General features: G+C 41.7%; 1 protein-coding gene across 1 annotated transcript; it reads left to right on the top strand.

The window, feature by feature from the left end:
• The first annotated feature begins 27,405 nt into the window (after positions 1-27,405).
• LOC145135861 (protein CURVATURE THYLAKOID 1A, chloroplastic-like) lies at positions 27,406-29,022 on the top strand. The gene is made up of 5 exons (XM_079070066.1): positions 27,406-27,680; positions 28,108-28,205; positions 28,349-28,456; positions 28,581-28,652; positions 28,735-29,022. Exons 1-5 carry the CDS (start codon positions 27,521-27,523, stop codon positions 28,798-28,800), a joined length of 504 nt encoding a protein of 167 aa, XP_078926192.1. The 5' UTR covers positions 27,406-27,520; the 3' UTR covers positions 28,801-29,022.
• Positions 29,023-72,089: the final 43,067 nt, after the last annotated feature.

Here is a 72,089-nt window from a genome sequence, read left to right as displayed (position 1 = left end):
GAGTCAGGCTGACTCAGTGAGTGGGAACAGGGACCCGATGAGTCAGAGTCGGGCTAGACATAGAAGGACTAGGCGAGTCGCCATATGGACTCGGCGAGTCCAGTCAATCAGAAGGTTGACTTTGACCAAGGAGTTGACTTTGACCAGTCATTTGACCTTAGGGGTATTTATGAGTACCTAATCCATGTTTACGGATTTATAGCCGGAGGGATTACCGGTGCGGCAGCCAGGCGTAGTCTGAGCAAGTTTTTCAGCAGCTACTCTCGAGGTGAGTTTCCTTCCAGTAGGGACGGGTCTAAGGCACCAAGGCCGGCCCGTATAGACGATATGTTAGTATCAGAGTGTGGGCGGAGCCCGTATCTCATAGCCAAGTTTGATTGTGTTATATGCCAGTATGATAGAATTGCTTATACTTGTTGTCTGTGTGATACTTGTATGTTATGGTTTAGTGGCGGAGTGTGGGCGAGGCCCGTACCTCCATGGATAGCAGAGTGTGGGCGAGGCCCGTATCTCTATGGGTGTGGGTGAGGCCCGTATCCCTTAGTTACTCATTATATGATTGCATGGTATGTGGCATTATGGGGGAACTCACTAAGCTTCGTGCTTACGTTTTATAGTTTTGTTTTCAGGTACCTCTTCAGCTAGGGGAAAGGAGCCGGCGCGGTAGCGGCATATCACACACTCTCATGTTTTCCGCACTATGGATTTCCTGGGATGTACTATGAATATTTTACTATGATGTTACCGGTTCTCAGACATAAATTAATATTATGAATGTTTTGTAACGATGTTTTTATGAATTAACCTAATTTAAAAATGAAATTTTTAGCTGGTATTTTTTTGGGATGTTACAAGTTGGTATCAGAGCCCTGGTTTGAGGGATTCGGACACACCTTCGGGGGTGTCTGGACTCAAATCGAGGGAATAAAAGATTTTTATAAAGAAATGATTTTCTAAAGACTAAGTAAAAGGGGTTTCTAAAAAGAAAAAGGTGTGTGATGTGCGCGACCGGCCGAGCTCAAGTAAGTTTTCTCCAAAGTACCCATACAAGTTTACGTTATGATTATCAGTTTCAGTTTCAGTAGAACAGCATGCTAGAATAGGACTAAGGATCTAGGAATGATGCCTTATGTGCCTGCTTTATGTGTTTCGGCTTTTTGAGAATTGCATGCTAGTACAGATCAGTCAGTATGATAGCCAGAGTAGTATATACTTGATTATGTGTACTCAATGCCCGAATGCTGCTTGCTTTGTGCTATTAGGAGTTCCAGTTGTCTTTCACTAACTAGTGAACGAATATGCTAAGTTACATATTGCAAGGATTAAATAATTTCAGAAGGTTGGGTCTAGCCCTATTTTGCAGCTCTTGTTTGAGTCCAACCGTTGTAGGGTAAGACCTCTCATTCGAATAATTATCTAGTCTGAGTAATATGTAATAGTATTCACGAGCTAGTTAGGGAAAGAAAGCCGGGACCTCTTGTGCAGCTGATGGCAGAGAGTGGGATGGCGATTACTTAGGGCGAGAGTAGCATGAGATTTCTCATTATGAGGATAGATTCGCTTGAGTAGTTTACTGTGTCCGAATGCTGCTTGCTTCGTGCTTAGTGGGGCTCGGAGTGATGGGAGTTAGCAAATATGTGAATACGTCACGTCACATGCGATCAGGGTTGAATAATCTAAGAGTGCTGGATTTGGACCTATTGCGCAGCTCTCGTTTGAGTCTAACCGTTATAGGGACGAGTCTCTTACTCGAAGGATTATCTGAGCCTCGTCACATGTGATGGTATTCAGGTGATGGCTAATTGGCATTACAAGGAGGCCTTCAGCAGCTGAGGACTGGTTTGGGTAGAGTCAGAGATTTCCCTAGAGCAAGCCTAGGGCGAGAGTAGCACGAGAACCGTCGTATTAGTAGAAAGGACTTGGTTGAGTTGAGGCAATTCTTGAGGAAAGTACGGATAGACGTGGAAGGTAGTATGGGCCCGTACTACTGAAAGCGGAGGATCCGTACTCGATTCAAAAAGGGCCTAGACGAGACCGGGAACTTGTGATATGAATGTGAGCCTCGTTAGTGGAATATAGTATAATGGTGGTTATGTTATGTTTTGCAGCATGGTGACCACACGACAGGGAGCGGGAGGCTCAGGATCAGGATCGGGTTCGGGTTCAGGGTCCGAACCAGTTGATGAGGGTCTACGCGAGTTCATTGCGTCAGAGATTACCAGGGGCATCCTTGAGTCGACTCCCATCATCTTCGGGTCGATCAAGGAGGGTATTGTAGAGTTGATGGAGGATCGTCTCAGGGCGTTCAGGAGTGATATGGCGACTAGCCAGTCAGGACCACGCACACTGTCCTTTAAGGACTTCAGGGGCAGTGGTGCATCAGATTTCCATGGGGCGAAGGACCCCATTGCTGCCAGACGATGGATTGCAGACCTTAAGTCTGCACAGCTGATCAGCTTCTGCCCCGAGGGGTCGAAGGTACGATTTGCAGCAGGGTGTCTACGTGACAGGGCTAGAGATTGGTGAGAGTCGGTTTGGGACTCTTTGGGAGCCGCGGCCATTGAGGCTATGACATGGCCGGACTTTGTGACACGATTCAGGGCAGAGTTCGTGCCTGCGGTGGAGCTCCAGCAGTTGGCACGGGAGTTCTTGGATATGAGGCAGACGACAGAGACGGTGGCGGAGATCACTGCCAAGTTCCGGGAGAGGGCATTACTGGTGCCCCAGTATGCAGGTGATGAGGATATGAGGAGGACCCGCTACCATGACATGCTGCGAGCCGACATTCGGGAGCATGTCAGTTTTTCAGCTTGCCCTACCCTGGATTCTATGATTGCTAGGGCGAGGGAGAGGGATATAGATCTGGAGCACATTCGGAAGAGGAAGGCAGAGGAGGGACAGACGATAGGGGCTTCGGGAAAGAAGCCCAAGGGATCAGATGGTAGGCCGAAAGGCCATTCAGGACCGGGCCGCTGCAGGAAGTGCGGCAGGTCGCACGAGGGAGCGTGTAGATTAGGATCGACAGGCTGCTACAGGTGCGGCAAGACGGGACACTTCAGCAGGGATTGTACTGCCCCTGCTCCGGTTATTCAGACATCTGAGTTGCTGTGTTTCCACTGCAACCAGAGGGGCCACAAGAGGGCCAACTGCCCCCAGTTGACAGCAGCAGCGTCAGTACAGGCGCCAGCTCCAGCGACCCTGTGGATTACAGATGGCCGGCAGGGCAAGGCAGAGGCTCCGGTGGTGAGGAGCCGGGCATTTCAGCTGACAGCCGAGGAGGCACGCGCTGCACCCGATGTGGTGACGGGTATGATTCTTTCCCTCTGACCTATTTATATGAGATTTACGATATTAACATGTGCTCTGTGTATATACGTTTAGGATCGTTCCATGTGAACGGTATTCCAGTCCAGGTGTTGTTTGATTCGGGGGCTACCCGATCCTTTGTTTCTCTTTCACTTAGCAAGAAGTTTCCTAAGTCCTCGGGCATGTTGGATTGCCCTTTAGAGGTCGAGATTGCGGACGACCGGTCGGTGCGAGCATCAGAGGTCTTCCGAGATTGTGTGTTAAGGTTGTTCGAAGAGCGGTATTTGGTTGACCTAGTTCCCATTCCATTGCAGGGAAACAAGGTCATTATTGGTATGGATTGGCTGAGTCCCAATGGGGCAGTGATAGATTGCGCGCAACAGTTAGTACGAGTCAGATCCCCTAGTGGGGGAGAGTTAGTAATTCAGGGTGAGAGATCACAGCGAGGGCCAGCCTTCTGTTCGGCAGCGAGGGCAAGGCGTTACCTTCAGCAGGGTTGCGCAGGATATGTCGCATATGTCATGGACACCCGGGAGGCGGGTAAGGCGATGATGGGCGATGTGCCCGTAGTACGAGAGTTCGCGGATGTATTCCCCGAGGAGCTGCCTGGGATACCTCCAGAGCGACAGGTGGAGTTCAGGATCGACCTAGTCCCTGGTGCGGCTCCGATAGCCAAGGCACCGTATCGGTTGGCTCCTCCTGAGATGCAGGAGTTGTCTACACAGCTTCAGGAGCTGTTAGACAAGGGTTTCATTAGACCAAGCAGTTCACCATGGGGAGCCCCGATTCTGTTTGTGAAGAAGAAGGACGGGTCGCATCGGATGTGTATCGATTATAGGGAGCTGAATAAGGTAACAGTGAAGAACCGCTACCCACTCCCGAGGATTGACGACCTCTTTGACCAGCTTCAGGGAGCATCTTGGTTCTCCAAGATAGATTTGCGTTCAGGATATCACCATGTGAGGGTCAGAGAGGAGGATGTGCAGAAGACGGCATTTCGGACACGTTATGGCCACTATGAGTTCGTGGTGATGCCTTTCGGGCTCACCAATGCTCCTGCCGCGTTCATGGACCTCATGAACCGCGTGTGTAGACCGATGTTAGACCGGTCGGTGATAGTATTTATAGATGATATCTTGGTTTACTCCAAGACGCGAGAGCAGCATGAGGAGCATTTGCGGGAGGTTTTGGAGACCTTGAGAAGGGAGAACCTGTATGCTAAGTTCTCCAAGTGTGAGTTCTGGTTGCGTGAGGTGCAGTTTCTTGGGCACCTTGTCAACCAGAACGGGATTTCGGTGGATCCGGCCAAGGTGGAGGCCGTGATGAGATGGGAGGTTCCGAAATCTCCATCTGAGATTCGGAGTTTCCTAGGATTAGCTGGCTACTATCGGAGATTCATCCAGGATTTCTCCAAGATAGCATTACCCCTGACCAGGTTAACGAGGAAGGATGTGGTCTTTCGTTGGGGGCCTGAGCAGCAGGCGGCATTCGAGACACTGAGACAGAGTTTGTGCGAGGCGCCAATCTTAGCCTTGCCAGAGGGCATGGAGGATTTTGTTGTATACTGCGATGCGTCCATCTCAGGTTTGGGCGCAGTATTGATGCAGAGAGGGCATGTCATCGCCTACGCGTCGAGGCAGCTGAAGCCTCACGAGGCGAACTACCCGACGCATGATTTGGAGTTGGGGGCTGTTGTGTTCGCCCTCAAGATTTGGCGTCATTACCTCTATGGGGTTCGCTGTACGATTTACACGGACCACAAGAGTTTGAGGTACCTCATGGACCAGCCAAATCTGAATATGAGGCAGCGTCGGTGGCTTGATGTGGTAAAGGATTATGATATTGAAATCCTTTATCACCCGGGGAAGGCCAACGTGGTGGCCGATGCGCTTAGCCGCAAGGCGGCGCCGATCAGGGATATTTGCATGCGGATGACAGTGGTGACTCCGCTTTTGAAGCGGATCCGGGAGACTCAGCAGGAGGCTATAAAGGAGGAACATCGGAAGAGTGAGCGGATTGTGGGACAGGTTTCCTCCTTCGACTATGACAGCAGAGGATTATTGACATTACACCGCAGGGTGTGGGTTCCATACCTCGGAGGCGTGCGCCAGGTTCTGATGGAGGAGGCGCACAAATCCCGATTCTCCATTCATCCAGGGGCAACGAAGATGTATATGGATCTTCGTCTGGACTATTGGTGGCCCTGCATGAAGCGGGATGTAGCATGGTACGTTGAGCGGTGCCTGACCTGCAGGAAGGTCAAGGCCGAACACCAGAGACCGCACGACAAGATGCAGCCGTTGGATATCCCGCTGTGGAAATGGGAAGACATCACGATGGATTTCATCACCAAGCTTCCCAGGACCGCGCGGGGAGTGGATTCGATATGGGTCATCGTCGATCGATTGACCAAGAGCGCCCACTTTATCCCGATTCAGGAGAGCATCTCGGCCGAGAAATTGGCCGATATCTACATCAGAGAGGTGGTGGCACGGCACGGGGTGCCAGTTTCAGTGATTTCGGATAGGGATGTGCGGTTCACTTCCAGGTTCTGGAAGAAGTTTCATGACGATCTGGGTACTCGTCTGCATTTTAGTACAGCCTTTCACCCGCAGACGGATGGCCAGAGCGAGCGGACCATCCAGACTCTGGAGGACATGCTGCGGGCGTGTGTTTTAGACTTCGGTGGTAGCTGGGATACCTATCTTCCTTTAGCCGAATTTTCATATAACAACAGCTATCACGCGAGTCTCCCTTCGAGATGTTGTACGGGAGGAAGTGCAGGACCCCGATATGTTGGGGCGAGGTTGGACAGAGAGTCATGGGGAGCACCGAAGTAGTGCTCAAGACGACAGAGAAGATTCAGCAGGTCCGGAGTAGGCTTCGGACTGCTCAGAGTCGGCAGAAGAGTTATGCCGATAGGCGCCGATCAGACCTGGAGTTCCAGGTCGGGGATATGGTTCTCCTGAAAGTGTCGCCGTGGAAGGGCGTCATCCGATTCAGGAAACGGGGCAAGTTGGGTCCCAGGTATGTTGGACCGTTTAGGGTTGCAGCCCGAGTGGGCAAGGTGGCATATCGGCTGGATCTGCCAGCCGAACTCAGTCAGATCCACGACACTTTCCACGTCTCCCAGCTGCGGAAGTGCCTGGTGGACGATTCAGCAGTGGTACCTTTGGAGGACATCCAGATTGATGATAGCCTGAATTATATCGAGCGGCCTGTGGCTATCCTAGACCGGAAGTCGAAGGAACTGAGGAACAAAAGGGTGGAGCTGGTGAAGGTGCAATGGCAGCATCGGAAGGGCTCGGAATGGACTTGGGAGCCCGCGGATGAGATGATGGAGCATTATCCGGAGCTGTTCCGGAAGGGAGCGACAGACTTCGAGGACGAAGTCTAAAATAAGTGGGGGAGATTTGTAACACCGGGTTCATGGTATGATTTTATTTAAGTTTTATTCTTATTTTTGCCACGAACTCGGCGAGTCTACATCCCGACTCGCCGAGTAGCAGCAGGGTGGACACGGGATTTGAGCGGTGAACTCGGCGAGTCGATGCATGGACTCGGCGAGTCCACCCGTCTGAATGAAACTCTATTTTCAGACATTGCACCCTATTTTACCCATTCTAAAACACCCATTTCGTCCCATTCTCTTCCAGAAGAACTGTAGAGCGAAACCCTAGTCCATTTGGATCCTAGTGAGTGATTTTGGCTTGGTGAAGGAAGTTTGAAGCTTAAGAGAAGAAGGAGGAAGTTGGAGGGTGCAAGGAAGTGTGGTAGATCCGAAATCTACCCTGGGAGATGCTCCTAACCAGGTAAGGAAGCTCCTTCTTGATCTTTAGTATAATAGATTTCCTTTTTGTCCCTTATATGTGGATTGCAAGCCCTTTAAACCTCCCAAACTCCGTGTGTTTATGCCCTAGGAGCTTAGATTTATGGTTTGGAACCATTGCATGTCTCAAATTTGGCCAGAATGTGTGAAGAGTCGAAGGGTACTCGGCGAGTGCCAAAGTGCACTCTGCGAGTTCCATGAAGATGGCCTTAGACTCGGCGAGTCCTATGAAGTTTGTCTAGTACTCGGCGAGTCGTTCCTCAAACTCGGCGTGTCCCTTGAATATAGCCTTGAACTCGACGAGTTGTTCTTCCAACTCGGCGAGTCATATGATCAGTCACTAGGATAAGAAGGGTTTAAGTGTAGGAGGTCCAACCCTCCGTAGTCGCACGTGGAATTAGCAATTTAACGTGTAGCTATAGTCCCAGAATCTCCAAATCTCCAAGGTTGATGTTCTGATGGAAGATTGGAGCGATTTGTGAGATCTGTTCGTCGGACTCGGCGAGTCACCCCCTTGGACTCGGCGAGTCCAGTCGCGAGTTTGTTAGTTGACCCCGTCTAGCGAGTCAGGCTGACTCAGTGAGTGGGAACAGGGACCCGATGAGTCAGAGTCGGGCTAGACATAGAAGGACTCGGCGAGTCGCCATATGGACTCGGCGAGTCCAGTCAATCAGAAGGTTGACTTTGACCAGTCATTTGACCTTAGGGGTATTTATGAGTACCTAATCCATGTTTACGGATTTATAGCCGGAGGGATTACCGGTGCGGCAGCCAGGCGTAGTCTGAGCAAGTTTTTCAGCAGCTACTCTCGAGGTGAGTTTCCTTCCAGTAGGGACGGGTCTAAGGCACCAAGGTCGGCCCGTATAGACGATATGTTAGTATCAGAGTGTGGGCGGAGCCCGTATCTCATAGCCAAGTTTGATTGTGTTATATGCCAGTATGATAGAATTGCTTATACTTGTTGTCTGTGTGATACTTGTATGTTATGGTTTAGTGGCGGAGTGTGGGCGAGGCCCGTACCTCCATGGATAGCAGAGTGTGGGCGAGGCCCGTATCTCTATGGGTGTGGGCGAGGCCCGTATCCCTTAGTTACTCATTATATGATTGCATGGTATGTGGCATTATGGGGGAACTCACTAAGCTTCGTGCTTACGTTTTATAGTTTTGTTTTCAGGTACCTCTTCAGCTAGGGGAAAGGAGCCGGCGCGGTAGCGGCATATCACACACTCTCATGTTTTCCGCACTATGGATTTCCTGGGATGTACTCTGAATATTTTACTATGATGTTACCGGTTCTCAGACATAAATTAATATTATGAATGTTTTGTAACGATGTTTTTATGAATTAACCTAATTTAAAAATGAAATTTTTAGCTGGTATTTTTTTGGGATGTTACAAGTTGGTATCAGAGCCCTGGTTTGAGGGATTCGGACACACCTTCGGGGGTGTCTGGACTCAAATCGAGGGAATAAAAGATTTTTATAAAGAAATGATTTTCTAAAGACTAAGTAAAAGGGGTTTCTAAAAAGAAAAAGGTGTGTGATGTGCGCGACCGGCCGAGCTCAAGTAAGTTTTCTCCAAAGTACCCATACAAGTTTACGTTATGATTATCAGTTTCAGTTTCAGTAGAACAGCATGCTAGAATAGGACTAAGGATCTAGGAATGATGCCTTATGTTCCTGATTTATGTGTTTCGGCTTTTTGAGAATTGCATGCTAGTACAGATCAGTCAGTATGATAGCCAGAGTAGTATATACTTGATTATGTGTACTCAATGCCCGAATGCTGCTTGCTTTGTGCTATTAGGAGTTCCAGTTGTCTTTCACTAACTAGTGAACGAATATGCTAAGTTACATATTGCAAGGATTAAATAATTTCAGAAGGTTGGGTCTAGCCCTATTTCGCAGCTCTTGTTTGAGTCCAACCGTTGTAGGGTAAGACCTCTCATACAATAACTACTCCTGGCCCACAACCATCGGGTTGGAATGCCCACACACCTATACATACAATAACTACTATGGGTCCAATCATCCCTCGGGATGGAATACCCCCAGGCCCTCAACCATCAGGTTGGAATGCCCACCTACTATGAGTCCAATCATCCTACCGGGATGGAATACTCCTGGCCCACAACCATCAGGTTGGAATGCCCACCTACTATGAGTCCAATCATCCTACCGGGATGGAATACTCCTGGACCACAACCATCGGGTTGCAATGCCCACATACTAGCAAACATGTGCACCTATCAAATAATCATATAATAGTCTACAAGACAACATACTAGGGCCCTATCATCCTACCGGGATGGAATACCCTCTACTACTGTTCAACACGTGCACACATAACAGGTAATCTCCTACCAGCATACAGACAGTCAGACCGACTACAGGTCACTAAGCATAGCCACATATAACCATCCTATCTACCAGGATGTTAACTATCATATCACAGCAGCAACTATCTCAAATAACAAATCAAAGGGCCGGCCTTGGTGCCTTAGACCCTTGGGTATAGTGAGGATAACTCACCTTGCAACTGCCGAACCGAAACACGAAAACACTGACCCGAAGAACTGCTCCAAACTTCAACACCTGATGCCATCAATGAATCATGACATAAATATCCAAAATACCATAACACCCCTGAAGGTCAAACATGTCAAAGTCAAAGTCCTGGCCAAAGTCAACCTTCCTGATTGACTCTACTCGCCGAGTCAACCCGTCGACTCGCCGAGTTCCCAACTTCAGAAAACTCTTATATCACAACTCGACTCGCCGAGTCACTCCATGACTCGTCGAGTTTAACGATCTCTGAGTCCTATCATGTCCAACTCACCGAGTCACCACTCAACTCACTGATCTCTGAGTCCTATCATGTCCAACTCATCGAGTTTAACGATCTCTGAGTCCTATCAACAGACTCGCCGAGTCCAAGAACAGACTCGCCGAGTCTCTTCAGTCCTTTATACATCCAGAGGCTTTTCAAGTCTTGCAGGGGCTCCAAACTGTAGATCCACTCTTCTAGGGCATGACTTTCACATAAAGTTGCAAACTTTACGTGGAAACAAGGAGTTATAAGCCCAAATCACTCTAGGGATAAGGTTTAAGACAATGATGCTTCACCAACAAGCCAAGGGCTGATACTTTGTGAGGTTCTTGACCAAGACAAGTCTAGATCTGAAGTAGCAACCTCAGATCTAGACCCCTAACCCGGATTAGATCCTTAACATGCCAAAATGGCCCCAAATATCATTCTTGAATAGATATAAATGCAATAGAGTCAAGGTAACAACTTGTTACCTCTAAAATGTGCCCAAGCTGAAGTAGATTCTGGATCTACACCAATCCCTTGATGCTCTACACTTTGATCTACAAGCCTTCTTTGCTAGAATATCCTTCCAAAGCTTCCAAGTTCACTCCAAAGGCTCACACACGATTCTAGGGTTTTCTGACTCTCAAAGGGGTGACAAAGAGGCTGAGGTGAGGACTTAAGGTCCTTTAAATAGGGTGCAAGCCCTAAGATTAGGGTTTTCTCTTCCCAGCACCAACTCGTCGAGTCCAGCTTCCGACTCGGCGAGTTAATTCGCGACCAAATCCCGCTCCGACTATACTCGTCGAGTAGCTTCCTCAATGCACACTTTAAGCCCTTATATCATATTTCTGAAATTTGGGATGTTACAACTCTCCCCCACTTAAATTAGGCTTCGTCCTCGAAGCCTACTGCAGTATACGCTTCCGAACAACTTACTCGCACTGCAGACTCCGATTTCCCAATTATCTCAGGTCCTTCCAGACCCGACTACTACACCCCCTTTAACATATCTCCTACCCGCGAGGCACCCTTTCCAACACTCCAAGCCGAACATCGGCCTTTTCTTTTTGCGGACAACACATAATAGCCAAGTATCACCCGATGATACTATTCCTTCCTGTCAGGAACACACTTCCGTGACTTGCAACTACTCGGTACCACCATGACTCACTGGGTCCTCCCACAGTGTCAAACTACCCTTCCCTTTCCAAACTAGAGATAGCCCGAGTAACTCGCAATGTTGGGACCCAATCCATCCTCTTCTTGAATCCATTCTCTCTCGTGCTGACAGGATACTGCATCCTTCAGCTTCTAGAAATTCCCATGAATTAACCAACTATATCTCATAACCACTCGCACCTGACCCAATCAGCCTCGGGCTGGAATACCAGGCACACCTATAACGGGTCCAGTCATCCCTAGGATGGTATACCCACGCATTCCCACGCATGTTTGGCCCAATCAACCCTAGGGTTGGAATACCAAACGCACCGAGTCCAATCAATCATAGGGTCCGGTCATCCTTATGATGGAATACCATAGATTGGAATACCACTACTCACATAACTCATGCCTACAACCATACTTGAAGCCCAAGGATCTAACCTTGCAGCTCCCTCTATCTACTCTGACTCGACACAACCGAGTACAACTTACCCAAATCTCAACAATACGCTTACCACAAACCCGCTACAACAGGGAATATAACTATCACGATCTCTATGCCCACGACCTATGACTGGAATACCCTTGCGCGGTTCTCAGCATAAGTCTGGATTGCTTCTGAGCCCACATCATGAGTCTGGTATGCCCTCCCCGGCCCTCAACTCATGACTGGAATGCTCCCGATGACCGATCGACACTACTGTCGTCACTTCCGTTTCCCAACACTTCGACCCTACATATATCCACTTTCCTCCGCCACTCGAAGGGCCTAATCGACGCTCCTCTCATCAACGCACAACATACGATGCGAAAATTACTACTACACACGAATCACAATGGCTCAAATCAACAACAACATACCTACCACTACCGGTCAACCAGCACGACCCTCATACCTAACCCATACCGCTTCCTTCGGGTTAGCATACCAACATGTCTAATCAATCCAACCATCGAGTCAAAAACTCTCAGGGTTTGCTGGCCTACCGCCTCAACCCTACTGCTCCCTTCGAGCCTCCGTGCCTACGACTTACAGTCGGCCGTCGGCCCGCACCGGGTATCTTGGCCTACTGCATAGAGCAGGACCGCCTCAACCCCATTCAAATGCCATAACCGATCAAGAAAAGATATAACCCGGTTCCCAAAACCTGAATGACAGAATATTCTAATCCCAGACCTTCCTAAAACTGACTAATACCCATTCGGATCCACTCTCAGTCCCCAACTGGAGCATTACCCGATCCAAGAAGATGAAACCTCGGAGATACTCCGAACTGATGGGATCGCCAAGATCCTTTGAACTCCGTCCGACCTCTAATAACAATTTCCAATCAGCCAAAATACACCGGAGTCTCCAGTATACCGAACCGCCTCATTGCACCACTTCCCGTAACCGACATCCAAACTGCGTCAGGCGACATCCTTCCAAACCATGCCCCATCCGAGAATTTCCAATTCTCCCCCACTTAGAGCACTAACTACTGTCTACCGGCGGCGAACCTGGTATACGACTCAATCGTTCCAATCCGAGACAACAAACTTCAAGGGATCCGAGTTTCCGCTGGTGATTCCGAATCTCTGAATCATGACCCTCCTCTCTCTTGAATGCGTCACCAGATACTACCCCTCTATAATTTCTCAATAATAACTTCTCACTATCATCTACTATGCTCTAATAACTTATGCAGGAAACAACAACTCATAATAACATGAAAAAGATATAGAAGAAAAGACATACCGGCTGTCATCTCTGGCGCTGTCCCGATCTCCTCGGCCACAAGCTGATAAGCACGCCCTGGAGCCTTCGGAGGCTCTGCTCGACCCTGACCCCCGTCAGTAAGTCTCAAAGTGGCTGGTGCTGGGACCTGCACTGGCCTGGCAGCCAGGAGAGGACACTGGGCCTTCATATGGACCACCTGATCACAATGATAACAAAGTCGGACTCCGGCAGGTGGGGCCTGCAGCCTGCAATCCCTGGCTATGTGGCCCTCCTTGCCACACTTGTGGCACCCAGAAGAGGATCGACAAAATCCATCGTGTACCTTACCGCACTTCCCACAAGTGCGACTCCTCTGACTTCCCTGACGATAATCAGCGGCCCTCATCCGTTTCGGCGCAGGCTGCAACTGCACCGGGGCCTGTCTCTGCTCCCTCAGCTGGAGCTCAATCTCTAACTCGCGCCGCCTGGCGGCCTCCTGCAACTCCAACAAAGTATCACATCTCTGTGTGGACACAAACTGTCTGATGTCCCTCTTGAGCATGCTCAGATACCGGGTCATCTGAGCCTGCTCCAAAGCAAACTCAGGGCAGAACATTGCCCTCTCCGTAAATATCCTGGTGATCTCCGTCACCGACTCTGAATCCTGTCTAAGCTCCAAAAACTCCTGAGTCAATCTCTCCCGCTCAACCCGCGGAACATAACGGGTACTGAACATGTCTCGGAACTGATCCCAAGTAACCGCAGCTCGCTGCGCATCAGAGTATGATCTCCTAGTCAACCTCCACCAATCCTTCACCCCGAGCCTCAAAAGGTTCAGAGCACACCTCACCCTCTGCTCAGCAGGGCACGAACACGTGAAGAAACATCCCTCCACGTCCGACAACCATCTCATCACAACAATCGGATCCTGAACTCCATCGAAGGTAGGGGCTTCGTATTATCGAAGTCTCGATACTGGAAGCCCCGACCGGCTCCTCCCCCTGCCGCGGTTACAGCCGCTGTAGCTGCCGCGACAGCCGTCTCAGTAAGAGCTGCATAACGATCATCGAAGTACTCCCTCATAGCGAACTTAATAGTCCCAAACAACTATGGAATCTGACCCCGGACAATCTCGACCACCTCCTCGCGGATGATCTCCCTGACCCGATCCTCTGTCAACATTGGCCCCTCCTGACCGATAATCTCAGGTGCCACTGGGGCCCCCTGATCACCCTGACCTGATCCCGATCCGGATCCAGTCACAACACGCCTCGTAACCACCATACTTGAAAATAGAAGAGGAAAAAAATATCAGACAATCCGCCTAGATAACCGGGGACCAATTCCCTTCTAAACCCTAGGGGTTGTGACTTCCTTGCTACGCATATGGGTCCTGTGCTTTCAGTAGTACAGGCCCATACTACCTTCCACACCTATCCATATTTATCTCAAGTATAATCACAACGCCATAACAACATACATAAACATAGCGAGCGCTCAATCCTCACTTCTAGAGGAATGCTAAATATCTCATAACCGGCCTCCCGGCTTCACACAACCCACCTATCCATGAAACTTCCACCAACCCCTGCAGCACTAGTGTATGCTAGTCATACATAACGCTAGACCCCATAGACTTTCGAATATCCAATCCTACCCTAAGCTCCCAATCAGACAAGAACAGATCATAAGGCCAAATCAAACATTCTCAGGCTATAAGATCTTAATTATGTATAACCGTGATGCATACATAAGACAACTACAATAATGATGTCAATTTCACATAAAGGAAACCCTAGGCTAGCAGGCATCATGTAATCAGGCAATTCTATCATGCAATTCCTGAAGATCCCTAGCCTAGTACTAGCATGCTGTTCTAACATATCACAATATCAAATAACTGTATGGTATTTTGGGGTCTACTTACTGGCTCTGGCTGATCGTACCCTCTGCATCCTCCTTTACTTATTTTTAAACCATTTGAAAACCATTTGAAAATCTTTCCTTGATTTGAGACTGGATTCACACGAATGTTCCTCCAATTCACTCAAACCAAGGCTCTGATACCAACTTGTAACACCCATAAAATTCAAGCTAATTTAAAACATTTTAACCCATTCAAAACCATTAAGTTATTACAACTTGTTTTCAAAATAGTTTAAACATCAAAGTATCCCCAGAACCAAATCACAAAATCATGAAATATGAGGAGCGGTACGATCACGCCTTTGCCTTGCCACGATCACCTGATGTACCTGAAATAATAAAATGAAAACCGTAAGCTCGAAAGCTAAGTGAGTTCCCCCAAAATACCCGTACACACATAACCATACACATACAACCATGAACAACATATTATGGGTCCAATCAACCATCAGGTTGGAATACCCCAGGCCCTCAACCATCGGGTTGGAATGCCCACCTACTATGAGTCCAATCATCCTACCGAGATGGAATACTCCTGGCCCACAACCATCGGGTTGGAATGCCCACACACCTATACATACAATAACTACTATGGGTCCAATCATCCCTCGGGATGGAATACCCCCATGCCCTCAACCATCAGGTTGGAATGCCCACCTACTATGAGTCCAATCATCCTACCGGGATGGAATACTCCTGGCCCACAACCATCGGGTTGGAATGCCCACCTACTATGAGTCCAATCATCCTACCGGGATGGAATACTCCTGGACCACAACCATCGGGTTGCAATGCCCACATACTAGCAAACATGTGCACCTATCAAATAATCATATAATAGTCTACAAGACAACATACTAGGGCCCTATCATCCTACCGGGATGGAATACCCTCTACTACTGTTCAACACGTGCACACATAACAGGTAATCTCCTACCAGCATACAGACAGTCAGGCCGACTACAGGTCACTAAGCATAGCCACATATAACCATCCTATCTACCAGGATGTTAACTATCATATCACAGCAGCAACTATCTCAAATAACAAATCAAAGGGCCGGCCTTGGTGCCTTAGACCCTTGGGTATAGTGAGGATAACTCACCTTGCAACTGCCGAACCGAAACACGAAAACACTGACCCGAAGAACTGCTCCAAACTTCAACACCTGATGCCATCAATGAATCATGACATTAAATATCCAAAATACCATAACACCCCTGAAGGTCAAACAGGTCAAAGTCAAAGTCCTGGCCAAAGTCAACCTTCCTGATTGACTCTACTCGCCGAGTCAACCCGTCGACTCGCCGAGTTCCCAACTTCAGAAAAATCTTATATCACAACTCGACTCGCCGAGTCACTCCATGACTCGTCGAGTTTAACGATCTCTGAGTCCTATCATGTCCAACTCACAGAGTCACCACTCAACTCACTGATCTCTGAGTCCTATCATGTCCAACTCACCGAGTTTAACGATCTCTGAGTCCTATCAACAGACTCGCCGAGTCCAAGAACAGACTCGCCGAGTCTCTTCAGTCCTTTATACATCCACAGGCTTTTCGAGTCTTGCAGGGGCTCCAAACTGTAGATCCACTCTTCTAGGGCATGACTTTCACATAAAGTTGCAAACTTTACGTGGAAACAAGGAGTTATAAGCCCAAATCACTCTAGGGCTAAGGTTTAAGACAATGATGCTTCACCAACAAGCCAAGGGCTGATACTTTGTGAGGTTCTTGACCAAGACAAGTCTAGATCTGAAGTAGCAACCTCAGATCTAGACCCCTAACCCGAATTAGATCCTTAACATGCCAAAATGGCCCCAAATATCATTCTTGAATAGATATAAATGCAATAGAGTCAAGGTAACAACTTGTTACCTCTAAAATGTGCCCAAGCTGAAGTAGATTCTGGATCTACACCGCTCGCCGGGCCTTCGGCCTAACCGGTCCGCCCTGGGTATGTTGGCCTACAGCACAAAGCAGGACCCGCCTCAACCCAACCCCAGTCCAACAACCATGTGCACATAAACATATAATCATATAACATCTCACAACTAATCAAACCGATCCAGCATATCACATAACATAGCAACATCCTAACCAGGATACCGACCTAACCGGTCACTAGCATATCATCATCCTATATACCAGGATACCGACCTTAACCAGGTCTCTAACGCATACCATCCTAACTACCAGGATGCAAACATAGCAAAGCAATAACATAACAAACAATACCCGGATTTCCATCCGATAAAGGGCCGGTCTTGGTGCCGTAGACCCTGTCAGTATAGTGAGAATAACTCACCTCGCAATTGCCGACTGAAAGGTTAAGATCAGCTGCTCCGATCACCGACACGAACTCCACCACCGAACACTACCAAAGAACCAATTTCATAAATACCAATAATTACCAAAATACCCTTGGAAGTCAAACTGGTCAATCCCTTGGTCCAAGTCAAAGTCCTCAGTCAAAGTCAACCTTCCTGGTTGACCCTACTCGCCAAGTCAACCCGTTGACTCGTCGAGTCCCTATGCTCAGAAACTACAATGCCACGACTCAACTCGCCGAGTCGCCCCAAGACTCGCCGAGTCCAACAAGTTCCGAGTCCCTTCTTGCTCAACTCACCGAGTCATCCCTCGACTCACTGATTCATAGCTCAACCAGAAAAGGTTAGGGTTCCACGACCAGACTCGCCGAGTCCAAGCATAGACTCGCCGAGTCCCAGTCAATCTTCAACAGACTCGCCGAGTTGTTCTTCCAACTCGTCGAGTCCATGCACATATTCATACAACTCGTCGAGTGCACCCATGTGACTCGCCGAGTCCAAACGTGACATCTTCATTCAGACGGTTTCAGGCCATTTCATTGCTTCCAATACATAGATCTGGACTCCTAGGGCCAGATTCACACGTAAAGTTTCTAACTTTACGTGCATGCAAGGCTCAACAAGTTCCAACCAAGCTACAAGAAGGTTTTGGGACAAAGACACTCTCAATCAAGCCCCATGGCCGATGCTTTCTGCCCTCATGGCTCCAATACAACCTAGATCTGAAGTTGCAACTTCAGATCTAACCTCTAAACCCGAAATGGATTCCAAGCAAGCTAAAATTCCCAAAAACAACAACCAGGAATGGATCTAGAAGGAGAAAACTCAAGGTAACAACTTGTTACCTCAGCAATGTGCCCAAGAAGGAGTAGATTCCGGATCTACAATGATCTCCCGATGCTAGCCTCTTGATCTTCTAGCTTTCTCCTCTTAATTTCTTCTTCCAAGCTCAACCTTTAACAATGGAGGCTCACACACACTAATTAGGGTTTCTGGAACTCAAATGGGCAGTAAAGAGGCTGAGGGTGGCTATAATGTGCTTTATATAGGGCACAACTCCCGGAATTAGGGTTTTCTCCCTTCAGTACCAACTCGCCGAGTCCACTTCCGACTCGCCGAGTTGGTCACTTAACACATGACCAGAATCACGACTCGACTCGCCGAGTCTATCCATCGACTCGCCGAGTCGACCTTCCTTATTCACACTAAGAACCCTGAACTTGCACTTCTGAACTCGGGGTGTTCCAATTCTCCCCCACTTAAATTAGGCTTCGTCCTCGAAGCCTGCAGCAACACCCCAGACAATACTCCCACAATACAGCTCCTGGTCTCAACCGACCCAGGTTCCTCCAACACTGCTATCAAACCCTTATAAAGTCCAACTCTTTCTCACAGAGTCACAACAACCGCTTCAAGCCGGCCACCGACTTCTTTCTCTGATAACAACACTTATCAACCAATGATCACCCGATGATGCTTCCATCCTTCCAAATCACATAATCACTTGTCTCTTACAAGCTAGATATCACCCTAAACCACCGGGTCCTGACCCGGTACCAACTGCTATCCTTTTCCTCGCTTGGCATAACCTTTATCGAATTCACTTCTGGGACTCATCCCGTTTCCTTTCCGAATCCAACTCTTTTCTTTTCGTGCTAACATGATGACACATCCTTCAGCTCCTGAGCAACTCCCATGCAATCACATACATATGCTGAGCCTGCTCTACATCCTCGGGTTGGAAAAACCCGACACACTGACGATACCACCAGACATCCCCAGGATGAATTACCACTATATACATAACCCATGATCACTCACATACCTGGATTCCAAGGTCCTACCCTTGCATCCCTTCCGGACTCCTCTGGTTCCATACCACCGGAATTCCTTCCGGGACCTCAACGGACACCCAATCCGGATGTGCTTCCATACCGCTGGCATATTCACAGTGCTCAACAACCATAATTGAAATACTCTCAATCATCCATTCTCACTACTGCTTTCACTTTCGTGAACCAACACTCCCTCCCGGAGTTACATACCTTTCCCTTTCCTTATCCAAGGAAATCTACTTGAACCCTTTGCCATAACAACAAGTGCCACTGTGCTCACACCCCACTCTACACTATCCCTTGTAGAGTAACCGCTATTCCATGCATCACATATACTCTGAATCTGATCACAAGGACTATCGTAGTCCATACACCACCTTTTCACCAACATGGTCAATACCCGGGGCCAGACCTACTGTTTGCTATTGTATCGCAACATGCTCAATCCATCTCCTCATAAAGATCTGTCAACACATACAGAGTCTTCAGCATGACTGGACCGCCTTACTAGGCCTTTAGCCAATCTGGACCACTCTCAGAACCTTCAGCATGTCTGGACCGCCCTCCAGGACCTTCAGCCTGTCTGGACCGTTCTCCGAGCCTTCGGCCTGACAGGTACGCCCACCGGCCTTCAGTCTATCCGGACCGCTCAAACTATCATACATCATCCCGAACTATCCTTCCTGGGAATCTCTCCCATACATACTGTTCTAGCCCTCTAGGGGTTCCGAACTCTAACTTCATTCCATCTACTCAGATCCCAGCCTAATCCTAGGCCTCACAACAACCAATCACCTTTTCCGAAAACCTTGGTCTGTACCCCGCCCCATTTGTCTGCCACTTACTCATACCAGCCCACACTCTTGGCTGACTGAAACACTGCTGAAGCCCAAACAGCTAATCAACCTCTAATGCCTGTCGATCCTCCTGAGAATTTTCCAATCTCCCCCACTTAGAGCACTGACTACCAACCACCGGAGACTCAACCGGCATAAATCAATCTTCCCTACTCAACATACTCTTATCCCTGAAATGATTTCCTCTGAAACGAGCAACCTCCACAAAATCACTTCCCGGCATCGCACATCACGAACTCTAAGGGAGTTCGACTCTCCGCTGAACACTTCTCAAATCGCAATTGCTATACCCGACAACAAGACCACACAACCAAATTCTGACCATCAATCCCTTGGATGCTAACCACTTACAACTCTTGACTACTATCACTTTCAACCAAACCATGAAACACGCAGAACGGCGAATAAAATACAACACCACAAAATAACAAGATAACCAGACAACAACGAAACAAAAACATACTCGCAACTGCATCTGGCTCTGCCCTGACCTCCTCTGCTGTAAGCTGATAAGGGCGTCCCTGAGCCCTCGGAGGCTCCGCTCCACCCTGACCCCCGCCAGTGATCCTCAAAGTGGCCGGTGATGGAGCTTGCACCGGTCTGGCAACCAGCTGTGGACAGTTGGCCCTCAAGTGACCAACCTGATGACAATTATAACAAATCCTCATATCCTGAGCCGGGGCTGACTGTCGACAATCCCTCGCATAATGCCCCTCTCTCCCACACTTGCGGCACGCACCACCGGACCTACAAACTCCGGTATGACCCTTCCCACACTTCTCACAAGTGTGGCTACCCTGACCTCCCAACCGGGAATCAACGGTCTTGGACCGTTTCAGCGCCAGCTGCGACTGCACCGGGGCCTGCCTCTGCTCTCGCAACTGCAACTCAATCTCCAACTCACGCCGCCGAGCGGCCTCCTGCAACTCCAGCAAAGTCTCGCACCTCTACGTAGACACAAACTGCCTGATATCCCTCTTGAGCATACTCAGATATCGGGACATCTGAGCCTGCTCCGAAGCAAACTCAGGACAAAACATCGCCCTCTCAGTGAACATCCTGGTGATCTCCGTCACCATCTCTGAATCCTGCTTCAGTTCCAAGAACTCCTGAGCCAATCTCTCCCTCTCAACCCGTGGAACATAACGGGTACTGAACATCTCCCGGAACTGATCCCATGAAACCGCAGCCCGCTGCGCATCCGAATAAGATCCCGTAGTCAACCTCCACCAATCCTTCGCCCCGAGCCTCAAAAGGTTCAAAGCACACCTCACCCTCTGATCCGCAGGGCATGAACACGTGAAGAAACAGCCCTCCACGTCTGACAACCGTCTCATAGCAACGATCGGATCCTAAACTCCATCAAAAGTAGGGGGGCTTTGTATTATTGAAGTCCCGATACTGAAAACCTCGACCGGCTCCTCCACCTGTCGCTGCTACAGCCGCTGCAGCTGCCGCGACAGCCGTCTCTGCAAGAGCCGCATAGCGCTCATCAAAATACTCAACCATGGGGGTCTTGATCGACCCAAACATCTCTGGCATCTCCGCCCTGAACATAGCAACAATCTCAACATGTAGGATCTCACGAATCCTGGCATCCAACTCATCCGTACTCATCTGACCAATGACCTCGGGTGGCGCTGATCCACCCTGACCGCCCTCTCCTGATCCCGATCCTGACCCGGATCCACCCCCGGCATGCCTCGTAACCACCATACTGAAAATGCCCCACAAGGAAAAATCAAATGCTTTCCCAATAACCCGGGAACCAACTCCCAACCCGACCCTAGGGGTTGTGACTTCCTTGATACACGTATGGGTCCTGTGCTTTCAGTAGTACGGGCCCATACTACCTTCCACACCTACCCATATTTATATCAAGTATCACCACAACACCCTAGCGATAAACATATACATGGCAACACTCACTCCTCACCTCTAGAGGAACTGCTAACTACCTCACATAGCAGGGAACCCTAGGCTAGCAGGCATCATATAATCAGGCAATTCTATCCTGCAATTCCTGAAGATCCCTAGCCTAGTACTAGCATGTTGTTCTAACACATCACATAATCAAGTAACTTGTATGGTATTTTGGGGTCTACTTACTGGCTCTAGCTGATCGTACCTCCGCATCCTCCTCTACTTATTTTTGAAATCCATTTCAATTTCACCTTTTTAAAAACTCTCCTTGATTTGAGACTGGATTCACACGAATGTTCCTCCAATTCACTCAAACCAAGGCTCTGATACCAACTTGTAACATCCAGAAATTTACAACCAATTTAAACTTTTCAAAAACAACCCATATTCATTAAGTTATTACAAAAAGTTTTTCAATTCATTTATTATCAGAGTATCCCAGAACATCAACATAAAACTGAGGAGCGGTACGATCACGCCTTCGCCTTGCCACGATCTCCTGAAGTACCTGAAACAATACACTGAAACTGTAAGCCCGAAAGCTTAGTGAGTTACCCCCAAATACCAACCACAATACCATACACATATCATATCATATCATAAACAGCCATGCATATCGAGTCTACAGTGTGACTGGTCCGCCTGCACCAGGCCTTCAGTCCACCCGGTCCACTCTCTCTCCGAGTCTACAGTATGACTGGTCCACCCGCATCGGGCCTTCAGTCCACCTGGTCCACTCTCTGAGTCTACAATATGACTGGTCCGCCCGCACCGGGCCTTCAGTCTGTCTGGTCCACTCTCCGAGCCTCGGCACGTCTGGTCCGCCTTCTTGGGGCCTTCAGTCTATCCGGACCGCTCGCCGGGCCTTCGGCCTAACCGGTCCGCCCTGGGTATGTTGGCCTACAGCACAAAGCAGGACCCGCCTCAACCCAACCCCAGTCCAACAACCATGTGCACATAAACATATAATCATATAAAATCTCAGAACTAATCAAACCGATCCAACATATCACATAACATAGCAACATCCTAACCAGGATACCGACCTAACCGGTCACTAGCATATCATCATCCTATATACCAGGATACCGACCTTAACCAGGTCTCTAACGCATACCATCCTAACTACCAGGATGCAAACATAGCAAAGCAATAACATAACAAACAATACCCGGATTTCCATCCGATAAAGGGTCGGCCTTGGTGCCGTAGACCCTGTCAGTATAGTGAGAATAACTCACCTTGCAATTGCCGACTGAAAGGTTAAGATCAGCTGCTCTGATCACCGACACAAACTCCACCACCGAACACTACTAAAGAACCAATTCCATAAATACCAATAATTACCAAAATACCCTTGGAAGTCAAACTGGTCAATCCCTTGGTCCAAGTCAAAGTCCTCAGTCAAAGTCAACCTTCCTGGTTGACCCTACTCGCCGAGTCAACCCGTTGACTCGTCGAGTCCCTATGCTCAGAAACTCCAATGCCACGACTCAACTCGCCGAGTCGCCCCAAGACTCGCCGAGTCCAACAAGTTCCGAGTCCCTTCTTGCTCAACTCACCGAGTCATCCCTCGACTCACCGATTCACAGCTCAACCAGAAAAGGTTAGGGTTCCACGACCAGACTCGCCGAGTCCAAGCATAGACTCGCCGAGTCCCAGTCAATCTTCAACAGACTCGCCGAGTTGTTCTTCCAACTCGTCGAGTCCATGCACATATTCATACAACTCGTCGAGTGCACCCATGTGACTCGCCGAGTCCAAACGTGACATCTTCATTCAGACGGTTTCAGGCCATTTCATTGCTTCCAATACATAGATCTGGACTCCTAGGGCCAGATTCACAGGTAAAGTTTCTAACTTTACGTGCATGCAAGGCTCAACAAGTTCCAACCAAGCTACAAGAAGGTTTTGGGACAAAGGCACTCTCAATCAAGCCCCATGGCCGATGCTTTCTGCCCTCATGGCTCCAATACAACCTAGATCTGAAGTTGCAACTTCAGATCTAACCTCTAAACCTGAAATGGATTCCAAGCAAGCTAAAATTCCCAAAACAACAACAAAGAATGGATCTAGAAGGAGAAAACTCAAGGTAACAACTTGTTACCTCAGAAATGTGCCCAAGAAGGAGTAGATTCCGGATCTACAATGATCTCCCGATGCTAGCCTCTTGATCTTCTAGCTTTCTCCTCTTAATTTCTTCTTCCAAGCTCAACCTTTAACAATGGAGGCTCACACACACTAATTAGGGTTTCTGGAACTCAAATGGGCAGTAAAGAGGCTGAGGGTGGCTATAATGTGCTTTATATAGGGCACAACTCCTGGAATTAGGGTTTTCTCCCTTCAGTACCAACTCGCCGAGTCCACTTCCGACTCGCCGAGTTGGTCACTTAACACATGACCAGAATCGCGACTCGACCCGCCGAGTCTATCCATCGACTCGCCGAATCGACCTTCCTTATTCACACTAAGAACCCTGAACTTGCACTTCTGAACTCGGGATGTTACACAACCCGAACACGACACGATTGTCAGGCCTAATTGGTGGCATCCAAAAAAATCCAAATAAATTTAAATTAGTAGTTCACTCGTATTTCAAGACGTTGCATTTAATATTTTAATAAGAAAAAATTACACTAGGTGTCAGAATCGGAGTAGTGGCCCGGTACCCCCCGGGTTCCACTAATGTCCGCTATTGGCTGTTGGTACTGTTTTTTGAAGTAGTTGGGAAATTGTATCCGTTCTTTCATCTTTGCAATCATTGTTGTTTTTAGACTTTATAATTGTTTATTTTAATTTGGATTTTGTATGATATTTTGTATATTTATATAACTATTCATCATTTTTATTCAAATATTTTATCAAATATATACATTTTATTCGGCACAAAACAATTAAGAAAGATAAAATTGTCATTTCGGTTGTCAGCACAGCCAGTCAGATGTATAATCAAACAAAATGGTTTAGTCAGAAGCAGATATAGTCAGAGCTTCGGACACAGTCAGACCTTGATTCAGACTGACTCGATCAACAACTGTCAAATAGTTCCTAAGTATAGGGGCAGACTTATGTGGTGCCCGGGGGTCTCGGGCCACCACTCCAATTTCGGTTGTTAATGTAATTTTTTTTCCTATTAGGTGCAACGACTTGAAATATGATTGTCGCTATTATTTTAAATTTGTTTGGAAAAAAAGTTTATGTGTCACCACTACTATAATGTTTTGCGTCTGCCACTGCATAAGTGATTAATAAAATAAACAAATCTTAACCTAATAAATGAAAATCAATTTTGCCAAATGTCATGTTCTCATTGATTTTGCAACATGTCATTTTCTAAAAGTGTTTGAATTATTTTTTTTCCACTTGTCATTTTCTTGTATTTTTCATTTTCTTAAATTTAAAATTCATATTTTAGTGAGATTTATATATGTAAAGTAGACAATTCTATTAAATTTCATAATAAATGCTATACAATCTTTTAAATATCTTACATTATATATTAAATTACTTACTTTATTTATTATATTCTTTGTACTTATATAAACTTATTATTTTAAAAAATAGGTAATGCTTATAATTTTATATTAATTTTTTTTTCTAAACTCATGTAATACACGGGTTTTACATCTAGTATAGTATATACACTAATTGTTTTAAATAGTCGATAAAAAAACAAATATAAGCTATAAAAAAAACTTCCATACGGTCTAATTATATCGAATTGACTATTTTTTACAGTCAAAAATTTCCTAGCTTAAGTTTACATTGTTTTACCATTAAACAAGTAAAATCTAACTCTACCTATCTAATAAATAAAACCTAAAAATGTCACATGTCCATTTTCTAGCATTCCCTTTTGACACGTGGCAATTTTCTATGAATTTTACCATTTTCTCTCTCTTTTTTTTTTTTTTTTTTTGTAATAAATCAACTTCAATTCAAATTCTGAAAATACAAAATCTTATTCATAATAACATTTTTGAAATTTATAGTAAAATATTATGTTTATTTTACGTAACAAATTTATTCAGAAATCTGAATTATTTACAATCAATAAAACACTGAATTTTTTTGACATTTATTATATTTTTTATCAATTTATTTATATAATAATTTTAAACAAGCTACCGTGGTTTTCACGGATTATAACATAGTATAGTATAAGATATTTTGGTTATTTAGGTTGGATTTGATGGATTTGATGTAAACGAAGGTTACGAAGCATATTTGAAAGCAATATCGTTTGTCCTCTCGTGTTTTGTTTTTTTTTTTTTTTTTTTTTTTTTTTTTTTTTTTTAATAAGTCTATCTAACAACTTTTACATGTATTTTGGATGGTAAGTTCTTCTTTGATGTTTTAACGGATTATATTATTATTATTATTATATGTGTTTTGAATAAGATAGAACTATTAAATAAAATAAAAACGTTTAATAATTGCTCGCTTCTTGATTAAAGGGATAATGATTTAAAAGGGTAACATATTATTTGATTTGTACACATTTGGTCACTGAGGTTTTTTTTCGTCCACATTTACCCCTTAAACTTGTTAAACTGTACACATTCAGTCCTTATGACCTGTTACTCCAGGTTAGCCGGGAAAAATGACTTGATAGGGTAATATATTTTTCATTTTGTACACATTTAGTCCTTAATATTTTTGTACATATTTAGTCTTTAACATTTTTTTTTCAAAATAAGTCCTTTTTTTGTACTCATTCAGTACTTATGAATGATTTCTTTAGGTTTTTTTCACGACATCTTACGTGAGACAATCATTGATGAGGTGCTTGGGGTTGTTGATGCTTATGTCCAATGCGATCTCGACTGCTTGGTTGCGTAAGTCTTGTGGTTTGGCTTAGCTCTTGTATTTTGAACATCGTAACTTCTTCATACGATATCAGATTTTAAGGATCTTTATCCACGTGTTCATTTTTTGAGTCTACTACAACTTTCTTTAAGATTACTCCCGTTAAAATGTAATATATTTTTACTAACGATTTTATACAAAAAACATACATACATGCATTCATAAAAAACGTATGAACAGGGGAAGACGCAGTAATACATAGTAGTTGTTGCCGATACATGGAAATAGGTATAAACGTAAAAAAAAAGAGAAATTTTTTCCACTGCGAACAGAAAAAACAGGTGTTGTCGGTGCAACACCGGGACCATACTAACTCCGCCACCGCGTATGGATATAAAAATCGTAAGTAAAAATATAATATTTTTTTAATGGGAGTAATCTAAATGAAAGTTGTAGTAGACTAAAATACGAACGCATGGATATAAAGATTGTTAAAATCCGAGATCATATGAAGAAGTTATGACGTTCAGAACACATGACCTAAGCAACCAAGTAGTCGAGATCGCGATGAATATAAACATCAAAAGCCCCATACACCTCATTAATGAATGTCCCACGTAAGATTTCGTGAGAAAAAACTAAAAAATCATTCATAAGTACTGAATGAATACAAAAAAAATGACTTATTTTGCAAAAAAAAAGGACTAAATGGGTACAAAGTGAGAAATATATTACCCTATTAAGTCATTTTTACCGGGTAACCTGGAATAGCCGGTCATAGGACTGAATGTATATAATTTAACAAGATGAAGGATAAATGTGGACGAAAAAAAAACTCAGTGACAAAATATGCACAAATCCAAAAATATATTACCCTTTTAACTCATTATCCCTTATTAAATAACAAAAATAAGGGAAGCTGCAATTGCGTGAAGCACATTTTCATTTTCTTCCGCTCTGTTAGAAAGTTGGCTGATTCTCCGATTCTACAGGCAGGTCAACTCCGATCACCAACCGCCCGGCGAGACATGTCAGCAGTAGGGGCTTCTTCTTCAATGGCGCAAGCTATGCTTGCACCTCGATCATCGATGGCGCCGTTTAGTCTCCGTTCTTCTTTGCCTCATCTTCATCTTCTACCTCGTTCAGCTTCTTCGCCGTTGACACATTCCTCTAAGCTCCAAACCTCAGGTACAATACAACAACGTATTTTTTCCTCTTTTACTTCAAACAAAATTACAACCGATATGATCAGATCCACGAGGAGTTTTTATGTGTTTCAATTTGTCGAAATTGCTTTGATTGGATGTTTTGGTGCCCTAAACATGTTGACGCGCCTTCATCATTCTGAATAATCTAAATTATTACCCCCTTCGTTGGAGATTTCACACAGGTCTCGTTTATATTAAGGATTTCATCATACATGTTTACAAAATGGACCAATAGAGCATACATGATCATAGTAAATTAGTGATTAGACTTGAGTGAGTTAGGCCCAATAGCTGATGTTAAATGGCTTCTCTCAATCAGACGATTGGGATTAATGGAGACCAGGGTATGACATAATGACGAATGATCACTTGTATGCCTGATATACATCAAAATCTCTTTGAAACAGCATCCAAGAGATCATTATCATATCGCATCAAGGCATCTTCAGAAGATACATCTGAAACTTCAGAAATTGGGGAGGTATTCTCGGGATTAAAGGAAAAGGTGAGCCACTATTTACTCTTCATTAAATCCCAACCTTATGAATCTGAATGCTCCTTCTGAAATTCTTGTTTCTTCATTTAATGTAAAGAGTTATAGTATGATTCATGCTCTTGAACTTTATTACATTTTGCATCTTTTAACAGTGGAATGCACTTGAAAACAAACCCATTGCTCTTGTCTATGGAGGAGGGGCAGTTGTTGGTGTTTGGTTATCTTCCACAGTTCTTAATGCCATCAATGAGGTTCCTGTGGTAAGTCATATATAAAGTTATAAACTAAGCTTTATCTAAATCAAAATATATAAACTTTAACTCATGTAAATCTTTAATAATATGTTTTAGTTTTATAAATATATCAACTAAATTGTGCAAGCAGATCCCAAAGTTCTTGGAACTTGTAGGATTTGGATACACTGGATGGTTTATCTATCGTTATCTTCTCTTTAAGGTGAATATTTATATTTGACATGGGTATAAGTGTAATTTCTTTAATTTGATTTCTTTTCTAAAAATTGGGCCTTTGTCTACAGTCAACTAGAAAAGAACTAGCTGATGATATTGAAGCATTGAAGAAGAAGATTATTGGAAGTGAATAGAGGATTGTAATTGGTAACATGTTTCTATGTCCATATTTAGTTTATATTATTAATTTGAAAGTTATTTATATGCATCCTTCCACCATGATGCTTGATAATGTGCACATTGTGTAGTGTGAAGTGTTTTCATATGTTGTATCAATTGTTTTCATGTATTTGATCCTGTTGTATTTTGTCTAACTTTTATTGGAAATAAATTAACAACTTGATGATGTTTATGAATTGATGCTATTAATTGAATTGCACATTTGAACTCTTGTTAAATACAATGACAAAAACTATGACCTTTTGCTACAATGCCTGTGCTATAGATCTTTCCGTGACAAAATTGCAAAAATAGTCCATGTGGTTGTCAAAATTATGCGGTTTTGGTCCAAAAAGGTTTGGTGGTGCACCAGTGGTCCAATTTTGGATACCTTGTGCGGATTTGGTCACTATGTCGTTAACTTTAACAGTTTGACTGTTAACCTTTTTAAAATGATTATTTTACCCTCAGGGACAATTTCTACAATTGAGTCTTTTTACCAAACCATAAGGACCATTTCTGCATATCTTCTTTTTAACTTTATTGAAGTATTATATATTAGTTTTTTTTAATTAATTATTTTTAATTTCCTTTTATTGGATTAATTCTTTTTATTGGATTATTATATATTAATAAATATTATTTTTAATATATAATATATTAATAATATTATTTTATTGGAGTATTGATTTCTTTTAATTAATTCTTTTTTAATTTCTTTTCTATTGGATATATATATATATATATATATATATATATATATATATATATATATATATATATATATATATTAATGAATATTACTTTATGAGATTATTAACTTCTTTTAGTTATTATTATTTTTTTTAATTTCTATTGTAATTCTTTTTTGTCGGACCGATTTTGAGACATATTTTGGACAAAACTACAGTTTTCGGACCGAGTGATAGTTGTAGTGTTGTCCAAAATATGCTATCGTCCGGAATGCCCATTCCAGACGAAGTGGTTATTTTTGCTAAAAAAATTGGCTATTTTTTTAAAATACACATTAAAATGTTGTTAGATTACTTAATTTCCCATTTATTAATGTACAATAATTCAAATAAATATTATAAAAAATAGTTATAAATATTAGTAGTCCGATAAAATAATATTCATTAATATATTAATATTATATATTCAAAATAATATTTATTCATATATATTAAAAAAAGAATTAATATAATAAAAAAAGTTTTAAAAAAGAAATTAACTAAAAGAAATTAATCTAACAAAGTTTCAAGAACAAGATCCAAAAACCCACCTCTTCTAATTTATTTTAAATACATGAGAGATAACATATTTTGGACAACACCACCATTATCACTCTGTCTGAAAATGATGATTTTGTCTAAAATATATCTCCCAACTCGGTCCGACAAAAAAGAATTAATACAATAGAAATTAAAAAAAAAAACTTAAAGAAGTTAATAATCCCATAAAGTAATATTCATTAATATATATAAATATTTAATAATAAAAATAATATTTATTAATAAATAATAATCAAATAAAAAAGAAATTAAAAAAGAATTAATTAAAAGAAATCAATACTCCAATAAAATAATATTATTAATATATTAAATATTAAATATTAAAAATAATATTTATTAATATATAATAATCCAATAAAAAGAATTAATCTTATAAAAAGAAATTAAAAAAATTAATTAAAAAAACTATTATATAATACTTCAATAAAATTAAAAAGAAGATATACATAAATAGTCTCTATGGTTTGGTAAAAAGATTTGATTGCAGAAATGGTCTTTAAGGGTAAAATAATAATTTAAAAAAAGTTAACAGTCAACCTGTTAAAGTTAATGACATAGGGACCAAATCCGCACAAGGTATCCAAATTGGATCACGGGTGCACCACCAAACATTTTTGGACCAAAACCGCATAATTGTAACAACAACAAGGACTATTTTTGCAATTTTGTCTCTTTCTATCATCCTACTTTTATATATTTCCATTGCAACATTGTACTTTAAAAAAATCTCCTCCCTTAATAATTTTTTGTTGAAAGTAAATTTTTATAGCAGAATAAATAAATGAAATTACGATTGGTATTTCTTGGTATTTGATTCCCTTTTTGAAGAGTCGGGGAAATGCCCCCTTGTATATGGGCTTTATGCGTTTATAAAAAGTAAACACCAACACTTTTATTTATATGAAGATAACTACTAAATCATATAAAACTTGGATATAGGTGAGCTCATTTTTTTATTAAAAAATTAATTGATGCAAAGTTCATTATTAAAGAATTATATAACACTCAAGGATGCGTAACCTTTGTAACCCTCATTATTCCTCTTCAACAACATTAAACTGATTAAAGTAACCTGTATAGCCTCCACCATTCCACTTCAAAAGTAATTTAACTTAGTGTGGAGAATAATAGATATCCACTTTGGGTTCAATTTCCCACCAATGTGGGATAAAGCAAAATCAACTAACTTCCCAATCTTTGTTTTGGTTTACGCTATTATTGGGGGAGAATGATCTATTGAAAATGCTCATAGTAAGGGGAGAATTTTGTGTATTTTTTATTTAGATTATGATCTTCGAGAAAATTTATCAAAAGTAGTCTATGGAGTGACTATTACATCGGGGACAAGTAAATGATTTTGCAGGGATCTTGGGGTTAAGACATAAAAATTACCTTTTAAGCACTTGGGGACAAGGTTGTTAAAATTTCGATATTGATCTTAGGATCTTACGATTTTAAGATCATACAAGTGAAAAACGATCCCGATCACACTATGATTTCGATCTCACCTCTTGTAGTTTTATTATATAGTCGAGTATAAAAAAATCGACTATTTAACTTGAAATTGAACATCACAAATGGCAAGAAGTCTTCCAGAGCATTACCATTTTATCAATTCATCTCGAATTAGATAGAGCACACCCATAATAATCGTTTTATGATCTTATGTCTTACTTGTACATGATCAAAATGATCTTATTTCTAAATAAGATGTTTTATTCATAATGTTATGGTTTGTAGCAACCAAAAATATGGATGATGCTTAAGAAGTTAAAGTTGATTACACTATCTTGCAAGCAAATCTGAATATGAGTTCATTTTGATAGAATCTTTCGATACCGATCCGATCTTACGATCACGATCTTGCAAAACCTAAAACGATCTTAGGTAAGATCTCGATTTTGACAACTTTGCTTGGGGATTACCAGTTTGGTGTAATATGTGCAAGATGGAAGCTTGAGTTTAATAGAAAACTTTTGCTATGGAAGTTAATTCTTTATCAAATCGGGGGTCGTCCTACCCTTCTTAAAGTGATTTTGGGACGTTTAGGAGTTTGTTATTTTCTCCATTTTTCGAGCGCCCATATTGGTTTTGCAGACGGAAGGTGAAAAGTTTTTTTATTTTTTTATTTTTTTTATGGGTAAGTGACATAGATGATCAAAAAATGTGTTGCATTAAATGAGATAATGTGCTTGCGTCTATAGATAGTCTATAGATGCAAGTGATGTCCAACCCAGCTAGATTGATTCACTGGGTTTGATATTCACGTGAGTTTGAAGTCATGAGTTCAAATCTTTCAACATGTTAAATTTGCATCTTGCAATTATGCCACATGTGTGAGAAGTTTTCCGTGGAAATCCCTTTGGAGACTGAGTTTGCCCTGTAAAGGAGCCCGAACTCGGGGTCACCATTGAAATATTGTGGTGAGGCTTCCGCTGAATCGTTTGCCATTTCCAAAAAAAAAAAAGTCTATAAATAAAGTAGGCTTTGAGATTGATAATTTGTCTGCGTCTAATAAAGCTCTCTTATCTTAATGGAGAATTGGAGATGATGGTTTCATACAAACTCATATGGGTTTTAGGTGAAAGTTATTAAAGCTATTCATCGTTTTGAAAGGTGGGTTCAATAATGCCAATAGGGAGTGCCTTCGACAACCGTGTGGGGAGGTGGTGTAAACATGATTAAGCGGCTTCAACCAAAATAGGTTGATGTTGCTTCTTTTACGTAAATGAAGATTGGTAGTAGGTATGGTACACGTTTGTGGGAGGAGTTGGTGAGTGGGGGATAGACTTCCTCATATCTTCTTAGACTTTATTCCCTTCAGACGGTCAAATCTTGTCTAATTTTTTTATCGTTTTAATTTAAGAAATTGGTCTTGGGGCACCGACAACTAAAATCAGGGGGATATGAGGTTGGATTGGATACCTTTTTATGCGCATTGAAGGTTTGTTTTCTCATACATAAATGACACGTGAGTTTGGAACCTTTGTTCTTTTGGTGATAACTTTGTTGCTTCTTTGCATCAGTTAGTTGGTGGATGACCGAACTCTTGGCACTTCCGGGTGTATCACATGTTAGAATAAATTAATCAAATAAAGATTAATATTCTAGCATTGAGAATGAAGTTGGATTGGATGCCCACTAGGAAAAATATGGATAAATGGGGAATTTATACAAATTTCATATTTTTGTCCTATTTGAGATACAGACATTGAGATGACGTAATATTCTTTTTATTAATCTCTAAACGTCCAAAGAGTTGAGGGAGGAATTTTTTTCGCTAGTAGGATATTACGTATTTGCAGTTGTATTTGTTTAATGAGCGATTGAAGATTGCGGATCAAATGTCCAATGCAAGTGTCTCAAACAATGTTTTGATACTGTTACCATTGCGTTTTTTTGGTGTTATGAAAATTTTGAACCTATTCTCTTTTTGCTACGTCAATACCACGGAAGGATGTCATTTATACTCTTTTTTTTGCTATGTTACCGTGTAAGGATATTATTTCTACTCTCTTTTCGCTATGTCAATATCACGGAGAGATGTCATTTATCATAGCATGAAGAAGAAGTCTTTATTTTGGATTTATAATACAAGATACGAGATGTCATTTATCATATCATTAATAAAAAGTCTTTATTTTGAATTTATAATACAAGGTAAAATGTTGATTTGTTGGTTAGTAACTTACGAAATTTTAGCATAAATGTAATCTTTTGGTGTAAAATTTCATAAAAAGGTTCAAGGTTTAGGGTCCAAACATTTAACGTGTGGAAAAATGTCTTCCAAAATTGACAAGTTATGCATAGTACAAGGGCTATTTTGTCTTTGCAGCACCCCAAGTCTAATTTGGTTGTTTTGGTCTAAAAAGGACACCAGGTCTAAAATTCGTTTGCATTTGTCAAATGATGTTTTGCAAGATGTTTTGAAAGAAACTTTAGCGACTGCTTTATGGTTAAAGTTGGAGCAATTGTTGATGACGAAGAGCCTACCAAACAAGTTGCATTTAAAGCAGCGGTTATTCAATATTAAAATGATTGAAGGAGGTTCTTTAGCTGAACATTTATCCACAATCAAAGAGTTAGTAAGTAACTTAGAGAATATGGATGTTCAGTATGAAGATGAAGATTTAGCTTTATTCTTGTTGTCGTCATTGCCCGAATCCTATAGCCATTTTCGTGATACTATCATCTATAGCCGTGACACTCTTGTCTTAGATGAAGTTTTTACAACTTTGGATTCAAAAGAGAAGATGAAGCATATTATCAGTGGTGGTTCAAGTGATGCGAAAACCGAAGGTTTAAATGCCCGAGGAAGAACAACAGATAGAGGTAAAAATCCTCAATCTTCCAACAGGACCAAATCCAAGTCTAAAAGCAAACGAAAGTTTTGTAATTACTGTCACAAGAAGGGACATACGATTGATGAATGCTTCAAGTTGAAGAATAAAGAGAAATCAATAATAAATGGTAAACAAGGTAGCAGTTTGGGTGAAGCCGATGTAGCAGAGGCCGATTGTATTGGAGAACTTCTCATAGTTTATTCAGATAAACTTGATTCTGGTTGTACTTTTCATATGTGTCACAACAAAAGTTGGTTTTACACATTTGAAAAGGTTAACCAAGGCTATGTTTTGATGGGTAACAATTCTACATGTCCGGACATGGCTCAATCAGAACCTATATGTTTGACGGGGTTATCAGAACCATTAGGGAAGTTAGATATGTTCCTGACCTCAAAAGAAACTTGTTATCTCTCAGCTCTTTTGATAAAAAGGGATATGAGTTTGCTGGTAAAGGTGGATTTCTCAGGTTATTCAAAGATGGTTCTGACAAACTTAGAGTCAATCGTAAAACCTCAGATCTCTACTTTCTTGATGGACAAACGGTTTCGAGTGATGATGTTGTTGTTTCAAAGTCTCTTTCTGATCCAGATCAGTCACGTCTTTGGCACCATCAACTCGACCATATGAGTTTTCAAGGCACGTCTGAATTGAGTCGAAGAGGATTACTTGGTGAACAAAAGATTGTTGATTTAGAGTTTCGTGAAGACTATGTATATGGCAAGGAAAAATGAGTGAGATTTATGAGTGGTATTCATACACAAAAGGACCACTTGACTATGTACACTCGGATTTGTGGCGACCAGCTCGAGTTGCATCGAAAGGTGGAGCTATTTATATGCTCACTATCATTGATGATTTCTCTAGTAAGGTGTGATCCTTCTTCTTGAAACATAAGGGAGATGTTTTTTCTACCTTCATAAATTGGGAAGTACAAGCTGAAAAGCAATTAGGATTGGTGGTAAAGTATCTTCGCACGAATAATGGACTTGAGTTTTGCTCAGAAGAGTTTAATGTCTATTGCCGAAAGGAAGGCATCACTCGACATCGCATGACTGTCCATACACCTCAACAAAATGGTGTAGCCGAAAGGATGAATCACACCATTATGGAAAAGGTCCGTTGTATGCTTTCTAATTCCAAATTTCCAAAGTCCTTTGGGCAGAGGCTGCCTCGACTGCTTGCTATCTTATCAACCGATCACCATCACGAGCAATTGAGAAGAAAACTCTGTTTGAGTTACGGTTCGGGAAACCTGCCGATTATACAAATTTAAAACCTTTTGGATGTCCATCTTATGCACGAGTTGACAATGGGAAGTTAGAACCAAGAATAATCAAATGTGTTTTTCTTGGGTACAATCTGGGTGGTAAAGGGTACAAGTTATGGAGCTTTGATTTGAAGAAAGTCATTATCTCAAGAGATGTTACATTTGATGAGTTTGGTATGATTCAACCAGTTTCAGACTCTTCAAACGGTACAGGTGCATCAGATGCATAATCTGAAGCAAGTAAAGAGAAAGCTCAAATGGAGGTGAAGCTTCCTCTTTCACCTTCCACTTTGTTGGGTCATTTAAGAAAAGAAAAGAAAGCTATAAACCAAGGGGGAGATTGTTGGGTCAATATTATGGTTTATACTTTACTTTTCTAGGAAAATGTGTCTTTGGTCAGAAAATGTGTTTGCGACCGTAAACAGAGTTTACGGCCGTAAACACGTTTACGACCGTAAACCCAGTTTACGGCCGTAAACCCATTTACGGCCCATGTTCACCAAGCCCATATTCCCTTGTATATATATAGGTGTTAGGGGTGAGGAGTACAGAGTAATGAACACATAGAATAGTGGAGAGCTTAAGTGTGTGAAACCCAAGGTGTTCTAGAGAGAGAAACTAGAGAGAAGAACAAGTGTGTGTTAGTGTGTGTGAATCTCTTGTATCCGGATCATCATTCTATTCATTAATACATTGAGATTCATATTATTCTTCTTCTCCTTCTCTTATATTAGATCTGAAATCATCCGTTTGATTGGGATTCCGCACCATCAAACGGATCTGATTGATACACAAGCAGATTAGGGACTTACAACACATAATTATAAGAATACATATATAATCAGAAAAACACAAAGTCAATTTTAATCACATGTGATTAAATATCTTTTGTGTACATATAATGTTCACAACAGATAATAATTACATGTTCTTGAATATGTTTTTGGTACATAAAAGATATCAATCATATGTGATCATAATCATTTGTGATTGAAATATACCTTTTTGAACTATATTTCTTGGTGATTTTGTTGTTGTTTTGCTTTCGGTAGGTTTTTTCTGTGTAGGCTTCTCTTTGTTTTTTTCTGAAAAAAAAACATATATAATTAGAAAATCACATTTGATTATACACATAAAATATATGAATCAGAACTGATTATTGAATTATTTAAGTGTTACCATTTTGAATTAGTCTTCTGGCTGTTGCTTTTGTAAATTTTTGAGTACTCGTTTCTTTATGTGTTGGCTGCTCTTTATTGGTTTCTGAGATGTACAAATATATGTATTATAAGAAAATCATATATGATTATTTCAACTCATGACAAATAAGTAATATACTGTTTATATATATTGTAATCAGATGTGATTCAGTCTTTGTTCTATGTATAAATGTAATCACATGTGATTCAATCATCTTGGAGGTCATAACATCAACAAATCATATATGATTGCAAACTCTCATTATAAGTAACAATTCATCAGCAATCCTCTTTCTGGAATGTTTTTTTTCAAAGATTTTAGTAACATCTGCAATTTCAAACCGACTTTATTTACCTTTCGATGAAACTTTTTGTTTCAATCATTATATCAGTAACAGAACACTAAATCAAGAAATTGGTCGTTAATATTAGTAAAATTGAGTGTTATTTTAACAAAAAACTTAGGTAAATTGTTAACTAGGGTTTGATTTCAAAAAAACTTTCGAATAATGTCGATTTCCTGTATATTGATGAAACAAACAGTAGGAAAACTCAAAAAATCGAGTGATATTCATAAAAACACTCGATAATAATGAGAATAAAGTGATATTTACCTTTCGATGAAATTTTCGATTGCATTTTCTCTGTTGTTGACGACATATGGAATCGTTTTCCTTGAAAATATTTGAAAATGATTGAAATGTTAGAGAGAAGCGAGAGGGTTTTCTGTTGAGAGAGACGAGGGTTTTTGATTCGTTCGAGGATTCAGACGATGTATGTTTGGAACCAACTTAAATTACTTTTTATGATAAAATGTAATATGTAAGCAATTTACTTATTTATAATTATGCCACCGGCTTAGATCCCGACTTAGATACTGGACACAATATTGGTATAGATGTACAACCCAATATAATTGGATAGCCCCTTTAATATAACTTTTTGTTCTCAAATGTTCTCGCGGGGAATGCACCAATGAGAATTTAAGAAATAATAAATAATTAAATAAATCATTAAAGGGTATTTTGGACTTTTTGTACTTTTAATTAAAGGAAATAATTTAATTGGAATTCTATAATTAAGGAAATAATAGAATATCACGTATTTGATCCCTTAAATCATGGTTCCTTCGTCTTCATAACCCTAATTCTATATCAGAGTATTCATCAAACTCCAATACGATTATCTTCTTCACCCACCATAGTCGAAATGTACAACCACGAGATAGCCACCTCCACCGTATACAAATATGTACCAACAGATCACACCACTGGCGACACCGTTGTTTTTCCCCTTCCAACATCCAAACCATAAATCTGAAACCGTAACCACTATCCCAGTTTTGGTCAATTAAGAAACCAGTTTTGGTTCCAATTTCCCTATGAACAGATCGTTGTCCATCGTATCACGAAAATAATCGAAGATGGTGTTGGCGGAGTTAGGGGAGCATTTCACGTGCTCTCCAGCAGATGAGCAATGCCACGATCATCGATGAGAAGGTCCTTAATGATTGTTTAAACGAGATCACGCGCGCTCTTCTTCAATCCGATGTTCAGTTCAAGCTCGTTCGAAGATCGTCAATATTGATGATCTCGCTGCAGGTCATAACAAGCGGAGAATCATCCAGCAGGTGCATATTGTTGTTGTAGTAGTAGTTTTTTTCCCTCATATTTGTTGATCCGATGTAATCTAAGCATATGTTGAATTAGTTAATTTGTATTGCTAGTCGTTGATTGGATTATATGTGGCTGCTACAAGAAATTTGAAATAGGAAAATAAGGCAATGAAATTTGAATATAGTGGAACAAATTACTAACAGGGTGTGATTCAAGAAGTTCGGTTCTAGTGATTGAAATTGTACTTCAGCAAAATGTATAAAATCGATTCAGATTGAATTTCAATTCCAAACTACAAACATTCTAGCTGATAATAGTTTTTTACATAATGGAGGAGACATCTATTTTCTATATTTTTCTAGTGTTGAGTGTTTGCTTATGTTGTAGATGCTCATGATACTGTGGCATATATTGGCCCAATGTTGTTAGGTTCACTTTGTGTTGTTTAGCAATGATTTATCTATTTCTTCTAGGCTATATTTACCGAGCTCTGCAGGATGTTAGGTCCTGGGAAGCCATCTTTCACACCCAAGAAAAGCAAACCAAGTGTTGTCATGTTTGTGGGTTTACAAGGTATTCTGTTCATGTAACTTTTGTTGTTTGTAAACTGTAAATTGTCATCATACATTTATTTGCAGTATTTTATGTATTTGGATCCTTGATAACATGTGCTACTGAATGTGAATGACTCAGAGTCTGGATAAACTACTACATGTACAAAATATGCCTATTACCACCAAAAGAAGGGCTGGAAACCAACTTTGGTATGTACAGATACATTCAGAGCCGGTGCCTTTGATCAACTGAAGCAGAATGCAACAAAAGCTAAGATTCTATTTTATGGAAGGTTATTTATTTATCTGTTGAAGACTCGAGAAATAATTAAATCAAGAAATCATCATATGATATGCAAACTTTTAGGTTTATGAAACGTAGTAACCCTCATCTTTTGATTACAGTTATATGGAGTCAGACCCTGTGAAAATTGTTGTGGAAGGTGTCGAGAGGTTCAAGAAGGAAAATTGAGATCTTATTATTGTTGATACAAGTGGTCGACATAAACAAGAAGTAGCCCTCTTTGAAGAAATGCGCCAAGTTTATGAAGCAACGGTATACCCTCGAGTTCTTTTTTGTTGGATTATTTTTTAAAGTTTTCAATTTTTTTTGTTATATGTTGTTTAATCATGCAGAAACTGGATCTTGTTATCTTTGTGATGGATAGCAGTATTGGTCAAGCTGCATTTGACCAAGCTCAAGCTTTTAAGCAAAGTGTTGCTGTTGGAGCTGTAATTGTCACTAAAATGGATGGTCATGCAAAGGGAGGTGGAGCTCTTAGTGCGTAAGTGTCATTGTCCTAATGCTGTTCTGAATTTCACACCTGCAATTTAAGGGGTTGGTTGTATGAAAAGGGTTAAGATGGGATTTTGTTTTCCTATCCGAATGCAAACACATGTTAATTCTATGAGAATATAAATATTACATAAAACATGTGTTACTAGTAATTCTGACAGAATGCATATATATATATATATATATATATATATATATATATATATATATATTCTGTGGTTTAGAATGTTTATATATATAGAAATACAATTGCAAATAGTAAATCACATGATTAATTCTTTATAGTGGCATGTAAAGTTATAACTAGCAGAGTTTATTCTATGTATTCTTAGAGAATGTATTCTATGTATTATGCAAGATTGTATTCTAATTATTCTACCATAATGTATTATATGTATTCTGCCAGAATGTATTCTATGTATTCTGTCAGAATGTGTAAATTGATAGAAATTGCAAGTAACATGCTTTTAACCATTCTTAGTTTTTGTTGCATTTGTGATAGGAATGGTTAGAATAAGTGCTTGAAGACCTGATAAGAATGACTTGAAGAATGAGTCAAAGTTTGATCACACTCACAGTTTAAGAATCTTCTTATTTTTTTAAGAATTACACTTGTAGTTATTAATGAAATGTATATTTAAGAATGCTGATTTTTTGTGATATTCTTTTAAGATATGTATAAATATATTAAAATGTATAAGGTTATTAGTATGTAAGAATATGTATGAATTTGTATTTAAGTTCGAATGTATATGAAAATATAAAAATGTTATTCTTCAACAGGTAGTTTAAGAATTTTGTTATTCTTCATTAATATTCTAATAGAATAAAAATTTGAAAGAAAATTATTCTAACAAAAAAACATTCTAACGGAATAAAATCGGTTATGTTTACAAATTATGTTTAGAATTAAATTGAATTAATTTAAAAAAATCAGATTCTTAAAATTAGGAGAATTAATTATCCCTAAAATTCCAAAATTTTCCTTTTTCAAATATAGTTAATTGTCCAAAACACTCTTATGCTGAAATTTATGTGATTATATGGTACATGTTACCATATTGTAATATCATAGACTCTCAGATCATGATCATTGATTCTATTCCATCTGTGGTCCAGAACTGTTCATTCTGGCACACAATAATTACTAAAAACAAAATAACCTAACCATATATATATATATATATATATATATATATATATATATATATAATTAATCAAACTTTTATAGTAAAAACTCAAAATTATTTTAAATAAATTACTTTAAATAAACTATTAATTAAGAGATTTTTTTAGTTATATAAAATTATAATCATTGATTTAAATAAATATGTTAAATTATATCACGTTATAATTTGTATTAATTTTATTTTTATTTTTGTTCTAATGTTATTAATTTAATGTAATTAAAATAATAAATTTAAAATTTGAAATTTGAAAAGGAGAATCAATAGGTTGCCAATTTGTATGCATTAATTAGAAGATATAATAGAGTGACACGTGACAAATGAAGAATAAAATATGCATTAATTAGGAGACCTAATAGGGTGACACATGTCAAAAGGAGAATAAAACTATTCTTTTATTATATATATATATATATATATATATATATATATATATATATATATATATATATATATATATATATAGGGTTAGGTTAAAGTGTGGACATAGTTTTAAGTGAGAACATGAGGAAAAATCTCAGTCAATAGATTTGTTGTATTTAAGGGTCAAGATTAATCAATAGTGATTTTTATGTATTTGTTGGATTAAGTGTCTAAGCCCATAACTATATTTGGTATGTACTTGACCCGGTAGTAGCATGGTCCTTTTGGGTTGCCTTCACCAAAGCAACTTGAGTGGATGATTAGTGGAGAGAGAGAGGGGATAATATGGTTTATTTATATATTATAAGAATAATATATTAAAGGAGAAATCATATTAGTTAATTGATATGTCGGTCTAGAATTAATTTTGAATTAATTTAGTGATCCAAAGATATTAATTGAACTTAGGGGACTCGATTGCAATTATTGGATAATTAAATAATGGGCTGTGAAACCCCATGGACTATAAGGTGGACAAAAATAAGAGGGAAGCTCATCATATTTTCGTCGAGGGCCTTATTCCAGAAGGTTCCTTGGACTGCTTAAGGCCTAAGCTATCCAATTAGGGTTTTGAATGAAACCCTAGCAACACAAGTATAAATAGACCCCTAGGGCTACAAAAATCGGGACTGGAAACCCTAAGAAGCCTAGGTGTAACATCCCAAAAATACAGTCTAAAAATTTCGTTTTAATTTAATAATAAAAACCATAAATAACTTTTTCACATAAAAATCATAAGTCATGTATCAAGTCTCATGTCAAAATATATTAGAGTATAATCATCCCAGGCTAAACAAATGGTGTGTGCACTGCAATCTTCCCGAGCTCCTCTTTTGAAAACTGAAGTACCTGAAACCAAAACTGAAAACTGTAAGCACGAAGCTTAGTGAGTCTCCCCATACTACCACATACCGTACACATAATCTCATAACTTAAGCCTAGCCCACTGCATCGGGACCTGCCCGACATCGGATCGTAATCCGGTACACATATAAACATATCAACAATGCATATAACATAAACACATAATATAACTCTGGGACTACTCCCAACTGCATCGGGACGAATCCCGACATCGGCTTACCCGGCATCAGACTCCTGTCCGACATCGGGCTCACCCTGGCATCCGACCGCATCGGGCATCAGGCTCACGCCGGCATCGGGCTTACCCCAACACATATACAGCATAACATATAACATAAGCACATAACATAATCACATAATTCGCATCGGGCTTGCCCCGACATCGGACCGAAGCCCGGAACATATAACATATAACATATCAACTAGCATACATCGGACTTCCCCCGAAACACATAATACATCGCATAATAGCTAACATACATCGGGCTTACCCCGACATCGGGCTTATCCCAGAACACATAACACATAACATGTAAACTAACATACATCGGGCTCGCCCCGGTATCAGACCGTAGTCTGGAACACATAGCACATATCATATAACCTACATGAATCACAGAGACATCACGCATACTTAACTACTTCTCGGGACCGCCCTGGCATCAGACCGATGTCCGGAAACATATAAACTACATCGGGCTTACCCCGACATACTACAACTACTTAAACGGGCCGGCCTTGGTGCCTTAGACCCGTTCCTACTGGAAGAGGACTCACCTCACATTGCTGAAGTCCTGTTGACAAAACCATAGCTGCTGGATGACAGATTCCCGATCTGTCAATATCAAAATAACACCCAATTAATAATTGGGTTCCACTATATAACCATAAGTACATATTTTGGATAATTACTACATTACCCCCGGCTTGGCTTATTCAAGCCCAAGGCCCAATCCATAGGCCCAAAGTCAACTAGGGATCAAAGCCCAACATATGGACCAATTTTCCAGATTGGGCCCAAGCCTATACATGGTCTTATTCTAAGGCCCAACATCATAAAATCATTAAGGCCCAAACTGTGGCTCATCTATGGCCCAATTTTCCAAATTGGGCCCAATCCCTCATATGGGCCTTACCCTAAAGCCCAAATAATTACTCTAGTCCATTTGATTATTCTTGGATGGCCTATTAATAAACCAATTACCAAAGCCCAATTGAAAGGCCCAACTCAAGACCCAAGTGAAATTAGGGTTTCACAGAAAATGGCGATTAGGGTTATGTGTTTCTTACTTAACCCATTAAGGAATTAATCCATTAAATCCTTTACTCTACTAGATAAATGATATGGAGTGGTTGGGCTTAATACACAACTCCATTCCAATGGCCCAAATGTGGGCCCAAAAAAGTCCAAGGCCCAAATACTCACAATTAGAGTTTTCTAAACCTTAATTAGGGTTTCTACCCAAACATGGCCCAATAGGCCCAAGATAAATCTTTAAGCCCATTAGGGTTTTGCTAGGTCCATTAGGGTTTTACTAGTGGGGCACCACCCACCACCACCTCGGGTAGTGGTGGTCAACGGCGGCTCACGGCGGCGGCTACCACCTTACGGTGGTGGTTTTGAGTGTCTTTTTATTACTCATCTTGCCAATTACAATTACAGTGCTTTAATTCAAAATAACTACACACACTAACTAACATAAACACACACACACACACAACCACCTTAGTGGTGGCCGGCGGTGGCTCGCGGCGGCAGCCACCACCTTACGGTGATGGCGGTGGCCTTTCCGCAACTTTCGATTACTCAGCATACACAATAAGCAACAACACACACACCCACACCTAATTACATAACAAAACCCGCACACAGCCACCTTGGACGGTGGCTGGTGGCGGCGAAGAGTTCGATGAACAGCTACAACGGCGGCGCGATGACGATGGAGAGTCACGGACGGTGTCCATCACGATGCTACCCTCCTCGATCCTCACCGATGCAGCTTCATTACCCTCCCAGACGGTTTACAATGTTGCTCGATGGCTGCTAGGTGGTTGGAGAGCGACCGGGTGGATGGTGGCGGTCGTTTGACACATCGACAGTCGGAAAACGAGAGGGAAACGGGTGGTGACGGTGGTTGGGAGGCCTAAGGGTGGCAACGGTGATCTCAGCCTCATTTCGACGTTGCTTGATCCGCTTATCGGCCTCACCACACATCGGAAATGGCAGCGATGACAGCAGCAAGGCAGCAGGGGCTCACATGGCGGCCATGGCTGACCAGAAAGACGTGCATGGCGGTCGGGAGATGACTATAGGGCGGCGACTGAGATGCAGCGGTTCACAACAGTAACGTATATGACGGTGACGGGGTGCCGGCACTGGAGAATGGAGAAGGAGGGTGGTGGCGGCGCTGCAAGTTGAAGAAGAGGAAGGGAAATGGCGACCGGTGCTTAGAGGTTGGCGGTTGCAACCTTTTCTTTAGGGTTAGGGTTCCCGTAAGGATATATACCCGGTGCCTCTCTAACTTATTTCCATATTAACAGGATCAACCCCTCCTTTCCTCTGTTCTCTCAAAATGAGTCCATAATTTACCTGTAACATCCATAAAATTCAAGCCAATTTAAAACTTTTTAAAACATTTCAAAACCCATAAGTATTACACTTGTATTTCCAAAATGGTTTATTATCAGAGTTTCCCAGAGACCATGCGTCCAAAACACGAGGATGTGTACGATCACGCCTTCGCCTTGTCGAGACATCTGAAGCACCTGAAACAATAATCTGAATCCGTAAGCACAAAGCTTAGTGAGTTTCCCCCAAAATACCAACGACATACCAATATAACCATATCATATAACAAATACAGAACAACATGCATAATGAGCCTTCAGCCTGACTGGACCGCCTTGCAGGGCCTACAACCTATCTGGACCGCTCCCGAGCCTTCGGCATGACTGGAACGCCTCGTAGGGCCTACAGCCTATCCGGACCGCTTGTCGGGCCATCGGTCTGACTGAATCCCTTTGCAGGGCCTTCAGTTTAACCGAACCACCATGGGTATGTTGGCCTTCAGCATAAAACAGGACCGCCTCAACCCAACCCCAAATCAAACAAACATGTGTACATAAATATCATACACTTGCATATATATATATATATATATATATATATATATATATATATATATATATATATAACTGTCATACCAATCTAACAGATCATCAATCATAGCAACATCCTATAACCAGGATACCGACCTAACCAGGCCACTAACATAACATCATCCTATATGTCAGGATACCGATCTAACTGATCATGATAGCATACAACATCCTATCTACCAGGATACCGATCTAACAGATCAAAACAACATAAAACATCCTATCTACCAGGATACCGATCTAACAGATCATAACAGCATATAACATCCTATCTACCAGGATACCGATCTAGCATATCATAATAGCATACAACATCCTATCTACCAGGATACCGATCTAGCAGATCATAATAGCATACAACATCCTATCTACCAGGATACAATCTAAAGGGTCGGCCTTGGTGCCTTAGACACTGTTGATATAATGAGGAGAACTCACCTGGCACTGCTGAAGTCTCGCAGATACACTCCAGCTGCTGGTTGACAGGTTCCCGAACTGTCAACATCAAACAATACCCAATTAATAATTGGGTTCCAAGCTTAAAGTCCAACTCACACTCCAAAACCCCAAAAGTCAAGTAGTGGGCCAAAGCCCAATATATGGCCCAATTTTCCAAATTGGGCCCAGACCTCTACATGGTCTTTCCTTAAGGCCCACCCAATTATTCCAATCCAATTTCCATGGCCCAATATCACATAATCATAATGCCTAAATATGGCCCATCAATGGCCTAATTTTCCAAATTGAGCCCAAGACTCTCACATGAGCCTTATCCTAAAACCCATATAACTGTTTAGTCCATTTGCTTATTCTTGGAAGCCCATTAATAGTCCAATTACCAAAACCCACAAGGAAGGACCAATTCAAGACACGAGTAAGATTAGGGCTTCCACATGAAATGATGATTAGGGTTAAGTGTTTCTTACTTATCCCATTAAGGACTTAATCCATTAAGTCCATTATTGCCTTAAGTTAGTTTTCCAATGACTATTATTTAATATTTCAAGTTATTAAATAATTCTCGTGTGTGTGTGCCGATTAATTCCAAAAATTTAGGGTTTTATGCTATTAGGGTTTTCCAAATCCTAATTAGGGTTTCCCAACCCAATACTAGCCCATTAGTCCATTGAATGGGCTTTTAGGTCATATTGGGCCTTATTGGGCACATTAAGGTTTTATTAGATCAATTATGTTTTCCTTGGGCCCATTAGGGCTTCATTGGGCCCACTTTGGCCAAGCATTTCCCAACGAGTCAAACACAACAAAGCAAGCACACCGCCACCCGACACGGCGGCCGATGGCGGCAGCCACCACCTCACGGTGGTGGTTACAAGTTTTCTATTGATTCTTTCAATTACAATTTACAATAATACACCATATCCCAAAAATAAAAACCTAATAAAATACACACACACAACCACCCTGTGGCGGCAGGCGGTGGTCGGAGGTTCCAGCCACCACCTCACAGTGGTGGTGGTGGTGGCTTTCTCATGAAATCTAGCCAGCAAAACCACACACACACATGCTCTTCTATTGTAAGTGAGTCCCTCCACCCACCTGGTGGCTCACGACGGTGATGGCGACACAAGAAGGCAGCGACCATGGTGGTTTGCCTTCGGGTCTTTTCTTGTCCATCGAGCATCATAACACGCTCAGCAACCCAAAACACCCACGCTTAGCAGCGGAAGAAGAAGAGTACAACGGTTCACCGCTGTGATGGTCACGGAGCAGCAGCGACGCTATCAGCCGGCTATAGCGAAACCGCACTCGACTGGGTCTTCAATGGCACGACAGTGGCGGTGGATGGTGTTGAAGGAAACCACCGGCAGCAGCACCAAACGGCGCCCATGACCGTTCCCTGCACACACTCGACGTCCCACCGTCGATCTCTCCCTTCCGCCGCAACATGACAGCGACGAAAGCTGGCAGCGAAGACCGGGACAATTCCTCGACGTCTCCTCGTCGCCGGTTTGAATCAGCAACGACGCTGGACTCTCCTGCACTTCTCGGCTTCTTTTACTCGTCGGAAATGACGTTGACGACAGCAGCTTGGCGGAATAACGGCGGTCGGACCCGGCGATGCCACCAGCGGCTGAGGAGGCTTCAATGGTGGAGGTTGCTGCCGGAAATGAGGGAAGGGATGGCGGCTGCACATTTTTTTCCCTAGGGTTAGGGTTACGGGACCCTTAAATACCCGCTTCATATGAAAGTTTGCCATAATAGCAACTTTAGTCCCTCCCCACAATATTCTTTCAATCAAAGCCCATAATTTACCTTTTCAACCCTACCCTATGAAATTCTTTTCAAGACAAACCCAAAACTTACCCTTTAGCCCCTGACTCCATAAAAACTTCACAACATGAATATCGAAATTACATTTTAACCCTCGGAAGTCAAAATTATATCATTTGGCCTTTCGAAACCAACACCCCACTAATTATTAATTAACTTTGGGCAATAAATAATATAAAATAACAATAAAAATTACTACTCGGGTGTAACACCCTGTTTATTTATTAGATGAATAAATAAATTAATAAACAAAAGAAGCCTAAAATAAATAATTATATATCAAGTGATGGTCTCGTAGAGCTAATCGTCACAATTTTAGAAGTTGGGGATTAAAAGTGTAAGTTTCGGATTTATTTTGTAAGTATTTATAAAGGCAGGGACTAAATGGTAACTTCTGGGACTTCATTTGAAGAGATTTTGGAGACAAGGGGTTGTTCAGTAAATTATGGATCGAATTTGAGAGGAATTATAGAAGATGGGGTGTATTTGGTAAATAATGTACCTAAATTGAAAAGGTTTGGACTTTTGGGGGCTGAATAGTAAATTATAGGGTGGAATTGAAAAGAATTTTTGGGTCAGGGGCTAATTTTGTGTATATGGAATAAAGTTTAGATGGATCGGGGTTGAAACTCGTCACCACCCTTCCCTCACCCCTCGTCGCACACACACACACACACTACACCCTAACCCTAAACTTCAGTCGCCGCCGCCTTATCTCTCCCGTCCTAGCGTCGTCATTCTCGCTATTGGAACACCACCGGTGTGCCCCTACTGCTGGCGATAACCAGGACCACCGATGAAGGCAACAACCGCGAGCCTACAGTGTGCGAGTCAGGAAGATTGGGAACCGAAGTCGCGACTGCCGCCGTTCCGTCACCCTCCACCTCCGCTCTTCTCCTCTTCATCCTCCAGCCGTCACCCTTGTCATCGCTGTTAGCCGCTACTGCCCCCTTCGAAGACGACGGACGAAGATGAGTGTCTATGTAACGACGTAAATTTTCCAAACAAATTTTCATTTTTAAAACATAATATAATTCATAAAGTAATCTGAAATTCAATGTATCAAATGTTATCTCGGTAAAACATGTCCCCAAAATCTCAAATACATAAGTCTCTATCAGTGTGTACAGATCATGTCGGCACCTTCCCGCGATCCTCGCTAGTACCTGAAACACATATCACACAACACGGTAAGCATAAATTCTTAGTGAGTTTCCCCAAAATACCACATACAACACATAAGCCACTCGAGGCTATAACTCGGTATGACCCTCCAGTCAATGTGTCTCAGCGGGACTATCCAGTCCCGTATCTCGTTGGACCCTCCGGTCCGGTCTAGCTCGTTGGACCCTCCGGTCCGGTCTGATCGAGGACCCTCTGGCCTCATAAGTCGTTGGACCCTCTGGTCCGGTCTATACAACACATGGCATACATAAATCACATTGCACATAATATCAAACATACACATAACACATAAGACCCTCCGGTCTGCACATAGATACCACTCTAGGTAATGTATAGTGAGAAGACTCACCTCGTATGATGTCTAGTAAACTCCCGTGCTCGATATCCCCGATCTAGCCTCCGCCTATCAAAATGATAATATCTCTAGTCAATACTATCCTTATATTCTCTTCTCTCAAGAACGGGTAGAAGACTATTCTACCCCTTCCTGACCTCTCTCACATCAGTTTGACCAACCCTAAGGTCAACTGAAGTCAACTTAGTCAATGGTCCAAATTTAACCAGACTCGCCGAGTGCACTCGGGTGACTCGGTGAGTCCATGCGTGTCCCCTGAATCCTCCTAAGGCCTCACTCGACTCGTTGAGTTAGCCTCTCAACTCAACGGGCTACCACTGGTCACGAATCACGGGGTAACCCGATCCGACTCGTCGAGTTCTCTCATGGATTCAACGAGTTTCCTCCATGGCCATACTCATTCGACCTTCTGAGGTTAGATCTATTTCTCTAACTTATAGATCTGACCTTCCAACACCCAAAAGTCACGTAAAGATCAAATCTTTATGTTCATGTAACACTCATAGGGCTCTATTTGATGAAATAGCTCTAAAAATGGCAACCTAGCTTCAAAATCCCATGAAACTGCATAAAGCTGGATGATTGGGACTCTCTAGACATCTCAAGGTCCAGATGTAATGTCTATTCCTTCTTGGGACTTCACATACTCCATATTCCCACTAAAGAAAGGGTAAAGAAACCCTAGATTCAAGTAATCTACACAATACAGAAGGAAAGGGTCGAATTGCTACCTCAAGGTGAAGCTCTTTGCCTTAATGTCTCAGAATAACAACCTCCCTGATCCTCCTTGCTGGAACTCTCCTTCTCCTTTGCAAAATCACACCAAATGGCTCAAAATGACTCTTTCTCTCTCTCTCTCTCTACACGCTCAAGCTCACTAGGTTTCTTTCTCTTGGAAGGGTAGCCGCAACTGAAGGCTATAAGGACCTTTAAATAGGTCACAAGCCCAAAGATTTAGGGTTTCTTTCCACAGCGCGGACTCGTCGAGTCGACTCACCGACTCGTCGAGTCCATTCATTAATCTGAGTCATCAGTCGCGATCCTACTCGACGAGTCTAGGCGTCAACTCGTCGAGTCCCTCTTCTTATCTCAAAATAAATATCTAAATTATGATACTTGGAAATCCGGATGTTACAATTCTCCCCCACTAGAATTGGACTTCGCCCTCGAAGTCTCACTCTACAAACAACTCTAGATGCTGCTCCCGCATCTCTATCTCTGGCTCCCAGGTCAGCTCGGACCCTTTCCGATGTTGCCACTGGACCTGAACCAGAGCCACCTCCTTGTTCCTCAAAACCTTAATCTTCCGATCCAGGATCGCGATCGGCCTCTCAATGTAATTCAGGCTCGCGTCCACCCGAATGTCCTCTAGCGGCGCTACCGTCGTCTCATCGGCTCTACACTTCCTCAACTGGGATACGTGGAAGGTATCATGAATCTGACTCAACTCCTCGGGCAGCTCTAAACGGTATGCTACCTTGCCCACTCTAGCGATCACCCTGAAAGGACCAATGTATCGGGGCCCCAGCTCGCCCCTCTCCTTAAACCGAATCACTCCTTTCCAAGGAGATACCTTCAGGAGTACAAGATCTCCAACCTGGAATTCAAGCTCGGATCGTCGCCTATCCGCGTAACTCTTCTGGTAACTCTGGGTTGTTAGCAATCTATGCCTGACCTGCTGTATCTGCTTAGTCGTCTTAAGCACTATCTCAGTGCTACCCATCACTCGCTTCCCTACCTCTCCCCAGCAGATGGGGGTCCTACACCTCCTCCCATACAACAACTCAAAGGGAGGCATACCAATACTCGAATGGTGGCTGTTGTTGTAGGAAAACTCAGCCAAAGGTAGGTATGTATCCCAACTTCCACCGAAGTCCAAAACACATGCTCGAAGCATGTCCTCGAGTGTCTGAATCGTCCGCTCACTCTGCCCGTCGGTCTGTGGGTGATAAGCGGTGCTGAAGTGCAATCTCGTACCCAACTCCTCATGGAACTTCGTCCATAACCTGGAAGTGAAACATACATCTCGATCTGACACATTCGAGATCGACACCCCATACCGCGACACCACCTCTCTCACATATATCTCTGCTAGCCTCTCTGCGGAAGAGCTCTCACTGATAGCAAGGAAGTGAGCGCTCTTCGTCAGTCGATCCACAATCACCCAAATCGCATCGACACCCCTCCCGGTCCTCGGCAATTTGGTGATGAAATCCATAGAAATATGTTCACACTTCCACTGGGGAACCTCTAGTGGCTGCAACTTGCCATGCGGACGCTGGTGCTTGGCCTTAAGCCGGCGACAGGTCAAGCACCTCTCTACTACCCACGCCACATCCCTCTTCATACATAGCCACCAATAATCTCTCTTCGGGTCCAAATACATCTTAGTGGCTCCGGGATGGATCGAGAATCTCGATATGTGCGCCTCCTCCATCAATATACTACATGTCTCGCCCATAAACGGCACCCAAATCCGACCATGAAAGGTCATAAGCCCCCGACTATCTGTCACAAACTCGGATACCTGCCCAATCACCCGCTCTCTCTTGCGGTGCTCCGGTCTCACAGCCTCTGCCTGGGCCTCTCGGATGGTATCCAATACCGGAGTGATCACTGTCATCCTCATGCATATATCTCGAATCGGGGCACTCTCCACCCTGCGGCTCAGGGCATCGGCTACCATGTTAGCCTTGCCCGGGTGGTATAGGATCTCGCAGTCATAATCCTTTACCACATCCAACCATCTCCTCTGGCGCATGTTCAGGTTGGGCTGATCCATCAAGTACTTCAAACTCTTGTGGTCCGTGTATATGGTACACCAAACCCCATACAAATAATGGCGCCATATCTTGAGGGCGAACACCACTGCCCCCAACTCCAGATCGTGGGTGGGATCCCTCGTCTCATGAGGCTTCAGCTGCCTCGATGCGTATGCTATCACGTGCCCTCTCTGCATAAGTACCGTACCCAACCCCGATATAGACGCATTACAGTAAACCACAAAATCCTCCATCCCCTCTGGAAGGGCTAACACCGGGGCTTCGCATAATTTCTGGCGAAGAGTATCAAACGAGGTCTGCTGCTCAGGACCCCAAGTGAAAGCAACGCCCTTCCGGGTCAATCTTGTGAGAGGAACGACAATCTTGGAGAAATCTCTGATAAATCTCCGATAATAGCCGGCCATCCCCAGAAAACTCCTGATCTCCGTGGGGGATCTTGGCACCTCCCAACTCATAACCGCCTCAATCTTGGCCGAATCGACCAATATCCCACTCTGATTAACGAGATGTCCCAAGAACTGGACCTCTCGTAACCAGAAATCACACTTGGAGAATTTGGCACAAAGCCTCTCCGATCTCAATACTCCAAGAATCTCCCTCAAATGCTCCTCATGTTGCTCTCTGGTTCTCGAATACACTAGAATGTTGTCGATGAACACAATCATCGATCGATCCAAGATCGGCCTGCATACTCGGTTCATGAGATCTATGAACACTGCTGGTGCATTGGTGAGCCCAAAAGGCATCACCACGAACTCGTAATGCCCATAACGAGTCCTAAACTCCGTCTTCTGGATATCCTCATCACACACCCTCATCTAGTGATATCCAGACCTCAGTTCTATCTTGGAGAACCAAGACGCTCCCTGCAACTGATCGAACAGATCGTCGATCCTCGGTAAGGGATAATGGTTCTTGACCATCAACTTGTTCAAATCCCGGTAATCAATGCACATCCGGTGTGAACCATCCTTGTTCTTGACAAAAAGAATCGGCGCTCCCCACGGCGAGCTACTCGGTCGTATGAACCCCTTCCCCAACAGCTCCAGAAGCTGCGAGGATAACTCATGCATCTCTGGCGGCGCAACGCGATAGGGTGCCTTGGCAATATGTGTCGCTCCTGGAACCAAATCGATGCAAAACTCCACTTGTCTCTCGGGAGGCACACCCGACAACTCCTCGGGAAAAACTGTTGGATTAGTGTCTAAGTCCATAACTATATTTGGTATGTACTTGACACGATTGGCATGGTCCATTTGGGTTGCATGGCATCATGCATTTGGATAGATTAAAATGAGAGAAATAACACTTAAGGATTATTAATATATTATAAGTTCTAATATATTAATAGTATTATTTAATTAGTATTGATCAATAATTAATTTGGAATTAATTAAGTGATCAAAAGGAGACTAATTAAATATATGGGTTGATTGTGTAAATCATTCATTCTTATATATGTGGGCTTGTGATCCAAGATTCCTTATGTTGGACTAAATCCATGTGGTGACCCATGGATACTCCATGGAGGTTAAAATCCATGGAGCATAAGGAATGGGTAAAGTTATGAGTTACATGGTGTAACCCTAGTAGCCACCATATAAAAGAATCCCATAGCTCAAGAAATCGGCCACTAGTTGAACAAGTGAGGGCAAGCCGATTTCATGAAGTGTATCATTTCTCTCAAGTCATTCTAAGTGTATTTGATGTTGTGTGAACCATTTGAGGTGTCACACTTGGGGCACTAGGCTCTTAAGCTCCATGGAATCAAGCTACACCAAAAGGTATGTTATCTAACTTGTATTATTTCATATGAATCAATGTTTTGTATGCTAGTTAGGATAATACCTTGGAATAATCATATTTGCATGTATAAAAGAGAAAACATAGATCCAAGGTATTTAGGGTTGCATGTACACTTAGGAGTGTTAGAATGATCAAAACCCAACAGTGGTATCAGAGCCAAGGCTTGTTTTCTCTTATACTTGATGCAAAATTGTTTTTTCAAAGCTGAATGTAACGCCCCGATTCTCAGGTATTGTTTAAATAAGAATTTAATTGGTTTCAAGGCCTACTCGACGAGTTGGTTGCCCTACTCGTCGAGTAGCAATGGGCTTGGTACGCATGTTTAGTGACCCAGTCGTCGATTCCATGAAGGGACTCGACGAGTAGGAGCTGGCAGAGGAAACCCTAAATCTCGGGGTTTTGCACCCTATTTAAGGAAGCATAAGCCTCCTTTGGCCTCTTTGCAGTCCTCTGAGAACTCAGAAAACCCTAATTCGTGTGGTGTTGCATTCTTGTGTGTGTAAAGCTTTGGAGAGGAGATCTTTTGAGAAGGAGAGCTTGGGGAACAAAAGGCTAGGAGTAAGGAAGTGTGGGAAATCAGAAATCTACCTCAGATAGCATCATTTGGAGGTATCAAGTCGTCACCTTTTCTCCTTTTTCTTTCTAGACCTCTTTTGGTTGAGATTTAGGGTTTTTATGGTTTGGTTGAGATGGTAATGTGGGATATGAGCTAGATCTGAAGTTGTAACTTCAGATCTGTAACCTTCTTGGGTTCTAGAGTCATAAAGCTCCGAATTTGGTCATGTATGAAACCTCTTTGAGTATGAAACCCCCATTGTAAGCTTGGATTTGACATTAAGAGCCTTTGTAGCTATGTATGCACGTAAAGTTTGCAAATTTACGTGAAAAGCATGCCTTAGAAGCTTGGATCTGTAGTTTGGAGCCGCTGCATGGCTCAAATGAGTCTGTATGGAAAAAAGGACTAAAGGGACTCGGCGAGTCGCATGGTCGACTCGGCGAGTCACATGAAGATAGGCATGAACTCGGCGAGTTGGAAGAATAACTCGGCGAGTCCGTTGAAGATTGTCATAGACTCGACGAGTGTATGAACAACTCGTCGAGTCGGATGAGGTTGCCCCAAATTATGTATGCACGGGTAGTTGTCGAGTTGCAAGAAGGAAGCTCGACGAGTGGCCTTAGGGTCTCGATCGTAAACCAAAGGAACTCGACGAGTCACTCAGGTGACTCGGCGAGTGGGTTAGTACTTCAAGGAACTCGGCGAGTAGCCGGGGGTACTCGGCGAGTCAAGGTCAACATGGACTGTAGACCTTGACTGATGACTTTGACTTTGACCAGGGTTTGATTAGTTGGCTTAAGGGGTACCTTGAAGGGTTGGGAACTTATGGGTATTATACTATGGTAATAGGTGGTGGAGTTTGTGGCAGTGATCCGAGGGTTGAAGTTTATCTACCGAGTCGACATCTGCAAGGTGAGTTATCCTCTTTATATCGATAGGGTCTAAGGCACCAAAGTCGGCCCTTTAGTTGTTATCGTTATGGTATGCTACATGTGGAAATGATCTGTTAGATCAGAATCGGGATAGACGGTATGTTATGCTTTTATGATCCGTAGGGATTGATATGTTAGTGACCTGTTAGGTCAGTGCTCTAGTTATGAGAGATTGCTATGTTTGGTAATCAGTGAGATAGATACGTTCGTTGTTTGTATATGCCTGCAAATGTTAGTTATGCGCACATGGTTATTTGCTTGTTGCTTGGGTCGAGGCGGTCCTGCTTTGTGCTGAAGGCCAACACACCCTATGAGCGGTCTGGGAAGACTGTAGGCCCACGTAGCGGTCCAGTCAGGCCGAAGGCACGGTATATATTCAGTTGGACTGAAGGCCCTGTAGGGCGGTCCAGTCAGGCCGATGGCCCAGTATGCATGTTGATTGATTGATTATTACGGATATGGTATTATTAGTGTTATATTGGCATTTTGGGGGTAGCTCACTAAGCCCTCGGGCTTACAGTTTTTAGTTTATTGTTTCAGGTATTTCAGGAGTTCATGGCAAGGCGAAGGCGTGACCGTACCGCTCCTCATCCTTATGATCTGGTTTTTGGGACACTCTGATTGAATAATGAATTGAAAACATTTTTGTAAACAATATTATTGGGTTTTATCTATGCTTGAGAAGTTTAAATTTGGCGTAAAATTTTTGGATGTTACACTGAAACTGTCCAGACCATAAAACTCGACGAGTTTATGCAAAAAAACTCGACGAGTTCATCATTTTGGGGATGAACTCGACGAGTTTCTCAAGGAACTCGATGAGTTTTGGGTGCTGACAGCTTGCTGTTTGATGTTTTTGGCTGGAATTGGACTGGGAACATTACCCTAAGCCGTTTTTGAACTTGTAAACCTATTTTGATGTGGTAATGTTCATGCTAATCCAATTTCAAAGATAATTGTCTATAGATTCATGTTTTGTATTAGTTTAAGTGTTATGCTAATTACATGAAAAAGTTTGATTGAATTATCTTGTTCTTATGAGTTGCTTAGATTAATAGAAAAGTTATGTGAAATTGTTGTTTTTCAATCCAAATTAATCTAAGAGTTGATTCTAAAATGTGTTTTTGTAACTTGTCCTCAAGTTATGTGAAAAGTCACATTTAAGAGTCATAAAACTCATAAAGTTTTCCATAGGTTATGAATAAGGAAGAGTCACATTCTTTTAATGGTTTAAAGTCTTCCATAAGTTGTCCTCAAGTTATTGGGTTTTATCTATGCTTGAAAAGTTTAAATTTGGCGTAAAATTTTTGGATGTTAGAAGTTGGTATCAGAGCCTTGGTTTGAGTGAATTGGGGGAAACAAAGTGTGAACCCAGTCTCAAATCAAGGAAATTTTCGGAATAAAATCCTAAAATGGTTTTCAAAATAAAGGATGGAGGATGCAGAGGGTACGATCAGCCGGAGCCTGTAAGTAAACCCCAAAATACCATACAGTTATTGATATTATGATATGTTAGAACAGCTTGCTAGTGCTAGGCTAGGGATCTTCAGGAACCGCATGATAGACTTGCCTGATTATATGATGCCTACTAGCCTAGGGTTTCTTGTATATGGAATTGACATCATTACTGTAGTCGTTAGTGTAGGCATCACAGTTATGCGTAATCAAGATCTTATAGCCTGAGAATGTTTGATCCAATCTTCGGATAGGATTGGGTATTCGAAAGTCTATTGGGTCCAGTGTTATGTGCGACTAGCCTGCACTAGCGCTGCAGGGGTTGATGAAAGTTTCATGGATGTGTGGGTTGTGAGGAGTTGTGAGATCAGTTGTGGGATAGGCGATGTTTCCCTAGGAGTAAGGGTTGAGCTCATATTATGTTGATGATAGTGTTAGGGTGTTGTGGTGATACTTGATACAAATATGGGTAGGTGTGGAAGGTAGTATGGGCCCGTACTACTGAAAGCACAGGACCCATACGCGTAGCAAGGAAGTAACAACCCCTAGGGTTTGTGGGTTTTGGTCTCCCGATATTATGTTATTTATTTGATGGCTTGAATATATATTTCAGTATGGTGGTGATGAGACGTGTTGCTATTGGATCCGGATCAGGATCAGGATCAGGATCAGGATCGGGAGACGGAGGGTCAGAGGTGCCGATAGCAACTGAGCCCGTGGTACAGATAGGGACAGAGGAGTTGGATGCCAGGATCCGGGAGATTATGCACGACGATATTGCCGCAGCGTTCTGAGCACAGCTGCCAGAGATGTTTGGGTCGATTAAGACCGCGATGGTTGAGTACTTTGATGAGCGTTATGCAGCTCTAGCAGAGACAGCTGCTGTTGCAGCCACTTCGGCTGTAACTGCGGCAGGGATTGGAGGAGGAGCCGGCATGGCTTTCCAGTATCGGGACTTCGATAACACGAAGCCCCCGACGTTTGATGGTACACAGGATGCGATCAGGGCTATGAGGTGGTTATCTGATGTGGAGGGATGTTTCTTCACGTGTTCATGTCCTACTGACCATAAGGTCAGGTGTGCCCTGAACCTGCTGAGGCTTGGGACAAAGGACTGGTGGAGATTGACGACAGGGTCGTACACTGATGATCAGCAAGCTGCTGTTACATGGGAGCAGTTCCGGGATATGTTCCGCACCCGCTTCGTTCCACGTGTTGAGCAGGAGCGGCTTGCTCAAGAGTTTTCGACATTGAGACAGGATGGGGAGTCAGTGATGGAGATCACTCGTATGTTCAGGGAGAGGGCTATGTTCTGACCGGAGTTTGCTTCAGAGCAGTCTCAGATGACTCGTTATCTGAGTATGCTCAAGACTGATATTCAACAGTTTGTTACTACACAACGTTGTGAGACTCTTTTTGATCTTCAGAAAGTCGCCTCGCGGCGCGAGCTGGAGATAGAGTTGCAGTTGAAGGAGCAGCGCCAGGTTCCGGCACAATCTCAGCCGGCAGTTAAGCGGTCCAAGACCGCTGATACTCGGACCGGGGGTCAGCAGAGCCGCACTTGTGGAAAGTGTGGCAGGGGTCATTCAGGGATTTGTCGAGCAGGAGGTGGTTGCCACAAATGTGGCAAGGAGGGGCACTATGCTAGGGACTGTCGCCAGTCCGCCCCTCCAGCAGATATGAGGATTTGTTATCATTGTCATCAGGTTGGTCACTTGAAGACCAACTGCCCGCAGCTCGCCGCCAAGCCGGCGCAGGGATCAGCACCGACTACTTTAAGGATTGGGGATGGCAAGCCAGTTAAGGAGGAGCCTCCGAAGGATCAGGGGCGCGCCTTCCTGCTCACGGCCGAGGAGGCCAAGGCAGCACCGAATGTGGTTGTTGGTATGTTTCTATTTTTTGTTTCAGTCATTTTATCTATGTTGTGCTTATCGTTGGTACCTGTGTTTAGGTACGTTTTTTAGTAAAATCTTTGCCTGCATTGGTTTTATTTGTCTTGGGGGCGAGTCGGTCGTTTGTATCTCAGAATTTCAGTAGAGAGTTCAGTGTGTCGGTAGATGGGCTTGAGTGTCTGTTGCGAGTTTCGATCGCCAACGAGCACGGGATTTCTGCTTCTTCAGTTTACCAGGGATGCGAGCTGGAGATTTTCGGGGTATCATTCCCGATAGATTTGATTCCTATTCGCATGGGGGAAGTATGTGTGATCGCAGGGATGGATTGGCTCAGCCGGTTTGGCGCCATGATCGATTGTGAGGGACAGCGAGTAGTGGTTCGAACCCCAAGTGGAAGAGAACTGGTGGTATATGGTGAGGGCACCAGAGTAGGATCAGGGTTTTGTTCGGCCGCCAGGGCTCGACAGTATATTCAGCACGGATATGCAGGTTATTTAGCGTGTGTGGTGTCACAACTAGCATTTTTGCTAGGAAATTCTACTCTCATATAATCATTCAACTAGTATAATAACTGGTACTCTAAGCGAATATCATACTCTATGCTAATCCAAATACATCTCATATGCCCAACTAAGGGCTGAAAACCTTAAAGATCCCGGTTCAAGTTCTTTATGGACTAAGATTTTCTTACTGGGCCTAACGGACCAATAAGCATTCAACTCGACTATTTTGGGCTTGGAAACCCTATTTGGGCTCTAATTCGACCCACTTTCATAAACACTTAACCTTTTGGGCCTTATGGGGCCATAACAAATTCAATTAGCTTTAATGGACTCAAATCCATTCCTTTATGCTAATTTGGGCCGTGAACATCCCTAGAAGCCCAATGGGCCGAAAAATGTTATTTGAGCCTCATAAATTCGAGCATGGGTCCAAGATGATTCCTGCCCTCTCTCCTTAGCCCAAATCAGCCCAAGTTTAATAAAAAAAAGAAGGGATAAGAATGGTGAAGGAAATAAAAACAAAATGGGAAATTATGGGAAATTTGTGAGGATGCCACCTTCTTATTGCATGGTGGACATCCATGCAATGTCACCTCACTTCTCTCCCCTCCCTCTCTTCTTCTTATCTCTCGGCCCAAAGGAAGAACACACACACACACACACACAATTCACTTAAGTTTTCTCTCAAGAACTCACAACAACTCCTCCTCTTCTTCATCAAAATTTCGAGATCTTGGAACATTTCAAGGAGATCCTTCCACAAAAATCATCATCCTAGGTAAGTTGATGCTTGGATCCATGATCTAGATTCTTTGTTTTATCAAAATTCTCTTCTTAACTCATATAAACTCATGATCATCATCCTAGAAACCCCTAAGATCGAGATTCACCCAAGAAGGTTTGGTAGGACCAAATTTTCTTCATTTCTTCCTTCAAAACCGTGAGCAACAAGCAAAGGTGAGTTCATACCCCCTTGTTTTCGGTTTTTACTTGTTTTGGGGGGAGAATACAAGTTGCTTTGTGTAGAACTATGTGTATATGCATGACTATGTGTGTTTTCCATGAATTATTTGGTGATTATGTGTTGATTACTTCATTAATCTAAAAATATGTTAAGAACTTGAAGTTTATCACTTGGATCTTCATAAGAACCTTGATAAAAGTATGTTTTATCACAAATATTACATATAAACTTGTAGATCTGGGAATTATACACTTAAAATAGCAAAAATGAGTGTTGTGCTCAAAGATCTATAACTTATACTAAAAAATCAGCTTTTGACAGGAAGGTTTTAGCCCATTCTCGAACTGTTTTGACCCTCTTAATGGAAGTATTTTTCAAAACTGTTTTACATGGATAAATATCAGATTTATACCTTTAAAATGACTACTCTCAAGTTTTCATACGATTTTTCTACAATTTTTGGTGAATTTTACAAAACTGCCTATCAAATTTGAAATACTTTCGGACCAACCTGTGAAGGTGAGCAATTTCACACTAGTTTGAGGCCATTAAAAATTTTGAGAAAAATTGTGAAGAAAGTAGACAAGTTTTCCAAACTTCTAGAGTTTACGGATCCAAATTTCGAGTTACGATGATTTTTCTACGAATTTTCCAACAACTAGGTCGGAAAAGCCCAAAACCAGAAAATGTATATTTTCACAAAAATCAAGTCAAAAATGATATTTTTGACAAAAATGAGTTTAAAATGTTATTTTTACCACAAAATAGTCATCAACACAAGTTTTGAACAAAATGGAGACTAAAGTGTTATTCTTACAAAAATTGGGCCTTAATTGTAAATTTTTGGCTTATTGGGCCAATAACGTCATTTTTACAAAAAGTGGGCTTTCATGCTATTTTAGCGAATAGTTGAACAAAAACCAACGATAACTAACAAACGGATTAATTTGATCATTTTCTAGGTTATTGGGCCTTAGTGGCCCATTTTTATGTGTGATAGGTCCTGTATACTATTTATATGTTTATTGGGCCTCATTGACCCATTAACATGTGCGACGGACCTTGGATACTATTTGTGTGCTATTTGGGCCTGTAAATACCTTACATGTGAAATGGGCCTTAGTTGTCCTTTCATATATATATATATATATATATATATATATATATATATATATATATATATATATATATATATATATATATATATATATATATATATATATATATTTCAGGCCCATGTTATATAATTTCATTCCAATTTGGGCCTTTAAATGATTTATATGTTTAGCGATGCCTTAGTGGTTCACTTACATGGTTCATTGGGCCTGGAATGAGATTATACATTTCTTCGCGTAAATTCGATTAAGGATCTAGTGAGTTTTGTCGGTTGGCACCTATTAAGTGTACGATCGTAGCCTGTAGTTATAACCAGAGTCTCTTGGAGGGAGAGCGATGATTTTGTGTATAGATCTATATGGGGATGACACCCCACACCTGAGCTGTTCGCTACAGTTAGACTAACTCAGTCTAGGGTGACAAAAACCTTATAATCAAAAATCAAAACCGGCGTCCAACAACGCCAAGACAGGCGAAATTGTCATTATTTAGTATGGTTATGACGGCTCACTTAGAGAAATTAACGTTATGAAGTTTACGGAAGACCCTTCTCTTTTCTATTGGATTACTCGGAAACATTCTCGTACTGGTACTCAACCTCGGGGGTTGGTATGGCAGCTTTCTCTTTTACAGACAACATCGAGTTGTCTGGGAACATTCTCTTTACATTCTCTCTACCTTCTCTTTACCCTTTTAGTCAAATAAACAAAAACACACATGCATTAATACAAGATCTGACACAAACATACTAAACAGTTTGCAGAAAATATCGGATTTTCTGGTGGTTTCAAAGTTATACAAATCATTTTCACAAACATTCTTATGAACTCACCAACATTTTTATGTTGACCGTTTTCAAAATAACTTGTATTCTCAGGAAACCGTTGAAGCAGGATGAACGAAACAAACTAATGGATATGGTGTTATATTTTGTTTCATCATACTCTTACTATTTTGGCATGTAATATTCAAATACAATACTCGATGTAAACAATGAATGTTGTTATATTACATGTGTGATGATGATGTTATGTTTCAGTTATATGCACTGTAATGATATTTCAAGATGAAGTCACGCACAAGCCCCCAGACGTTTCTGCCGTCTGGTTCGGGGGTGTGACAGATTGGTATCGGAGCATTGTTTATAGTGAACTATCATATCTAATCATACAGGATATGCAACTATAAATACAATGGGACTAAACAACTATGAACATAATAATTAAAATACATACCTATGTGTGCATTCTAGAGCAATAACACAACAAGAACAGTAAAAGTCTTTGGAGGATTTGAACATCGCTATTAAACTCGGGCAATTATGTAGTCGTATTGGGGGTGAAGGAAGCCTGATAAACTACATTCATTCAAAATACGACCAACATGTGTTCAGGAGTAATGGTGATGGACAATGAATCAAAAACTTACCATTTAATTATCCAAAGAGCTTATAGAACCAAACCTAAACAAAATTAAATTACTATAGGAGTAATTGGTATGCTATTTATTTCTAGTGTTTATACCCCCTTCGTGCAATACACTATAGACTAGTATCATTAGCCAGGAAACCCCTACCTCCCTAGTCAGGGAATAGCAGGGTGGCTCGACTCGGAGGAAGAACCAGAGGAGGAACACGAAGTAGAACTTGCAGATGGACCCGCTGAGTCAATAGTGGACCTCGAAGAGGAAGTGCCCAAGGGCAATGATGATGATGACTCGGATGCAGAACCCGATGTCATCAATCCTCCATGTAAAGCCAGAGTACCGACTTATCGTATGGGCCCCGGTGGCCCCATGCCCCCATGGGCACACGATATTTGGAGAGGGAGTCACCAGCAGGGGATACGACCACACTACAGTAGGAACCGAGGCCTCTTCGATCTTAGTCATAGAGGACCAGCTGACCGGGCCCTCACACTCATGGTCCGGCGCACCCGAGGTATTGATAACCGAGCTCAGGACACCCCAAAATCAAACGAAACAAATGCGGTTTGCTATTGAGAGAGATGAGAGACAAACACATGAAGTGAACGGAGACTCCCGAGCGAGACAGTTAGTTTGGGAGGTACGACTATGAGATACCGAGCAACAAGTAGCTCGTCTCTGAGGTGCATCCACTTCATCAGCACCACTACCAGACACTTTCTGCCACAATTAGGATCAACCTTTCTTTTGTCCCCTACTATCCGATATGACTCTCTTTCGTGTACTAATGCAATGATTATGTGCTATCTTTATTTCATGTTATTGCATAAATTCAATTATATGCACAACCGAACCCTCGAAACCGCTAGATACTTAAGGATCTCGAAACTAAAAAAACATATATACTCTAAGGATAGACGTAACGATCGTCCCAATCTGTGATTACCTACTACCGTAAATACATCATAGGGATGTAGATGGAAACAATGAGAATCATACGACGAGACGCGAAATTTATAGAGTACAACCAGGAATGACGATCATTACTTACGGTCTGGCTTATCAACGTGCAGCAGGAAAATGCCATCCCATAGGAATAACAAGCGCACCCGCGAGACACCGCTCCTGCAGATGGACTCTGCTACATTCCAAGCTGCTGTAACAGCGGCAGTAACCGCTGCTATGGCACAAATCAACGCAAACAACACCAATGAAGGCGGAAATAGCATTGAAAACTCCAGCCGAAGGAACAAGCATGGGAACCAACAAGTGACAGCTTATCAAGGCACACTAAACCCCAAGCTTAAGAGCAGGAAGCAAAATCCTGGAAGTAAGAGAAAGGGACAGCCAACTCAAAGGATCTCAAAGAAGCAACATGTTGTTGTTGTTCAAGCATCCATGACCCCTATTACACCAACATCAGCGAGACCATATGCTGGAAGCCTTCCAAAATGCAACCAGTTCAATTTCCATCATAAGGAAGCCTGTCGTGAGCTGCATTGTAAGAAATGCAACCGAAAGAATCAGACCACCAAATACTGTAGAACTTATCCACAACAAAATCGTCAGCCAAACGAAAACAACAACAATTGCAACAACCTTAACAACAACACCGATGATGAGACCAGTCACACCTGCTATGGGTGTGGAGGAACCGGTCACTTCAGGCGCAATTGCCCCAAGGCTAACAATCAAGGAGCAGAAGGATCAGAAATGGTCCTGACCTTGGGTCAAGGCGAAGCAGTCCAAGACCCGACAGTTGTTACTGGTATGTTCCCACTTAACAACTCTTTCTCTTACCTCTTATTCAATAGTGAAGCTGAGCGAAGCTTCATTAGTAACAAATTCGAGCACTTACTAAAACAACAACCCCAGAAGCTAAACGAAGCCTTTACGGTGGACATGGCTAATGGGAAAAACCGAATCAACCAAAGATATTTATGTAGGGTACACCATAACACTAAACAACCATTCATTTCAAATAGATTTAATGTCAGTAAATATTAGGAGTTTTGATGTGATAATCGGCATGGATGGGTTAAGCCCCCACCATACTAATACTATGTGTCGCGAGAAGACCGTTTGCCTTCACCTTCCCAATCACGAAACTCTAATAATCCATGGTGATAAACCGGGCGCCAATCCTCGTCCTATCTCGTGCATCAAGGCACAGAAGTGCCTGCACCAGAAGAACTACGTTTTCCTTGCTCTTGTTGTGGACAAGACCAAGGAAGAAGTAAGCATACAAGGTATTCCAGTAGCATGCGATTTTCCGGATGTATTTTCCAAAGAACTTTCGGGAATACCCCAGAGAGACAGGTCGAATTTCTAATCGACCCCATACCGGGAACCACATCAATTGCCAATTCACCCTACAGGTTAGCTCCCGCCGAAGTTCAGAAGTTATCCAATCAATTGAGAAGAATTGTTGCGCAAAGGATTCATCAGACCAAGCTTCACACCCTGGAGAGCTCCGGTCTTGTTCTTCAAGAAGACGGATCCTTCAGAAGATACATCGATTTTAGGAAATTGAATAAGCTCACTATCAAAAAAATCGATACCCACTCCCTCGGACGGACGACCTATTTGGCCAGCTCCAAGGAGCTAGTTACTTCTCTAAAATAAATCTAAGAACCGATTATCATCAACTCCGAGTCCGAGAAGAGGACATTCCAAAAACTGCTTTCCGAACTCGTCGCGACCATTTCAAATTCGTTGTGATACCCTTCGGTCTAATGAATGCTCCCACGGTATTCATGGACCCTACGAACCGAGTTTTCCCAACCATTCCTAGTCAGCCTTTTCATTATTTTTCATCAATAATATACTCGTCTGCTCACGAAGCAAGAATAAAACACTTTCAACACCTATGACTGGCCTTGGAAAGCATCAAAGCCGGAGAATATCGCGGACAAAACACTGCGTGGATCGAGATAACGAAATTACTCCAAAATTTTGACAGTCACTTCGGAAGGCTATAGGAATACAGCTAGTCATGAGCATTGCTTACCACCCTCAAAACAATAGCCAAAGCGAACGGACCATTCAACCACTCGAAGTCATGCTCCAAGTATGGGTGCTTAAATTCAGCAAGTCATGGGATACCCGGTTGCCCTTGATTGAATTCTCACGGAATAACAGTTATCGCACGAGCATCAAGGATGCTCTTTTCGAGTCTCTTTATGGACGAAAATACAGATCGCTCGCCAGTACTCTCATGGGACCAGAAACCATTCGCAAAACAACAGAGAAGATAATCCAAATCAGGACTCGACTTCAAACATCACGAGACAGACAGAAGAGTTATGCTGACAAATGACGAAAACCTCTGGAATTCCAAGTCGGAGGCCGGCTACTATTGAAAGTCTTTCCCTAGAAAGGAATGATTCGCTTTAGGAAATGGGAAAACTGAACCCGCGATACATTGGACCGTTTGAGATTCTTGCCCGGATTGGTCCAATGGCTTATAGGCTGCAGCTGCTTGTAGAGCTCAACAACATACACCCCGTGTTCCACGTTTCAAATTTGAAAAAGTGCTTATCTGATGAAACTCTCGTTATACCTTTAAAAGAGATTGAAGTAAACAAGAATCTCTTGATTGTCGAAGAACCAGTTGAGATAAAGGATAGGGAAGTGAAGTATACGAAGCAAAGCCGCATTCTGATTGTGAAGGTTCGATGGAATGCCAAGCGTAGATCGGAATTCACATGTGAATGCGAAGACCAGATGAAGCAGAAGTACCCTCACCTATTCTCTTATTCATGAACCTACCTTTCGAAAGAATTTCGGGACGAAATTCCCTCTAACGGGGGGATGATGTCACAACTAGCATTTTTGCTAGGAAATTCTACTCTCATATAATCATTCAACTAGTATAATAACTGGTACTCTAAGCGAATATCATACTCTATGCTTATCCAAATACATCTCATATGCCCAATTAAGGGCTGAAAACCTTAGAGATCCCGGTTCAAGTTCTTTATGGACTAAGATTTTCTTATTGGGCCTAACGGACCAATAAGCATTCAACTTGACTATTTTGGGCTTGGAAACCCTATTTGGGCTCTAATTGGACCCACTTTCATAAAAACTTAACCTTTTGGGCCTTATGGGGCCATAACAAATTCAATTAGCTTTAATGGACTCAAATCCATTCCTTTATGCTAATTTGGACCGTGGACATCCCTAGAAGCCCAATGGGCCGAAAAATGTTATTTGAGCCTCATAAATTCGAGCATGGGTCCAAGATGATTCCTCCCCTCTCTCCTTAGCCCAAATCGGCCCAAGTTTAATTAAAAAAAAAATAAAGGATAAGAATGGTGAAGGAAATAAAAACAAAATGGGAAATTATGGGAAATTTGTGAGGATGCCACCTTCTTATTGCATGGTGGACATCCATGCAATGTCACCTCACTTCTCTCCCCTCCCTCTCTTCTTCTTATCTCTCGGCCCAAAGGAAGAACACACACACACACACACAATTCACTTAAGTTTTCTCTCAAGAACTCACAACAACTCCTCCTCTTCTTCATCAAAATTTCGAGATCTTGGAACATTTCAAGGAGATCCTTCCACAAAAATCATCATCCTAGGTAAGTTGATGCTTGGATCCATGATCTAGATTCTTTGTTTTATCAAAATTCTCTTCTTAACTCATATAAACTCATGATCATCATCCTAGAAACCCCTAAGATCGAGATCCACCCTAGAAGGTTTGGTAGGACCAAATTTTCTTCATTTCTTCCTTCAAAACCGTGAGCAACAAGCAAAGGTGAGTTCATACCCCCTTGTTTTTGGTTTTTACTTGTTTTTGGGGGGGAGGGGGGGGGGAGAATACAAGTTGCTTTGTGTAGATCTATGTGTATATGCATGACTATGTGTGTTTTCCATGAATTATTTGGTGATTATGTGTTGATTACTTCATTAATCTAAAAATATGTTAAGAACTTGAAGTTTATCACTTGGATCTTCATAAGAACCTTAAGAAAAGTATGTTTTATCACAAATATTACATATAAACTTGTAGATCGGGGAATTATACACTTAAAATAGCAAAAATGAGTGTTGTGCTCAAAGATCTATAACTTTTACTAAAAAATCAGCTTTTGACAGGAAGGTTTTAGCCCATTCTCGAACTGTTTTGACCCTCTTAATGGAAGTATTTTTCAAAACTGTTTTACATGGATAAATATCAGATTTATACCTTTAAAATGACTACTCTCAAGTTTTCATACGATTTTTCTACAAGTTTTGATGAATTTTACAAAACTGCCTATCAAATTTGAAATACTTTCGGACCAACCTGTGAAGGTGAGCAATTTCACACTAGTTTGAGGCCATTAAAAATTTTGAGAAACATTGTGAAGAAATTAGACAAGTTTTCCAAATTTCTAGAGTTTACGGATCCAAATTTCGACTTACGATGATTTTTCTACGAATTTTCCAACAACTAGGTCGGAAAAGCCCAAAACCAGAAAATGTGTATTTTCACAAAAATCAAGCCAAAAATGATATTTTTGACAAAAATGAGTTTAAAATGTTATTTTTACCACAAAATAGTCATCAACACAAGTTTTGAACAAAATGGAGGCTAAAGTGTTATTCTTACAAAAATTGGGCCTTAATTGTAAATTTTTGGCTTATTGGGCCAATAACGTCATTTTTACAAAAGTGGGCTTTCATGCTATTTTAGTGAATACTTGAACCAAAACCAACGTTAACTAACAAACGGATTAATTTGATCATTTTCTAGGTTATTGGGCCTTAGTGGCCCATTTTTATGTGTGATAGGTCATGTATACTATTTATATGTTTATTGGGCCTCATTGACCCATTAACATGTGCGACGGACCTTGGATACTATTTGTGTGCTATTTGGGCCTGTAAATACCTTACATGTGAAATGGGCCTTAGTTGTCCTTTCATATATATATATATATATATATATATATATATATATATATATATATATATATATATATATATCAGGCCCATGTTATATAATTTCATTCCAATTTGGGCCTTTAAATGATTTATATGTTTAGCGATGCCTTAGTGGTTCACTTACATGGTTCATTGGGCCTGGAATGAGATTATACATTTCTTCGCGTAAATTCGATTAAGGATCTAGTGAGTTTTGTCGGTTGGCACCTATTAAGTGTACGATCGTAGCCTGTAGTTATAACCAGAGTCTCTTGGAGGGAGAGCAGGTATTTTGTGTATAGATCTATATGGGGATGACACCCCACACCTGAGCTGTTCGCTACAGTTAGACTAACTCAGTCTAGGGTGACGAAAACCTTATAATCAAAAATCAAAACCGGCGTCCAACAACGCCAAAACAGGCGAAATTGTCATTATTTAGTATGGTTATGACGGCTCACTTAGAGAAATTAACGTTATGAAGTTTACGGAAGACCCTTCTCTTTTCTATTGGATTACTCGGAAACATTCTCGTACTGGTACTCAACCTCGGGGGTTGGTATGGCAGCTTTCTCTTTTACAGACAACATCGAGTTGTCTGGGAACATTCTCTTTACATTCTCTCTACCTTCTCTTTACCCTTTTAGTCAAATAAACAAAAACACACATGCATTAATACAAGATCTGACACAAACATACTAAACAGTTTGCAGAAAATATCGGATTTTCTGGTGGTTTCAAAGTTATACAAATCATTTTCACAAACATGCTTATGAACTCACCAACATTTTTATGTTGACCGTTTTCAAAATAACTTGTATTCTCAAGAAACCGTTGAAGCAGGATGAACGAAACAAACTAATGGATATCGTGTTATATTTTGTTTCATCATACTCTTACTATTTTGGCATGTAATATTCAAATACAATACTCGATGTAAACAATGAATGTTGTTATATTACATGTGTGATGATGATGATGTTATGTTTCAATTATATTCACTGTAATGATATTTCAAGATGAAGTCACGCACAAGCCCCCGGACGTTTCCGCCGTCTGGTTCGGGGGTGTGACATGTAGTGGACACGCGGGTCAGGGATCAGACTTCGGTTTCAGAGGTCCCAGTGGTTAGAGAGTTTGTTGGCGTGTTTCCAGAGGAGTTACCTGGAGTGCCTCCGGAGAGGCAGGTGGAGTTCATGATTGATCTGGTGCTGGGTGCGGCCCCTATCGCTAAGGCGCTGTATCGACTGGCACCGCCAGAGATGCAGGAGTTGTCATCTCAGTTGCAGGAGCTGCTGGGTAAGCAGTTTATTCGTCCGAGTAGTTCCCCATGAGGAGCACCGATCCTCTTCGTCAGGAAGAAAGACGGTTCGTACAAGATATGCATCGACTACAGGGAGTTGAACAAACTAACAGTGAAGAACCGTTATCCACTCCCAAGGATAGATGATCTTTTCGATCAGCTGCAGGGTGCATCTTGGTTTTCCAAGATCGACTTGAGATCCGGGTATCACCAGGTTTGTTGGATTAATGTCTAAGTCCATAACTATAATTGGTATGTACTTGACCCGACTTGGCATAGTCCATTTGGGTTGCACTTCACCGGAACAATTTATATGGATAGTCTTTTGAGAATAGTATGTTTTATGATTTATATTAATATATTATAAGTTCTAATATATTAATATGGAATCATATTATTTAATTAGTATTGATCAAGAATTAATTTAGTGGTCAAAAGGAACTAATTAAATATGGACTCTTATGTATATATATATATATATATATATATATATATATATATATATATATATATATATATATATATGGAGTGGGCCAAGTTCATTTAGGTTGGGCTAAGCTTTCATGGATAGTCCATGGAGTTTTTAACCCATGGATCCTATAGAAATGAAAGGTCATGGGTATTAGGGTTTACATGGATGTAACCCTAATCCTCCATAATATATAAAGGGGTCCTTGGCTCACAAAATGTGGACTAGTGTGTGAATAAAGTGTGAGCCGATTTTAGTGAGCATACATATTCTCTCAAGTTCTTCCAAGGTGTTTTGGTGATTTGTGATTCCACTTGAGGCTTCCACACTATTGGGGCTAAGCTCTTAAAGTTCAAGACTTCAAGCAACATCAAAGGTATGTCATCTAACTAGAACTTTGTAGTATAGTTGCTTCATAATATGCTAGTTAGGATGAAACCTTGGAATATTGATTATTTGCATTTATAATAGAGAAAACATAGATCCAAGGTTTATAGGGTTGCATGTACACCATAGGAGTGTTAGAATGCTCAAAACCCAACAGTGGTATCAGAGCCATGGGTTGTTTTCTGTTATATTGATGCAAATGTTTTATTTTCAAAGTTGGAAAAAAAGGAAAAAAACATGACGTTTGTCAAATTTTAAGATAATTACCTGTTTTTGTGAAAAACTAATTATTTGTAAAGTTTGAATCCTTTGCTATATGAGTTAAATTAGGTCAAATTTAGTAATAGATAAAATGATATGATTATTTTATTAGTTTTAAAAGTTTGATCTAAAGAGTTTTTTGAAACCTCCATAAGTTATGGATATGAAAAGGTTTTAAAAAAAATTGATTCAAAGTTTTTTATGGAGTTACAAAACTTGGTCTTAATGTTTTAAAGAATTTCATAACTTGTTCTTAAGTTATGGAACATGAAAAGTTTTTTTGTGTTACCTTGTTTTATGAGTTAATTTAGATTAATGAAAAAAATGTGTGTTAGTTGTTTTCAGTCCAAATTGATCTAGAAATAGTTCATAAAATGTGTTTTTGTAACTTGTCCTCAAGTTATATAAAAAGTCACATTTATGAATTTTAAAACTCATAAAAGTGTCATAGGTTACAAAATTGAAGAGTCATCTTTGTCATAAATAGTTTTATGAACTCCATAACTTGTCCTCAAGTTATGAATGTTCAAGAGTCTCTTCATTAAAGTCTTTAAAACTTTAATTAAACTCATAAGTTATGAAAATCCAAGAGTTTTGAATAGTTTCAAAACTTGCCCTCAAGTTTTGGAATTTGTAAAGTTTTCCCCATGAATACTTTAGTTCCAAGTTAGCCCTTAGAATTTTAAAAGTTAAAATTCAACCCTTATACTTTATAATATTATAAGTTAATAATATATATATGTATAAGAGCAAGTCAGTCTTACCGCTAGTAGGCCTCATTCACGAAGCCGGTCTATAAGGTGGGTATAAGGTTGTTGCCTATAAAATGGCAGCTTAATGGGTGTCCACTCTCACCCACCGCTTCCTTGACTGGTGGAGGGTCGTTAGTCGAACGGGTAGGACAAGGACTATAATTCTCCCTTCATTAAAAGTATTAATGATAAATACTAAGTAA

This window comes from Lactuca virosa, chromosome 9 (assembly GCF_052849685.1).
Source record: "Lactuca virosa cultivar CGN04683 chromosome 9, Lactuca_virosa_CGN04683_v6, whole genome shotgun sequence".
Classification (NCBI taxonomy): domain Eukaryota; kingdom Viridiplantae; phylum Streptophyta; class Magnoliopsida; order Asterales; family Asteraceae; genus Lactuca; species Lactuca virosa.
Note: the sequence above shows the minus strand (reverse complement) of the source record. Positions and strands in the feature narration are given on the sequence as shown.

Excerpts from the sequence above, each read along its gene's own strand:
- LOC145135861 (XM_079070066.1), top strand. The coding sequence starts at position 27,521 with ATGTCAGCAGTAGGGGCTTCTTCTTCAATGGCGCAAGCTATGCTTGCA. Across the intron at positions 28,206-28,348 it reads TCTCGGGATTAAAGGAAAAG|TGGAATGCACTTGAAAACAA; the intron begins GTGAGCCACTAT and ends ATCTTTTAACAG. Across the intron at positions 28,457-28,580 it reads CCATCAATGAGGTTCCTGTG|ATCCCAAAGTTCTTGGAACT; the intron begins GTAAGTCATATA and ends TTGTGCAAGCAG.